The sequence below is a fragment of the Triticum urartu genome, chromosome 5 (genome assembly GCF_003073215.2).
Source record: "Triticum urartu cultivar G1812 chromosome 5, Tu2.1, whole genome shotgun sequence".
Lineage (NCBI taxonomy): Eukaryota > Viridiplantae > Streptophyta > Magnoliopsida > Poales > Poaceae > Triticum > Triticum urartu.
In genome coordinates, this window is record NC_053026.1 from 642,558,108 (window position 1) to 642,630,196 (window position 72,089).

The 72,089-nt window shown below is 44.0% G+C and overlaps 1 protein-coding gene across 1 annotated transcript; it reads left to right on the forward strand.

Moving 5' to 3' along the window:
* Nucleotides 1–7,593: 7,593 nt before the first annotated feature.
* LOC125511528 (transcription factor bHLH167-like) lies at nucleotides 7,594–36,304 on the forward strand. Its single transcript, XM_048676918.1, has 5 exons — nucleotides 7,594–7,753; nucleotides 7,844–8,017; nucleotides 34,207–34,599; nucleotides 35,382–35,441; nucleotides 35,794–36,304. Exons 1-5 carry the CDS (start codon nucleotides 7,730–7,732, stop codon nucleotides 35,992–35,994), a joined length of 852 nt encoding a protein of 283 aa, XP_048532875.1. The 5' UTR covers nucleotides 7,594–7,729; the 3' UTR covers nucleotides 35,995–36,304.
* Nucleotides 36,305–72,089: the final 35,785 nt, after the last annotated feature.

The window sequence follows — 72,089 nt, forward strand, 5'->3', positions numbered from 1 at the left end:
CTAATTTTTATAGCATACACGAGAGACGTAATTCAGGACCATGGTTCAGTCGAATCTATGGTCTATGCCGTACGATTTAACATTCTACTAAATGTGAATCTGTGACATGCATACCAACTGCATTTTTTAATCAACCATGCATGGATCCTCATGAATAGTATCTAGAAATCAATGGTGTCGAGCGTAGATTCGGCTGAACCATGGTTCCGTAAAACATTTACGTAGCATACACGACATCTTTCATTAGTCAAATCAGAAACCTACAAACCCGTGCTTGACTTATATTCCCATCCGGAGGGAGTATCTACAAATATCTATGTCCCACAACTTCTGCACCGTGAAGGGCGCACGAGAGAGCTAGCATGAACCTCTAGATCCACGTCGATATCTATCAGAGAGGTCTCTTTATGTTTCTTTCCCCCCGCCTCTCTGTCAATCAAAGGGACATATATGGATGCATACATATGGATCCATGTATCCTTCCACCACTCATGGTGATACTTCTAATATTGTTGTTCACATACTAGTTAGCAGTCCATGTCGAATGGTCTATGCCAGCGAACAATTTACGGTGCTGGTACATCCTCTAGTTGATAACGGTTTATCTACCATTCAATATGCCAGGTATATGATTCTTGTTGTAAAACATACATGACCATGAATGGAAAAAATATCTAAAGCTCATGCCTAGCAAGGTTATCTACGATGACTCCAAGGGCATCAACATCCTCTCTAAAATATTGTGACACCTACTCTCTTGATTCTTGTTTCTAAGCATTGCCCCTCAGCACTTGACACACCCAATAAGAATCACATTACTATATAACTCTTTTATACTATAGCTAATTGCTTAGCTAGCTATGGTTAGTCAGTATTTTTCTACAAAAATAAAATGTGCCATGTATTTTCGAACAGGGGTGTGCTATTTTGTTCCTAATTAACTACAAAGGTGATAATAGATACCATGATTCTATCAGGCAAAACATCCTTGCACAAAAATGTTACGTACATACACCCTTTACCCTGTTCTATGTCTAACCTTTGCTACCCTCACGGCACTGAACTTATATGTCCTTCAAAACGGAAAATAAATAAATAAAATACATCTTGTGTTTTAAACTATATTTACACTTTATGTGACAGTTAAAAATACTTTCAGGAATGATTGACACCGCTTGGAACGTGGTGTGTTATTTGTCGCTTTGATTGACTCCGTCTAGAATATTTTGAGTGAACGACAGTGAAGTCAGACATATATTTTCTCCACATGTCGATATCACATACGGAGGGAGTATGTACAAATATCTATGTCCCACTACTTCTGCACTGTGAAGAGTGCACGACAGAGCTAGCTTGAACCTCTAGATCCACGTCGATATCGATATATATGGATGCATACATATGGATCCATGTATCCTTCGACCACTCATGGTGATACTTATAAATAATGTTGTTGACATACTAGTTAGCAGTCCATGTTGAATGGTCTATGCCAGCGAACGATTTATGGTGGTGGTACATCTTCTAGTTGATAACGGTTTACCTAACATTCAATATGCCAGCTATAAGATTCTTGTTGTAAAATATACATGGCCATGAATGGAAAACTATATCTAAAGCTTATGCCTAGCAAGGTTATCTACAATGACTCCGAGGGCATTCACGTCCTCTATAAGTTGTTGTGATACTTACTCTCTCGATTCTTGTTTCTAAGCATTAGAGTATCTCTAGCCGTTGGCCCCCCAGGGGGCGCCTAAAATCACCGCCTGGGGGTGAGCTGGCGCAAAAAATGGGCCTGGGGGCGAGTTGGTCACCAGCCGCCGGCCCCAGAGCCGCCCCCAGGCGTGATTAAAAAAATAAGTATAGCAAATCTCGGTAAAGTTCGGCGAAGTTCGGCTAAACACGACTAAATTTCGGCAAACTTGGACATATATTAGACATGTTCGCGGATTTTCATTACATAGCAAAATAGATAACTAATCTAAAAAAGAAACTGGCTGAACGCCGAGTAGTCGCCGTCGTCGCCGCCGTCGTCGGGCTTCTCCTCCTTGACGCGGCAGTCCCTGGTGGACCCCTGATCGGTGTCGCCAACGCGGGCTGGTGGCGGCGGCGCGTCGTCGCTGTCCTCAATGACGATGACGCCTCCTTCGTTGCGGCCCCGGCGGCGCTGCGCGAAGCGCTGCAGGGCGGCGCACTGGCGCTCCCTCGCCATCTTCACGGAGTCCGCGCGCGCCCATTCCAGGGCCGCGTCGTCGTCGAGCTCGATGTCGCCGCCGTGCTCCGTCTTCACCGCGGGGAGGAGGCCCGGCTCCGTCTTCACCGGCGCGAGCCCCGACTCCATCTTGGGCTTGACGAAGCGCGGAGGAGCCGACGAGGAGGCGCGCTGGCCGCCCTCGTTGATGACGATGCCGGCGCTGCGAGTGCGCCGTCCGAGCGGCGTCTCCGCCGCGGGCTCGGCCTTGACGCCGAGCAACGCCGGAGAGCCGGAGAACTGCGAAGAAGAGCGTGACGAGGAGGAAGAAGAGGAGGCACCGAACCTCCTGGGCAACCATTGCCCGTCGCGACGGCGGTGAGCCGTGGCCGTGGCGGCCGCCCTCGTCGGGGGGTACGCCAACGGCGGGTTGTTGCCGCCCTTGAGGTGCGTCAGCACGCCCACGAGTGTGCGGCCGGGGACGCCCCACCACAGGCGGCGCCTCTCACTGTTCTTCATGCCGCCGACGACCGCCGCGCCGTTGGTGGACGCCAGCCGTTGCTGCTAACGGCGCTCGAAGTACGCCGCTCAAGCCGCATGGTTGTCGGCGGCGTACTGGGGGAGGGAGAGTTGAGCGGCGGTGAGGGAGGCGCGCACGACGTCGACCTCCTTGGTGAAGTACCCTGGTTTGGCCACGGCGTCGGGCAACGGGGGAATGGGCACTCCCCCATTGCTGAGCTTCCAGCCCGTCGGCCCGGCGCGCATGTCCGGCGGCGCCGGGATATTCGCCTGGAACAGGAGCCAAGACTCCTGTTCACGGAGCGATCGGCGGCCGAAGCCGTTGGCCGCGGCCTCATCGCCGGGGAACTGCTCGGCCATCGGGAGAGGGAGGGAGGGAAAGGGAGGGCTCGGCGGAGGCGCTCAGGAGAGGCAGGGCTCGGCGGCGGCGCTCGGGAGAGGTAGGGGGCGAGCTAGGGCAGGTGTGGCTGGTGTAGCCAGAGGCGAGGGAGGCCACCAGCTTAGATAGCGGCACCGCCCCGTGTGTACGCATGTGACGGAGGGGAGGCGTCGGCGCGCCGCCCCGTGAACGCGCCGCCCTTGAGGAATCACTGGTAAGGTTGACCGGTGGCAGCCTTGCCATTGATTTCCCGCGGGAAACCGAGGCGTTCGGGGAAGATGACGCGCGGTGTCGCTGACGCGGCGGGCCCGCGGCTCTTTCGCGCCAAAACCGCTCGCCCCGGCACCCCCGAGCGCCCCCCAGCGCGCCGGGTTCGGCCTGGGTCCGCCGGCGCTAAATTCAGTTCAGGTCGGCGAAAATCGGACTCCTGGGACGCGACTAGGCCGATTTTTCAGCGCCAGCCCGAAAAAACGCCTGAGGAGGCCTTTCTGGGGGCGCGGCGGGAGATGCTCTTACCCCGGAGCACTTGACATACCCAATCAGAATCACATTACTATATAATTCTTTTGCACTATAGCTAACTGCTTAGCTAGCTATGGTTCGTCAGTATTTTTCTAGCAAAATAAAATGTGCCGTGAGTTTTTTAACAGGGGTGTGCTATTTTGTTCCAAATTAATTACAAAAGTGATAAGAGATAACATGATTCTATGAGGCACAACATCCTTGCACAAAAATGTTACGTACATACACCCTTTGCCTTGTTCTATGTCTAACCTCTGCTACCCTCATGGCACTGAAATTACATGTCCTTCAAAAAGGAAAATAAATAAATAAAATACATCTTGCCTTTTCTCCCAACAGCCGATCGAAACTATATTTATACTTTATGTGACAGTTACAAATACTTTCAGGAACGATTGTCCCCGCTTGGAACGTGGAGTGTTATTTGTCTCGCTGATTGACTCATTCTAAAATAATTTGAGTGAAAAATCGTGAAGTCAGACATATATTTCTCCACATGTTGATATCCAGACACAAATAAAAGTTTAATTATATAGATGGACCATGAAAAATTGGGTAGTTGCACACTACGAGAACTGTGACTATAGAAAAATAATATAAGAGTTCGCCAATTTTAAATGAAATCTAAAACATGAAACAAAATATAAGTAAAAAGTTCAGATGAATTGCGTATTTTTAAATGTAAAATTGGCGGAAAATAAATTCGTAATCTGTGGATTAAATAATTAAATAAATTTAAAATCTAAAAACCAGTCGACAAGCGACAATGAAATTTCAGTTGACTGATCAAGCGAATCCGTTTAATAGAGGGGAAATAAATATTTAAGCTTGGTGCATCTGGAAGATCCCAATAATAATAAGGTTATGTTGACAGTTCTACCTCAAAATGCTCTATTTCCAAACAAAGAAGAAAATTGTATCAAGTAGACCCACTCTCACTAATACTTCTAAATATTGTTGTTGACATGCTAGCTAGCGGTCCTTGTTGAATGGTCAAGGCCTTGGAATGATTTGCGGTGGGGGTACCGCATCTAGTTGACGATGGGTTATCTAACCTTTAGTATATAGTGATATGCTCCTTGTTATTGAATATCCATGGTCTTGAAAAGAAAAATAAATGTAAAGCTCATGCCTAGGAAGGTTATCTACAATGGCTCCATGGAAATCTAGATTACCTATGTGTTAATGCGACACATATACACATGATGCATTGTTTTTTGCACAATGTGCTTTAGCACTAACCACATACAATCAGCATCGCATAATTGTCTAATTCCTTAGTGATATAGCTTGCTGATTAGGGAGTCTCCAACGCGGTCCATCAAAATGCTCCTAAATGCCTAGACCATGTGGGTCCGGACAGTTTTTTTTTTCTTCAACGCCATGCATCAAATATTCGTGGACTAGTCCAGATGTCCAAATTCCCACAAATCCAAAACAAACCTGGGGAGCTTTTGGATGATTCTGGACAGTCAGCTTGGACTATAGTCAGTCGAACCACATGTTTTCACAACCCACGTGATATTTTTGCCTTTAGGTATGCCAAGCCCACCTTGTTGTCTGCATTTGATGCCTTTCTGAATCATACAGTTGGATGACGGACTCCACTACTGCTGTCAGCGGACACGTCCGGGCATCTCTGTGGACATTTTGTGTTTCCGTTTTAAGGTACATCGTTGGAGATGCCCTTAGCTAGCTATGGTTGGTCAATATATTTACCTAATGAATCAAAATATGTCATGTATCATGGAAGTAAAGAGGTATTGTTTTGTGGCTAATTAAGTGCAAAACTGAGAATAGATAGCGTGATTCCATCAGAGATAAAAAAACTCGCATAATTTTTATCTGTAACTACATTGTTTTTCTCTCCCCTGTGTTTGCTCATGGCGTTGAAATTATTTTTCCTTCAAAAAGGAACAACACACTTAGACAAAAGTAACACGGCCGATCAAAACTACAATTTACAAGTTATGTTAGAGTCAGAAATATTATGGGAACAACTGCGTTTCTGCCTGGTACATGGAGTATTATTTCTGTTTCTGATTGCCTCCATCTGAAATATTTTTAGTGAACAATTGTGATGGTCAGTCATATTTTCTGGCCATGGGTGCCCACTTACTGCATTTTTTCAGGTGACTTTTAATCCACTTATTTCGTCTTTTGGGGCGGGTTTTGTGAAAGCATAGAAGTTACGCTGCCACTTGCTCTCAATATTGATCATGTGTTGCCCCTTGTAATTTCACATGACCGAGAATTGTATTAGACCAGATTGTAGGAACCTAGGCACTTCGGAACTCACTTAAAAACGCTCTAAACAAAATGTATTTGTAAGTTCTAAAAATAAATTTGAAACACGTCATCGATATAAGTATTGCTGTCAAATGGTAGCAGAACCGTCTGCAAGGTAGGTTGAGCTACCTGCGTGATGGGCAGTATTTGGCTGCAAAGAGCGAGGTGGTGGAAAACAGATGTGTCTCCGTGGCACGGTCAAATGGCGAGAAAAAAAAGGGTAAAATGGTAGCAGATCTGTCTGCGTGATGGAGTGAGGTCCCTGTGATGGGCAGTATTTGGCAAAGAGTGACGTGGTAGTCTCCATTGCTTCTCGTGTAGCTAGCTGCCTGCTCCACGTTCACAAGATGGTGAGTTTGTACTATCTTGTAAGCGCGCCTCGATGAGTCCACACGGTTGTTCACTGCCCTCCACACACGCGCGCACACACACAATAGGTACGCTAAAGGTATCTTAGAGGAAATCTGAAAAAAAAAACTAAGAGCATCTCCAACCGACGTGCTAGATTAGCTGCGTCCTAGAAAAAACGACTATATTGCGCGCGGGATTGAAACTGACGCTTCAGCAGCCGCGCTAAAAAACTAACGGCATCGCGTGTTGCGTATTTGGTGCGTCCGCTCGAGCGCGCTGCAAAATCTAAGCTGCTGCAGGTGATGCCATCGGATTAGGCGTCGTGTTTTTGCGCTTCTGGTAAAGCAAAACATCAGCCCAGCACGCTAAAACGTTATTTCGGCACTGTAAAAAAAGTTTAGCGCGCCTCGCAACCGCGCGTATGTGGAGATGCGCTAATCTGACTCAATAAACTGAGAAGCCTTTGGTATACAAGCGTGGAAATTTCACATGAAACAATTCAATTAATTCAAAACAAGGCCAAACAAATCTTTCCCGAGCGGGGGAGTTATTTCTCTTTCTCGTTGTCTCTTGAAAGTTTTTTTTTCCTATTATTCTCTGCATGTGGGAATATATGTGGCTACTGCTTTTTGTGGGGCGCATTTTTTTCCTTCAGGAAATACTTGCTGCTTTTTCCTTGGCGCAGGAGGCGCCTCTTGCATGGCCCATGACCGATAACTATGTGCTTGTGTTTAGCCGATGGATCCAAATATATTCTGCTGTCACATTGCCACCGCATCAAATTTGCACCGCATTGGACGAAGGTGTCGCGGAGTTTGCATGTCCAGTTAGCACGTTTATACTATATATGTTGCAAAAAATCACTTTGGAGGACGGGTGCATTGGAGCCCTGTATTTCGAATAGTGTCAAAATGCTATTTTGAAGTTTCAAAAAATCATTAAAATAAAATTAACATGTTTATATGGATGTATATTACATATGTGCAAATTTTGATGCTGAAATAAGTAAACCATGTGAGTCACACAAAAAAGACAAAATCATGATTTGGAAATCATCATTTTGTCATTTTTGTATAGCTACATGTTTACCAATTTCATCATCAAACTTTTACACATATGTAATATACATCCATATGATCATGTAGAATTATTTTCAGAATTTTTTGAAAATTTAAATGTGATTTTTAAAGTATTTAAAATAAAGTCCTCCAATACACCCAGGTTTCAAAAATCCACTCTCATATATGTTGCTCGTAGTATAACAGCAACAACACACGAGTGTGGCAAACTCCATTGCACTACTATAGCACATATATACCACATAAACACATTTTAGTTAAAACTATAATAGCTACGTGTGCGGTGCCCTGTATATACCTCGTACGTGTAGTTGCATATTTCCCATACTCCCATAGGCCGGCCGGCCCCTTATCCATCTCATCCTTTTCCTTCCTGCGGAATTCTTCGTCTCCTACTCCATGGATGCCTGCGCTCTGAACTCGGTATCTTCCTTTTCTTCTTCATCTTGGTTGCATATATGTTAAGACCAGCTGTATGCTCGCTGACCTCTACCTCGATCGTGAGCTATATAGATGGAGGTGAAGGCCAAGCCGGCGAGGGGAGGGAAGAGCGGCAGGGGGAGCGGCGGCACGGCCGGGGTACTGCTGGAGAAGAAGGAGTCGGAGAAGGAGAGGAGGAAGCGCATGAAGGCGCTGTGCGAGAAACTCGCATCCCTTATCCCAAGAGAACACTGTTGCTGCAACGCTGTAAGAACACGTACGCTTTTTCTCATTACGGTACTGTGCAGTTTCACTCCATGTTTATCTCGAGATCTCGTCTCGAAAAGGCCATCTCGAACGGTACTGAGCTTATTCTGAATATTTAACTTCTAGTAATGGACTTTTCTTTTGGAAAGAGGTATAAGGCCATCTCGAACGCGGAGCCCTTCTCATATATCCGGACCGAGCCCTCTGACGCATTTTGCCAGCGCAATCTTATTGGTCCGCAGACCGGTTGAACGTCTGTTTTCTCGCAAATTTAAGGTGAAGCGGGGGCTTTGCGGGCGTCCGGATCGCTGTCACGTATGTGTATGACATCCCGAACCCATTCAAAAACTTTTCTACTCGAAAAACCCTTCCGCGCAAAGCGATTGCTGGGCAATCATGCCGTTCAGCGTTGCTCCATAGCGGTCATGATTCCGTAGCATTAATGCCGGTCGGAGCGACGCAACGGAGGAGCAGGTGGCGTCACTTGAATGCAGCCACGGCGACCGGGAAGCTTACTCCGCTAATTGCACCGCATTGAAGCCGGCTTTTCGTCCCTTCGGCCGGTTGTCGTGTCTATTTAAGCCGTGCTTCAGCGCCATTCACATCGCATCTCTTCACTCAAAGCTCTTCGCTTCCAGCCTCTCCACTCCAGCCGCGCTACCATGTTCCATCGTCGCCACCGTGACGCGTGAAGTTCGAGCCGCCATCACCGTCGCGCTACCAAGTGAAGCAAGAGCCGTCATCGCCGCCTCTCCACCGCATGAAGGTGGAGCCACAGTCCCCTCTGCACAACCACGGCATTCAAATCGGGTGCCTCGTGAAGGACCAGTTGTTGTCGCCACGACACATCCGCTATTGTCGCATCGATTAGCCGGCATCGTCGCCGAGCTGCGAATGACGTAGCAAGGCCATGAACCAGGAGGTGCTGTCGGCGATTGCGAAGGCGTGCGGGCACATCCTCTACTACCTCGGTGGCCGCGGCTTCTCGTCGCGAAGCATGGACTTAGCGGAGGACAGGGAAGCGAGGCAGGCGGCGAGGCGGGAGCGGCGCAACATGGCGTGCTTCTCGGCCATCGCCAAGTCCAACTAGGCATTGGCATGGGTCCGCGCTGACCCCCAACCACACAGGCCTGGGCCCTCGACCAGTCGCTCACCACCACGGAGATGACCATGCCTCGATGGGAGCTCGCCAAGATTGATGACGAGTGGTCGATCAGTGACACCTCTGCCGTCATCGGTAGGGGCAAGGCCGTCGAGGCTCCCTGGCTTGCGTCGGAATTGGCCAAGGTGGCCCTCCACATGGCGCAGGAGGAAGCGGAGCGTCTCCTCCGAGAGTGTCAAGTGACGGCCAGGCAGGGCTCACTAGTGCAGAATCGAGCTTTAGTCCTTGTTTGTAAGGATCTTTAGTTTCGGTTAAACAACCGGCACTAAAGAGTGAGGACTACCCCCTCCCCTTTCCTTTAGTGCCGGTTCGTCACGTCCCGAGACCAAAGGCCCATCACGTGGCACAAGCCCGGGCCGGGGGGCTGGGGCCTTTAGTCCCGGTTGGCTAGACCAACCGGGACTAAAAGCTTTAGGGGTTTATGTGTTTTATGGCTTATTTTTCTTTTTAATTTTGTGTTTTTCATTTAATTTTTTAATTTCAAACATATTTTATGCTACTACATACTGTACACGCTAAGCATATACTCCCTTCGTTCCTTTATACAAGGTATATTTGTTTTCTGATAAAATTCCAGAATGTAAGATGCATTTCTTCTAATTCCTCATAATTTCTTTGTTAGCCATCTAGAAAAAGGGAAATTTTCTCTCTTCTTGTAGCAAAAGAATGAAAATATCTCTCTGTCGATTGCATATATCTCATACTTTCCTCGACTAACTGATTTAATTGCCACTAACCAATAAATTTACCGAGGGTAATTTCGTCCTAACATGTCTACAATTATGTGTCTTGGTCACTGTGCTGAAAAAAATACACCTTACATAAAGGAACGGAGGGAGTATATAAATATAATTTTTCATTTGAAATGCTTGCATTTCTTTCTTACGGGATGTCTGCTCGAAAGAAATCGACGATGTCCCAGGTACGCATTCTTCTTACATTTATCCAAATATATACTATCGGTATCATATAAACAGTGCGTGCATGCGTGGTATCCCTTATTTTTCTGTCCTAAAAGGTTACTGAGAGCAGGCCAATCATTGATTGTTACAAACAGCAATGCATGTAGGTCAAATTCCTCCTATTTGTGTTTATCCCATGCATGTACAAGTTTTTCATTCCACGGCTGTAAGAGTTTTTCAAATAATGGCCTTAGGTACACATAAATATCGTTGCCGGGTTGCTTAGGGCCTTGGATGAGCACTGACATCATAATGAACTTCCGCTTCATGCACTGCCAAGGAGGAAGGTTATAGATACATAGAGTCACAGGCCAGGTGCTATGATTGCTGCTCTGCTCCCCAAAAGGATTAATGACATCTATACTTAAATTGAACCATACGTTCCTTGCATCATCTGCAAAGTCCTCCAACTTTCTCTTAATTATTGTCCACTGCGACCCGTCAGCGGGTACTCTCAACTTTCCGTCTTTCTTACGGTCTTCTTTGTGCCATCGCATCAACTAGGCATGCTCTTTGTTTTGGAACAAACGTTTCAACATTGTATTATAGGAGCATACCACATCACCTTGGCAGGAATCTTCTTCCTGGGGCGCTCGCCCTCAACATCACCAGGTCATCGCGGTTGATCTTATAGCAGAATGCAACGCATACAGGGCATGCGTTCAAATCCTTGTACTCACCGCGGTAGAGCATGCAGTCGTTAGGGCATGCATGTATCTTCTGCACCTCTAATCCTAGAGGGCAGACAACCTTCTTTGCTTCGTACGTACTGTCAGGCAGCTCGTTGTCCTATGGAAGCATTTTCTTTAACATTATCAACAACTTTTCAAATCCCTTGTAAGATACACCATTCTCTGTCTTTCATTGCAACAATTCCAGTGTGGTGCCCAGTTTTTTCTTGTCATCTTCGCAATTTGGGTACAACAATTTCTTGTGATCCTCTAACATGCGCTGCAACTTCAACTTCTCCTTTTCATTTGCGCAGTTTCTCTTTGCATCGGCAATGGCCTGACCAAGATCATCAGCGGGCTCATCTGATGCCTCTTCTTCAGCTTCTTTCCCCATTACCGGCTCAGCTTCTTCCCCCATTGTTGTACCATTTATTCAAGGAACTCATGGCCAGGATAGCTATTGTCATCCTCTTCTTCTTCATTCTCTTCCATTAGGACCCCTCTTTCTCCGTGCTTGGTCCAACAGTTATAGCCGGACATGAAACCAGACTCAAACAGGTGGATGTGAATGGTTCTTGAGTTAAAGTAATTGTGATCATTCTTACAAACAGCACATGGACAACACATAAAACCATCCGCTCGCTTGTTTGCCTCGGCCACTAGTAGAAAAGTATACACGCCATTAATGAATTGGGGAGAGGATCGGTCATTGTACATCCATTGCCGGCTCATCTTCATTACACAACACCGAAAAGACCAAATTAATACAAGTTCATACATAAAGTGCATACACACTTATTCTCATAAAAAACATACAAACTCTCTAGCTAAAGTATTTAAATGCAACAAGAAATGCGATCAAGATCGCAACTAAGGTAACAATCAATTGATCCAACAACATAATGATACCAAGCCTCACTATCAACGGCATATTTCCTAATCTTCAAGCGCATTGCATCCATCTTGATCTTGTGATCATCGACGACATCCGCAACATGCAACTCCAATTCCACCTTCTCCTCCTCAATTCTTTTCAATTTTTTCTTCAAGTAATTGTTTTCTTTTTCAACTAAATTTAACCTCTCGACAAGAGAGTCGGTTGGAATTTCCGGTGCACATACCTCCTAGATAAAAATATCTATGTCAACTTGATGGGCATAATTTGTCATAAACACGAAATGCAACAAATAGTTATAAAAGAGAATATACCACATCCAAATCATAAACCGGACGAGGACCGATGGGGATGGATATCAAAACGATGCCACTATGTAAAACAAATAACGTACGCGTAAGAAAATTATAAAAGTAACTTTCTAAATCACACAAACATGATTTTTTTTTGAAGGATAAGAACAAGAGGCTCACCAAGGTGGTGCCGGCGATCGGACAATGCGGGCGATCGACGTGGTTAGGACGAGGACAGGAAGGCACTAAGTAAACCAGACCTACATATGCAAACTAAGAAGTTAGTTTGAGATCAAATTGCATATAAATCAAATAAACTACCACATAATTACTCCCAAACTAAAACCCACAAATCACTATACTTATAGAGCATTGGAAGAGCTAATCTAGCAATGAGAGATGAAAGGACAAAGTTGCTAACCTTTGTGAACACTTTGATGGATGGGGGTGCTACCTCTTGAGCACTGCGTTGGTTTTCCCTTGAAGAGTAAAGGGTGATGCAGCAAAGTAGCGTAAGTATTTCCCTATGTTTTTGAGAACCAAGGTATCAATCCAGTAGGAGGCCACGCACGAGTCCCTCACACCTACACAAACAAATAAAATCCTCGCAACCAACGCAATAAAGGGGTTGTCAATCCCTTCACGGTCACTTACGAAAGTGAGATCTGATAGATATGATAAGATAATTTTTTTGGTATTTTTATGATAAAGATGCAAAGTAAAGAAATCAAAATAAACGGAAAAGGAAATAGCTTGTTGACGGAAGATTAATTTGATGAAAATAGACCCGGGGGCCATAGGTTTCACTAGGGCTTCTCTCGAGAGCATAAGTATTACGGTGGGTAAACAAATTACTGTTGAGCAATTGACAGAATTGAGCATAGTTATGAGAATATCTAGGTATGATCATGTATATAGGCATCACGTCTGAGACAAGTAGACCGACTCCTGCCTGCATCTACTACTATTACTCCCCACATCGACCGCTATCCAGCATGCATCTAGAGTATTAAGTTCAAAAGAACAGAGTAACGCTTTAAGCAAGATGACATGATGTAGAGGGATAAACTCATGCAATATGATATAAACCCCATCTTGTTATCATCGATGGAAACAATACAATACGTGCCTTGCTGCCCCTACTGTCACTGGGAAAGGACACCGCAAGATTGAACCCAAAGCTAAGCACTGTTGGGGAACGTAACAGAATTTTAAAATTTTCTACGCATCACCAAGATCAATCTATGGAGTCATCTAGCAATGAGGGAGGGGGAGTGCATCTACATACCCTTGTAGATTGCGAGCGGAAGCGTTCAAGAGAACGGGGTTGATGGAGTCGTACTCGTCGTGATCCAAATCACCGATGACCTAGCGCCGAACGGACGGCACCTCCGCGTTCAACACACATACGGTTGGGAAGACATCTCCTCCTTCTTGATCAGCAAGGGGGAAGGAGAGGTTGATGGAGATCCAGCAGCACGACGGCGTGGTGGTGGAAGCAACGGTGATCTCGGCAGGGCTTCGCCAAGCTCAGCGAGAGGGAGAGGTGTCACGGGAGGGAGAGGGAGGCGCCAGGGGCTAGGGTGCGGCTGCCCTCCCTCCCCCTCACTATATATAGGACCCCTAGGGGGGCACTGGCCCTAGGAGATCCAATCCCAAGGGGGGGCGGCGCCCCCCCACCCCTAGGGTTTCCAACCCTAGGCGCAGGGGGAGGCCCAAGGGGGCCGCACCAGCCCATCAGGGGCTGGTTCCCATCCCCACTTCAGCCCATGGGGCCCTCCGGGATAGGTGGCCCTACTCGGTGGACCCCCGGGACCCTTCCGGTGGTCCCGGTACAATACCGGTGACCCCCAAAACTTTCCCAATGGCCGAAACTGGACTTCCTATATATAATTCTTCACCTCCGTACCATTCCAAAACTCCTCGTGACATCCGGTATCTAATCCGGGACTCCGAACAACTTTCGGGTTACCGCATACTAATATCTCAACAACCCTAGCGTCACCGAACCTTAAGTGTGTAGACCCTACGGGTTCAGGAGACACGCAGACATGACCGAGACGACTCTCCGGTCAATAACCAACAGCGGGATCTGGATACCCATGTTGGCTCCCACATGCTCCTCGATGATCTCATCGGATGAACCACGATGTCGAGGATTCAATCAATCCCATATACAATTCCCTTTGTTAATCGGTACGTTACTCGCCCGAGACTCGATTGTCGGTATCCCAATACCTCGTTCAATCTCGTTACCGGCAAGTCACTTTACTCGTACCGTAATGCATGATCCCGTGATCAACCACTTGGTCACATTGAGCTCATTATGATGATGCATTACCGAGTGGCCCAGAGATACCTCTCCATCATACGGAGTGACAAATCCCTGTCTCGATTCATCCCAACCCAACAGACACTTTTGGAGATACCCGTAGTGCACCTTTATAGTCACCCAGTTACGTTGTGACGTTTGGCACACCCAAAGCACTCCTACGGTATCCGGGAGTTGCACAATCTCATGGTCTAAGGAAATGATACTTGACATTTGGAAAAGCTCTAGCAAACGAACTACACGATCTTTGAGCTATGCTTAGGATTGGGTCTTGTCCATCACATCATTCTCCTAATGATGTGATCCCGTTATCAATGACATCTAATGTCCATAGTCAGGAAAACATGACTATCTTTTGATCAACGAGCTAGTCAACTAGAGGCTCACTAGGGACGTGTTGTGGTCTATGTATTAACACATGTATTACGATTTCCAGATAACACAATTATAGCATGAACAATAGACAATTATCATGAACAAGGAAATATAATAATAACCATTTTATTATTGCCTCTAGGGCATATTTCCAACAGTCTCCCACTTGCACTAGAGTCAATAATATAGTTACATTGTGATGAATCGAACACCCATAGAGTTCTGGTGTTGATCATGTTTTTCTCTAGGGAGAGGTTTAGTCAACGGATCTGCTACATTCAGGTCCATATGTACTTTACAAATATCTATATCTCCATTTTGAACACTTTCACGAATGGAATTGAAGCGACGCTTGATATGCCTGGTCTTCCTGTGAAACCTGGGCTCCTTGGCAAGGGCAATAGCTCCAGTGTTGTCACAAAAGAGAGTCATCGGGCCCGACGCATTGGGAATGACTCCTAGGTCAGTAATGAACTCCTTCACCCAGATTACTTCTTGTGCTGCCTCTGAGGCTGCCATGTACTCCGCTTCACATGTAGATCCCGCCACAACGCTTTGCTTGCAACTGCACCAGTTTACTGCCCCACCATTCAAAATATCCACGTATCCGGTTTGTGACTTAGAGTCATCCAGATCTGTGTCGAAGCTAGCATCAACGTAACCCTTTACGACGAGCTCTTCGTCACCTCCATAAACGAGAAACATATCCTTAGTCCTCTTCAGGTACTTCAGGATATTCTTGACCGCTGTCCAGTGTTCCATGCCGGGATTACTTTGGTACCTTCCTACCAAACTTACAGCAAGGTTTACATCAGGTCTGGTACACAGCATAGCATACATGATAGACCCTATGGCCGAGGCATAGGGGACGACACTCATCTTTTCTCTATCTTCTGTCGTGGTCGGGCATTGAGCCATGCTCAATCTCGTACCTTGCAACACAGACAAGAACCCCTTCTTCGACTTATCCATATTTAACTTCTTCAATATCTTGTCAAGGTACGTACTCTGCGAAAGACCAATGAGGCGTCTCGATCTATCTCTGTAGATCTTGATGCCTAATATGTAAGCAGCTTCTCCAAGATCCTTCATTGAAAAACACTTGTTCAAGTAGGCCATTATGATTTCCAAGAATTCTATATCATTTCCCATCAACAGTATGTCATCCACATACAATATGAGAAATGCTACAGAGCTCCCACTCACTTTCTTGTAAATGCAGGATTCTCCATAAGTCTGCGTAAACCCAAACGCTTTGATCATCTCATCAAAACGAATGTTCCAACTCCGAGATGCTTGCACCAGCCCATAGATCGAGCGTTGGAGCTTGCACACCTTGTCAGCATTCTCAGGATCGACAAAACCTTCCGGCTGCATCATATACAATTCTTCCTTAAGGAAACCATTAAGGAATGCTGTTTTGACGTCCATTTGCCATATCTCATAATCATAGAATGCGGCAATTCTAACATGATTCGGACGGACTTCAGCTTCGCTACGGGTGAGAAAGTCTCATCATAGTCAACCTCTTGAACTTGTCGATAACCCTTAGCGACAAGCCGAGCTTTATAGATGGTTACATTACCATCCGCGTATGTCTTCTTCTTAAAGATCCATTTATTTTCTATGGCTCGCCGATCATCGAGCAAGTCAGTCAAAGTCCATACTTCCTTTTCATACATGGATCCTATCTCGGATTTCATGGCTTCCAGCCATTTGTCAGAATCTGGGCCTGCCATCGCTTCTTCATAGTTTGAAGGTTCACCATTTTCTAACAACATGATTTCCAGGACAGGGTTGCCGTACCACTCTAGTGCGGAACGTGTCCTTGTGGACCTACGAAGTTCAGTAGCAACTTGATCTGAAGTTTCATGATCATCATCATTAACTTCCTCTCTAGTCGGTTCAGGCACCTCAGGAACATTTTCTTGAGCTGCGCCACTCTCTGGTTCAAGAGGCAATACTTCATCAAGTTCTACTTTCCTCCCACTTACTTCTTTCGAGAGAAACTCTTTCTTTAGAAAGGATCCATTCTTGGCAACAAAGATCTTGCCTTCGGATCTGAGGTAGAAGGTATACCCAATAGTTTCTTTAGGGTATCCTATGAAGACGCATTTTTCCGATTTGGGTTCGAGCTTTTCAGGTTGAAGTTTCTTGACATAAGCATCGCATCCCCAAACTTTTAGAAACGACAGCATAGGTTTATTCCCAAACCATAATTCATACGGTGTCGTCTCAACGGATTTCGACGGAGCCCTATTTAAAGTGAATGTGGCAGTCTCTAAAGCATAGCCCCAAAATGACAGCGGTAGATCGGTAAGAGGCATCATAGATCGCACCATATCCAATAGAGTGCGATTACGACGTTCGGACACACCATTACGCTGAGGTGTTCCAGGCGGCGTGAGTTGTGAAACTATTCCACATTTCTTTAAGTGCGTGCCAAATTCGTGACTCAAGTATTCTCCCCCATGATCTGATCGCAAGAACTTGATTTTTCTGTCACGTTGATTCTCAACCTCACTCTGAAATTCCTTGAACTTTTCAAAGGTCTCAGACTTGTGTTTCATTAAGTAGAGATACACATATCTACTCAAGTCATCAGTGAGGGTGAGAACATAACGATAGCCACCGCGAGCCTCAACACTCATTGGACCGCACACATCAGTATGTATGATTTCCAATAAGTTGGTTGCTTGCTCCATTGTTCCTAAGAACAGAGTCTTGGTCATTTTACCCATGAGGCATGGTTCGCACGTGTCAAATGATTCGTAATCAAGAGACTCCAAAAGTCCATCTACATGGAGCTTCTTCATGCGTTTGACACCTATGTGACCAAAGAGGCAGTGCCACAAGTATGTGGGACTATCATTATCAACCTTACATCTTTTGGTATTCACACTATGAATATGTGTAACATTACGCTCGAGATTCATTAAGAATAAACCATTCACCAGCGGGGCATGACCATAAAACATATCTCTCATATAAATAGAACAACCATTATTCTCGGATTTAAATGAGTAGCCATCTCAAATTAAAAGAGATCCTGATACAATGTTCATGCTCAAAGATGGCACTAAATAACAATTATTGAGGTTTCAAACTAATCCCGTAGGTAAATGTAGAGGTAGCGTGCCGACGGCGATCACATCGACCTTGGAACCATTCCCGACGCGCATCGTCACCTCGTCCTTCGCCAGTCTCCGCTTATTCCGCAGCTCCTGCTTTGAGTTCCAAATGTGAGCAACCGCACCGGTATCAAATACCCAGGAGCTACTACGAGTACTGGTAAGGTAAACATCAATTACATGTATATCACATATACCTTTAGTGTTGCCGGCCTTCTTGTCCGCTAAATATTTGGGGTAGTTCCGCTTCCAGTGACCACTTCTCTTGCAATAAAAACACTCAGTCTCGGGCTTGGGTCCATTCTTTGGCTTCTTCCCGGCAGCTTGCTTACCGGGCGCGGCAACTCCCTTTCCGTCCTTCTTGAAGTTCTTTTTACCCTTGCCTTTCTTGAACTTAGTGGTTTTATTCACTATCAACACTTGATGTTCCTTTTTGATTTCCACCTCCGCTGATTTCAGCATTGAATATACCTCAGGAATGGTCTTTTCCATCCCCTGCATATTGCAGTTCATCACAAAGCTCTTGTAGCTCGGTGGAAGTGACTGAAGGATTCTGTCAATGACCGCGTCATCCGGGAGATTAACTCCCAGCTGAGTCAAGCGGTTATGCAACCTAGACATTTTGAGTATGTGCTCACTGATAGAACTATTTTCCTCCATCTTACAACTGAAGAACTTGTCGGAGAATTCATATCTCTTGACCCGGGCATGAGCTTGGAAAACCATTTTCAGCTCTTCGAACATCTCATATGCTCTGTGTTTCTGAAAACACTTTTGGAGCCCTGGTTCTAAGCCATAAAGCATGCCGCACTGAACGAGGGAGTAATCATCAGCATGTGACTGCCAAGCGTTCAAAACATCTTGGTTCTCTGGGATGGGGGCGTCACCTAGCGGTGCTTCTAGGACATAATCTTTCTTGGCAGCTATGAGGATGATCCTCAGGTTCCGGACCCAGTCTGTATAGTTGCTGCCATCATCTTTCAGCTTGGTTTTCTCTAGGAACGCGTTGAAGTTGAGGGCAACGTGGGCCATTTGATCTACAAGACATATTGTAAAGATTTTAGACTAAGTTCATGATAATTAAGTTCATCTAATCAAATTATTCAACGAACTCCCACTCAGATAGACATCCCTCTAGTCATCTAAGTGAAACATGATCCGAGTCAACTAGGCCGTGTCCGATCATCACGTGAGACGGACTAGTCAACATCGGTGAACATCTTCATGTTGATCGTATCTTCTATACGACTCATGCTCGACCTTTCGGTCTTCCGTGTTCCGAGGCCATGTCTGTACATGCTAGGCTCGTCAAGTCAACCTAAGTGTATTGTGTGTGTAAATCTGGCTTACACCCGTTGTATTCGAACGTTAGAATCTATCACACCCGATCATCATGTGGTGCTTCGAAACAACGAACCTTCGCAATGGTGCACAGTTAGGGGGAACACTTTCTTGAAATTATTACGAGGGATCATCTTATTTAAGCTACAGTCGTTCTAAGCAAATAAGATGTAAAACATGATAAACATCACATGCAATCAAATAGTGACATGATATGGCCAACATCATTTGCTCCTTTTGATCTCCATCTTCAGGGCTTCATGATCATAGTTGTCACCGGCATGACACCATGATCACCATCATCATGATCTCCATCATCGTGTCTTCTTGAAGTTGTCTCGTCATCTATTACTTCTACTACTATGACTAACGCTTTAGTAATAAAGTCACTAGTAGAAAACAGGGCTATGGTCCAGTCCGGCTCAGCCCATTAGTCCCGGTTCAGTCTAGAACCGGGACTAATGTGAGCATTGGTCCCGGTTCATGCGGCTAAGGCATTAGTCCCGGTTGGTGGGATGAACCAGGACCAATGGGCCTCGCTCCTAGCCCACAACCATTGGTCCCGGTTCGTGCCACAAACCGGGACTAAAGATTAGACCTTTAGTCCCGGTTTGAGGCACGAACCGGGACTAATGGGGATGAGACCTTTAGTCCCGGTTCGTGCCACGAACCGGTACTAAAGGTCCCATTTTCAAACTATACCCCCCCCCCCCCGTGGATCGCCTTTTCAGTTTTAAAAAAAATAAAAGAAAATGATGGAAATGTCAAAAAAATAAAAGAAAATAAGTTTCACATGTGATATGTGGTGTAGTTGTTGGGAAAATTTACAAATATGAATTTCGACTTTATTTACAAAATCTCTCTGGAATTTGTAAAATGGGCATAACTTTTGCATACGAACTCGGATGAAAAAGTTTTTTATATGAAAAATCATGTACTCGAAAAGTTACATCCGATGGAGACCGCCTATGGCCTGTTTGCAAATTTCTAGAATCCTCAAATTCCAAAAAGAAAAAAAGTTATGCTCAAATTTCAGTTTTTTAAAATTTTCAGTAAATCTGGTCAAACTATGGTCAAACTACTTATTCAAGAAGTATTAGTATTACTAAATAATTATTCAAGAATATTAGTGTTATTAAATAACTATTTCACCTTTTTTCAATTTTGGTCAAATCTGGTCAAACTATGGTCAAACTGTGGTCAAACAATGGGCAAACTACTTATTCAAAAATATTAGTGTTACTAAAAAATTATTGTTTTTTAGAACAATAGTTTTAAACTCAAACAGTGAAATATGTGACTTCATGCTCAAGCTAAATTCCTGAGGGTCAATAGGATTGACATCTTACTATTGTCAGGAAAACAACAAGTGCAGACTTGGAAACGAGGGAGAATAGAACCCGAAAGTTAAGCGTGCTCAGGCTGGAGTAGTGAGAGGATGGGTGACCGTTCGGGAAGTGAGATGATTTGGAATGATGAGGGGTGATTAGAGATTAAATTGAGCAGTGATGAGGGGTGATTAGAGATTAGAGGTTAAAATAATTCAGAAATTTGAAAATAAAAAAATTCAAAAAAAATTCAAAAAAAATTTCAAAAAAAAAATCAAGAAATTTCCTTTAGTACCGGTTGGTGGACTAAAGGGTCAGGGCATTAGTACCGACACTTTAGTCCCGGTCCAGAACCGGGACTAAAGGCCCTTTTTCTACCAGTGAGTAAAGTAATTACATGACGTTTATGTTGACACGCAAGTCATAAATAAATTAAGACAACTCCTATGGCTCCTGCCGGTTGTCATACTCATCGACATGCAAGTCGTGATTCCTAGTACAAGAACATGATCAATCTCATACATCACATATATCATTCGTCACATCCTTTTGGCCTTATCACATCACACGGCACATGCTGCAAAAACAAGTTAGACGTCCTCTAATTGTTGTTGCAAGTTTTTACATGGCTGCTATAGGTTTCTAGCAAGAACGTTTCTTTCCTACGCCAAAACCACAACGTGATATGCCAATTTCTATTTACCCTTCATAAGGACCCTTTTCATCGAATCCGATCCGACTAAAGTGGGAGAGACAGACACCCGCTAGCCACCTTATGCAACTAGTGCATGTCAGTCGGTGGAACCAGTCTCACGTAAGCGTAGGTGTAAGGTCGGTCCGGGCCACTTCATCCCATGATGCCGCCGAATCAAGATAAGACTAGTAACGACAAGTAAATTGACAATATCGACGCCCACAACTGCTTTGTGTTCTACTCGTGCATAGAAACTACGCATAGACCTAGCTTTGATACCACTGTTGGGGAATGTAGCAGAATTTTAAAATTTTCTACGCATCACCAAGATCAATCTATGGAGTCATCTAGCAACGAGGGAGAGGGGAGTGCATCTACATACCCTTGTAGATCGCGAGCGGAAGCGTTCAAGAGAACGGGGTTGATGGAGTCGTACTCGTCGTGATCCAAATCACCGATGACCTAGCGCAGAACGTAAGGCACCTCCGCGTTCAACACACGTACGGTTGGGAAGACGTCTCCTCCTTCTTGATCCAGCAAGGGGGAAGGAGAGGTTGATGGAGATCCAGCAGCACGACGGCGTGGTGGTGGAAGCAACGGTGATCTCGGCAGGGCTTCACTAAGCTCAGCGAGAGGGAGAGGTGTCACGGGAGGGAGAGGGAGGCGCCAGGGGCTAGGGTGCAGCTCCCCTCCCTCCCCCTCACTATATATAGGACCCCTAGGGGGGCGCCGGCTCTAGGAGATCCAATCTCCAAGGGGGGGCGGCCAAGGGGGGTGGCTTCCCCCCCCCCAAGCCAAGTGGGGCGCCCCCCACCCCTAGGGTTTCCAACCCTAGGCGCAGGGGGAGGCCCAAGGGGGGCGCACCAGCCCATCAGGGGCTGGTTCCCTTCCGCACTTCAGCCCATGGTGCCCTCCGAGATAGGTGGCCCCACCCGATGGACCCCCGGGACCCTTCCGGTGGTCCCGATACAATACCGGTGAACCCCCGAAACTTTCCCGATGGCCGAAACTGGACTTCCTATATATAATTCTTCACCTCCGGACCATTCCGGAACTCCTCGTGACGTCCGGGATCTCATCTGGGACTCCGAACAACTTTCGGGTTACCGCATACTAATATCTCAACAACCCTAGCGTCACCGAACCTTAAGTGTGTAGACCCTACGGGTTCGGGAGACACGCAGACATGACCGAGACGACTCTCCGGTCAATAACCAACGGCGGGATCTAGATACCCATGTTGGCTCCCACATGCTCCTCGATGTTCTCATCGGATGAACCACGATGTCGAGGATTCAATCAATCCCGTATACAATTCCCTTTGTCAATCGGTACGTTACTCGCCCGAGACTCGATCGTCGGTATCCCAATACCTCGTTCAATCTCGTTACTGGCAAGTCACTTTACTCGTACCGTAATGCATGATCCCGTGATCAACCACTTGGTCACAGTGAGCTCATTATGATGATGCATTACCGAGTGGGCCCAGAGATACCTCTCCGTGATACGAAGTGACAAATCCCAGTCTCGATTCGTGCCAACCCAACAGACACTTTCGGAGATACCCGTAGTGCACCATTATAGTCACCTAGTTACGTTGTGACGTTTAGCACACTCAAAGCACTCCTACGGTATCCGGGAGTTGCGCAATCTCATGGTCAAAGGAAATGATACTTGACATTTGGAAAAGCTCTAGCAAACGAACTACATGATCTTTGAGCTATGCTTAGGATTGGGTCTTGTCCGTCACATCATTCTCCTAATGATGTGATCCCGTTATCAATGACATCTAATGTCCATAGTCAGGAAACCATGACTATCTTTTGATCAACGAGCTAATCAACTAGAGGCTCACTAGGGACGTGTTGTGGTCTATCTATTCACACATGTATTACGATTTCCAGATAACACAATTATAGCATGAACAATAGACAATTATCATGAACAAGGAAATATAATAATAACCATTTTATTATTGCCTCTAGGGCATATTTCCAAAAAGCACTTCTCCCATTGCAAGAAAGATCAATCTAGTAGGCCAAACCAAATTGATAATTCGAAGAGACTTGCAAAGATAACCAATCATACATAAAAGAATTCATAGAAGATTCAAATATTGTTCATTGATAAACTTGATCATAAACCCACAATTCATCGGTCTCAACAAACACACCGCAAAAGAAGATTACATCGAATAGATCTCCACAAGAGAGGGGGAGAACTTTGTATTCATATCCAAAAAGAGAGAAGAAGCCATCTAGCTAATAACTATGGACCCGAAGGTCTGAAGTAAACTACTCACACTTCATCGGAGAGGCTATGGTGTTGATGTAGAAGCCCTCCATGATCGATGCCCCCTCCGGCGGACCTCCGGAAAAGGCCCCAAGATGGGATCTCACGGATACAGAAATTTATGGCGGTCGAATTAGGGTTTTGGCTCTGTATCTGGTAGTTTGGGGGTACGTAGGTATATATAGGAGGAAGAAGTACGTCGGTGGAGCAACGTGGGCCCCACGAGGGTGGAGGGCACGCTTGGGGGGGGGGGGGTAGGGGCTCCCCCCTACCTCGTGCCTTCCTGATTGATGTCATGATCATGTCCGTTCCGAAAATCACGTTCCCGAAGGTTTCATTCCGTTTGGACACCGTTTGATATTCTTTTTCTGCAAAACTCTGAAATAGGCAAAAAACAGCAATCCTGGGCTGGGCCTCCGGTTAATAGGTTAGTCCCAAAATAATATAAAAGTGTATAATAAAGCCCAATAATGTCAAAAACAGGATATAATATAGCATGGAACAACAAAAAATTATAGATACGTTGGAGACGTATCAAGCATCCCCAAGCCTAATTCCTGCTCGTCCTCGAGTAGGTAAATGATAAAAACAGAATTTTTGATATGGAATGCTACTTGGCATAATTTCAATGTAATTATCTTAATTGTGGTATGAATATTCAGATCCTAAAGATTCAAGACAAAATTTCAATATTGACATAGAAATAATAATACTTCAAGCATACTAACTAAGCAATTATGTCTTCACAAAATAACATGGCCAAAGAAAGCTATCCCTACAAAATCATATAGTCTGGCTATGCTCTGTCTTCACCACACAAAGTATTTAAATCATGCGCAACCCCGATGACAAGCCAAGCAATTGTTTCATAATTTTGGTGTTCTCAAACTTTTTCAATCTTCATGCAATACATGAGCGTGAGCCATGGACATAGCACTATGTGTGGAATAGAATGGTGGTTGTGGAGAAGACAAAAAGGGAGAAGATAGTCTCACATCAACTAGGCGTATCAACGGGCTATGGAGATGCCCATTAATAGATATCAATGTGAGTGAGTAGGGATTGCCATGCAACGGATGCACTAGAGCTATAAGTATATGAAAGCTCAACAAAAAGAACTAAGTTGGTGTGCATCCAACTCGCTTGCTCACGAAGACCTAGGGCATTTTGAGGAAGCCCATCATTGGAATATACAAGCCAAGTTCTATAATGAAAAATTCCCACTAGTATATGAAAGTGATATCATAAGAGACTCTCTATCATGAATATCATGGTGCTACTTTGAAGCACAAATATGGTAAAATGATAGTAGCATTGTCCCTTCTCTCTTTTTCTCTCATTTTTTTTATTTGGGCCTTTTCTCTTCTTTCTTTATGGCCTCTTTTTTTTAGTTCGGAGTCTCCCCCGACTTGTGGGGGAATCATAGTCTCCATCTTCCTTTCCTCACTTGGGACAATGATCTAAAAATGATGATCATCACACTTTTATTTACTTACAACTCAAAAATTACAACTCAATACTTAGAAGAAAATATGACTCTATGTGAATGCCTCCGGCAGTGTACCGGGATGTGCAATGATGCATGAGTGACATGTATGAAAGAATTATGAACGGTGGCTTTGCCACAAATACAATGTCAACTACATGATCATGCAAAGCAATATGACAATGATGGAGTGTGTCATAGAAAACGGAACGGTGGAAAGTTGCATGGCAATATATCTCGGAATGGCTATGGAAATGCCATGATAGGTAGGTATGGTGGCTGTTTTGAGGAAGGTATATGGTGGGTGTATGATACCGGCGAAAGGTGTGCGGTATTAGAGAGGCTAGCAATGATGGAAGGAAGAAAGTGCGTATGATCCATGTACTTAACATTAGTCATAAAGAACTCACATACTTATTGCAAAAATCTATTAGTTACCGAAGCAAAGTATTACACGCATGCTCCTAGGGGGATAGATTGGTAGGAAAATACCATCGCTCGTCCCCGGCCGCCACTCATAAGGAAGACAATCAATAAATAAATCATGATCCGACTTCATCACATAACGGTTCACCATTCGTGCATGCTACGGGAATCACAAAATTCAACACAAGTATTTCTCAAATTCACAACTACTCAACTATCCTGACTCTAATATCACCATCTCCATATCTCAAAAGAATTATCAAGTATCAAACTTCTCATAGTATTCAACACACTCATAAGAGAAAAAAATATTAATCTTAAATGCCTAACATAATTAAAGCAAATTACCACACTGTTTTGTAGGACTCTCAAAATAATCTAAGTGAAGCATGAGAGAACAATAGTTTCTATAGTACAAACCCAGCACCGTGCCCTAAAAGATATAAGTGAAGCACTAGAGCAAAAACTATATAACTCAAAAGATATAAGCGAAGCACATCATAGAGTATTCTAACAATTTCTGAATCATGTGTGTCTCTCTCAAAAGGTGTTTACAGCAAGGATAATTGTGTAAAACTAACAAATAAAGAATCAAATAATACAAGACGCTCCAAGCAAAACACATATCATGTGGTGAATAAAAATATAGCTCCAAGTAAAGTTACCGATGGAAGTAGACGAAAGAGGGGATGCCTTCCGGGGCATGCCCAAGCTTTGTATTTTAGGTGTCCTTAGATTATCTTGGGGTGCCATGGGAATCCCCAAGCTTAGGCCCTTTCCACTCCTTGTTCCATAATCCATCAAATCTTTCACCCAAAACATGAAAACTTCACAACACAAAACTAAAAGTAGAAAATCTCGTGAGATCCGTTAGCGAAAGAAAACAAAAAAACCACTTCAAGGTTCTGTAATGAACTCATTATTTATTTATATTGGTGTTAAACCTACTGCATTCCAACTTCTCTACGGTTTATAAACTATTTTACTAGCCATAGATTCATCAAAATAAGCAAACAACACACGAAAAACAGAATCTGTCAAAAACAGAACAGTCTGTAGTAATCTGTAGCTAACGCAAGTTCTGGAACCCAAAAAATTCTAAAATAAATTGCTGGACGTGAGGAATTTATCTATTAATCATATGCAAAAATAATTAACTAAATAGCACTTTCCAAATAAAAATGGCAGCATTTCTCGTGAGTGCTAAAGTTTCTGTTTTTTACAGCAAGATTAAAAAGACTTTCCCCAAGTCATCCCAACGGTTCTACTTGGCACAAACACTAATTAAATACAAAAAACACAACCAAAACAGAGGCTAGATAAATATTTATTAATAAACAGGAGCAGAAAGCAAGGAATAAAAATATTAATTGGGTTGCCTCCCAACAAGCGCTATCGTTTAACGCCCCTAGCTAGGCATAAAAGCGAAGATAGATCTAGGTATTGCCATGTTTGGTAGGCAATCCGTAAGTGGCTCTCATAATAGATTCGTATGGTAATTTAATTTTCTTTCTACGGAAGTGTTCAATGCCTTTCCTTAACGGAAATTGGAATCTAATATTCCCTTCCTTCATATCAACAATTGCACCAATCGTTCTAAGGAAAGGTCTACCAAGAATAATAGGACATGAAGGATTGCAATCTATGTCAAGAACAATAAAATCTACGGGCACATAATTCCTATTTGCAACAATAAGAACATCATTAATTCTTCCCATAGGTTTCTTAATAGTTGAATCCGCAAGGTGCAAGTTTAAAGAGCAATCATCAAAATCACGGAAACCTAGCAAATCACACAAAGTCTTTGGAATCGTGGAAACACTAGGACCCAAATCATACAAAGCATAGCATTCATGATCTTTAATTTTAATTTTAATAGTAGGTTCCCACTCATCATAAAGTTTTCTAGGGATAGAAACTTCCAACTCAAGTTTTTCTCCATAAAATTGCATCAAAGCATCAACGATATGTTTGGTAAAGGCTTTATTTTGACTATAAGCATGAGGAGAATTTAGCACGGATTGCAACAAGGAAATACAATCTATCAAAGAGCAATTATCATAATTAAATTCCTTGAGATCCAAAATAGTGGGTTCATCGATATTTAATGTTTTGACTTCTTCAATCCCTCTTTTAACAATTTTAGCATCAAGATCTAAAGACTCCAAATTTTTGGAACGTCTTCTAGGTAAAGGTGGATCATATTCAGTCCCATCATTATCAAGACTCATATTTCAAAACAAAGATTTAATAGGGGACACATCAATACCTTTTAGATCTTCATCTTTCTTATCATGGAAACTAGAAGAACATGCTTTTATAAAGCAATCTTTCTTAGCACGCATCCTAGTGGTTCTTTATTTGCACTCATCAATGGAAATTCTCATGTCTTTGAGAGACTCATTGATATCATGCTTAGGTGGAATAGATTAAGTTTCAAAGAATCAATATCAAGATAAATTCTATCAACGTTCCTAGACAACTCATCAATCTTAAGCAATTTTTCTTCAATCAAAGCATTGAAATTCTTTTGCAAAGTAATAAATTCTTTAATATTAGATTCAAAATCAGAGGGTATCTTATTAAAATTTCCATAAGAATTGTTGTAGGAATTACCATAATTATTAGAGGAATTACTAGGATACGGCCTAGGATTAAAGTTTCCTCTATATGCGTTGCTACCAAAATTATTCCTACCAACAAAATTCACATCCATAGATTCATTATCATTCTCAATTAAAGTAGACAAAGGCATATCATTAGGATCAGAAGAAACACTTTTATTAGCAAATAATTTCATAAGTTCATCCATCTTTCCACTCAAAACATTAATTTCTTCTATCGCATGCACTTTCTTATTAGTAGATCTTTCAGTGTGCCATTGAGAAAAATTAACCATAATATTATCTAGGAGTTTAGTAGCTTCTCCTAAAGTGATTTCCATAAAAGTGCCTCCTCGCGGCCGAATCTAAAAGATTTCTAGAAGCAAAATTCAATCCGGCATAAATTTTTTGTATAATCATCCACAAATTCAAACCATGTGTAGGGCAATTACGTATCATTAATTTCATCCTCTCCCAAGCTTGTGCAACATGTTATGATCAAGTTGCTTAAAATTCATGATATCGTTTCTAAGAGAGATGACCTTAGCGGGAGGAAAATACTTAGAGATAAAAGCATCTTTGCACTTATTCCACGAATCAATACTATTTTTAGGCAAAGGAGAAAACCAAGCTTTAGCACGATCTCTAAGCGAAAAAGGAAATAGCTTCAATTTAACAATATCATTGTCCACATCTTTCTTCTTTTGCATATCACACAAATCAGCAAAGTTGTTTAGATGGGTAGCGGCATCTTCACTAGGAAGGCCGAAAAACGGATCTTTCATGACAAGATTCAGAAAAGCAGCATTAATTTCACAAGATTCAGCATCGGTAAGAGGAGCAATCGGAGTGCTAATAAAATTGTTGTTTGTATTAGTAAAGTCACACAATTTGGTATTATCTTGAGCCATAGTGACAAGCAAGCAATCCAACACACAAGCAAACAAGAGACGGGCAAAAAGAGGCGGATAGAGAAAGAGAAGGAGGGCAGAGAGAGAGAGGGCGAATAAAACGGCAAGGGTGAAGTGGGGGAGAGGAAAAAGAGAGGCAAATGGCAAATAATGTAATGATGGAGATAAGGATTTGTGATGGGTACTTGGTATGTTGACTTTTGCGTAGACTCCCCGGCAACGGCGGCCGAAATGGTTTGTTGTCGGGAGTCGAATCTTGACTTGACTTGGCGCGAATCTCCCCGGCAATGGCGCCAGAAATCCTTCTTGATACCTCTTGAGAACTGCGTTGGTTTTCCCTTGAAGAGGAAAGGGTGATGCAGCAAAGTAGCGTAAGTATTTTCCTCAGTTTTTGAGAACCAAGGTATCAATCCAGTAGGAGGCCATGCACGAGTCCCTCGCACCTACACAAACAAATAAAATCCTCGCAACCAACGCAATAAAGGGGTTGTCAATCCCTTCACAGTCACTTACTAAAGTGAGATCTGATAGATATGATAAGATAATATGTTTGGTATTTTCATGATAAAGATGCAAAGTAAAGAAAGCAAAATAAACGGAAAAGGAAATAGCTTGTTGAAGGAAGATTAATATGATGGAAAATAGACCCGGGGGCCATAGGTTTCACTAGGGGCTTCTCTCGAGAGCAATTGACGGAATTGAGCATAGTTATGAGAATATCTAGGTATGATCATGTATATAGGCATCACGTCCGAGACAAGTAGACCGACTCCTGCCTGCATCTACTACTATTACTCCACACATCGACCGCTATCCAGCATGCATCTAGAGTATTAAGTTCATAAGAACAGAGTAACGCTTTAAGCAAGATGACATGATGTAGAGGGATAAACTCATGCAATATGATATAAACCCCATCTTGTTATCCTCGATGGCAACAATACAACACGTGCCTTGCTGCCCCTACTGTCACTGGGAAAGGACACCACAAGATTGAACCCAAAGCTAAGCACTTCTCCCATTGCAAGAAAGATCAATCTAGTAGGCCAAACCAAACTGCTTATTCGAAGAGACTTGCAAAGATAACCAATCATACATAAAAGAATTCAGAGAAGATTCAAATATTGTTCATAGATAAACTTGATCATAAACCCACAATTCATCGGTCTCAACAAACACACCGCAAAAGAAGATTACATCGAATAGATCTCCACAAGAGAGGGGGAGAACTTTGTATTGAGATCCACAAAGAGAGAAGAAGCCATCTAGCTAATAACTATGGACCCGAAGGTCTGAAGTAAACTACTCACACTTCATCGGAGAGGCTATGGTGTTGATGTAGAAACCCTTCGTGATCGATGCCCCCTCCGGCGAAGCTCCGGAAAAGGCCCCAAGATGGGATCTCACAGATACAGAAAGTTACAGTGGTGGAATTAGGGTTTTGGCTCCGTATCTGGTAGTTTGGGGGTACGTAGGTATTTATAGGAGGAAGAAGTACGTCGGTGGAGCAATGCGGGCCCCATGAGGGTGGAGGGCGTGCCTGGGGGGTAGGCGTCCCCCCTACCTCGTGCCTTCCTGATTGATGTCTTGATCATGTTCGTTCCGAAAATCATGTTCCCGAAGGTTTCATTCCGTTTGGACTCCGTTTGATATTCTTTTTCTGTCAAACTCTGAAATAGGCAAAAACATCAATTCTGGGCTGGGCCTCCAGTTAATAGGTTAGTCCCAAAAATAATATAAAAGTGTATAATAAAGCCCAATAATGTCCAAAACAGGATATAATATAGCATGGAACAATCAAAAATTATAGATACGTTGGAGACGTATCAGGGGGCCTTCAAATCTTGACAAATTTTAGTAAAAATGAAGGATGAGCTCGAACAAAGGAGAAGAACAGAGGAGAGGAATGAAAGGGGAAAACAGATAGAAATCGGTTCGGACTCGACGAAGGGTTTATATAGAGGCACATTTAGTCCCAGTTGGTTATACAAACCGGGACTAGAGGTACACCTCTAGTACCGGTACATGTCACGAACGGGGACTAAATGTGCTGGTGGGGCCCCAGCCTGACACCAGCCTGCCACCACTATAGGTTCAACACGAACCAGGACTAATGATTCCCACCCCCCTAGCCGTTGGAACCGGTACTAATGGTCGCATTAGTACCATTCCCTTTCCAAACCTTGACTAATAGGGCTTACGTGAAGTCGTTTTTCTACTACTGGTTGTCATGCCTCTGCAACCTTCCATTGCTAGAGGGACCACTCTGACAATGACGGCGACGTCATGGACGCTAACGGAGGTGCATCTAGCCAGGGCGCCCATGTGTACGAGGTCACTGTCCGCTACCTAGTGTAGTTTGTTTTTAGGTTTTAGTTGAACGAACAAAATATCCTCTGTCTTAAGTAAATTATATCCAAACTTAAGTGAATTTTGCCATGTTTGCATGTAATTTGTCCATTTTGTTCAAATCTGATTCAAAATGTATGCGGGCATAGTTGGATGGCCGACTCGCACATCAGTGCCCATGGACTATCGAGACAAGTCCGTGGACAAACACAGTGTTCGTTATAGGGCATCTCCAACATTATCGGATGATGCACATGGCCTTGCATTATTTAATTCAATGTTTACAGTATCTAATCTAAGCAAATGAAACGATGTAAGGACTCTCCCAATGCAGGTTTCAGTTTTATAGGTCTTGCTGATATAGCATAATAGTTAATGAAGAGAGATGGATGTTGTAGTTTAGCTAACAAACAATCCTTGCACCTGGCCATAGACAAAAAATATTCTGGACCAATCACATATATGCATGAGCCTCAAATCATTAAATTTATATACAACCCCTAAGAAATAATGCATGCATGGTCACCATAGGTGATGAAGTAACATCAACCGAAAAATAACATGAAAAAAGTTGAAGACTCATTCCTCAGAACTCCTATCACTAGACTGTCACCCATATCTGAGCGATCATTCCCCAATTATTGTATCTAGAGATCATGGAGACCCAATCCTGCTCCCAGATCATAAAGGACCACATATGGATCCAATTATTAGCTTTGAAAATGACCTGATGTGCAAAAATTGGAGCTTTTGATCTGTTAAAGATAGCAATGAGTCGAGTTCAACAATATCAAATACATACCCCAATCCATGAAGTCATTCTTTAAACAACACGAATAAACCCATGGACATAAAATTATGTCCATGTCGAAACCCAGTGGATGTCCATTGGGTATGGATATCCATTGGTTGGTCCCAACATGTATAAGCAGTACCTTAGGAAATAGTAAAAGCGCCAGCTAGTTCTAAGGTTAACACTTTGGACAATATTAGATAAGCACAAGTACACAACACATCAATTTCCATTTTAAGGTCCTCACAAAATGTAGCACAACATCAAAGGTTCCCACACAAGTCAGACTATGAGGTTGGGTTAGAGCACGCCCACAGGCATAGAGTCATGCCAATGCAATACCCACGACTGGTTGGGTGGGGTTTGGGCACTACGCATGAGAGCAAAAACAAATCTAAACCATGCACATTTGGTACGGGTATCTATGGGTATTCATGTCCATGGGTAAAATTTCCATCCTTACTAAAAACACAATTACTGAGCCAAATTCATGTAGCCCAAAGTAAAGCAGTAACTTCAACATGAATATGGACATTAATGCTAGGATGAATACCCACCAACCTGTTTTCGAACATATTCAAACTACTTGTAGGTGGAGGTAGATTAAATGGGCATGAGAAGTATGCCATAATAATTTAGAAAGTTGGCATTAAAGGAAAATATGCTAAATAGATACTTCAATGCTGCGAAACAACATTTTGTGTAACTTTATCACTCACGCTTCCTGAGGTTATGCTTGTTAATGGAACGTTAAGCTTCCAAATATACTTGCGATGAAATGGCAGGTCTTCGTTGATGAGGCATGTATACACGATCAATTTCATGGAGATAGCGCCAGAGGAATTCTAATTCAAGCGGAAACTTGTTAATGGAACATTAAGCTTCCAAATATACTTGCGATGGAATGGCAGGTCATCATTGATGAGGCATGTATACACGATCAATTTCACCGAGATAGCGCCAGAGGAATTCTAATTCAAGCGGAAAAGTGTCTAGTTCATCATTGATGGTAACCATCATCAATGTATTGACGAGGTGTAACTAGTCCATCCACTTTTTCCCCAACGAGAGACCGTCCAAATGCAACATTCCAATGAAAACCTCATTCCATTGCACAATGTTTTAAAGACGAGGGTATTTCAAACCTATAGGCTCCTCTAGCCATGCATCCTCCCAAAACCTTATGGTTAAGCCATTGCCCACCACAAAGCATCCTCTGCGAAGATTTCCGTTTTACCCATGTCGAACCTTTCCAAGTAGGTGAATGAACGGGTTTTCCTTGAACCTGGGATAAGGTTTTTGAGTGGAGATACTTATTTCTAAACAAGTCGTGCCAAACCCATCCTCACTAAGTAACTTGAATAGCCATCTGCTGAGAAAACACGTTGTTTTTATTTTAAGGACCTCCATACCAATACCATCATGGTCTTTAGGTCTGCAAATGATGCCTCATCTCATTAGATGATATTTGCTTTTGTTTCCATCACATTGCCAAAAGAATCTAGATCTATAAAAGTCAAGTCTTTTCCTAACCACGTTGCGTATTTCGAAGATGGACACATAAACATTGGGAAACTAGTTAGGACATCATTGATAAGCAGAGAGACAAGTGGCCACTTAACTAGCCCCAACACTAACTAAGGAAGCATAGAGATGAAAAAATCATGTAGTAACATAGCATAGGTCATGAAGGTATGTGAAAACATCCGGGTGGCACAGATTAATTGGTGCCATGTGATAGAAACTGCTATTTAAACCATTCCTGGAATGAACCTCTTTTGAAGCCCTTGCCATGTCGAGCTATAGTGGAAGAAAGAACTAAAAAGTACAAGAAAATTTCTCGTAGCCGAGTAGGTAACATTGTGGTTAAATGTATTACGAAAGACAGGATAAATTATTAGCTTATCAAACACTCTTTAAGCCGAATGAAAGAGATTGAAGAAATCCACAACTGACCTTACTTAGATGATTTTGTAAGGTTTTATGATTGTGCATCATGATGGAAGGACCGGTAAAAATAGAACTCTTCCATTACCTAGAAAACATAAGGGTTATTTTAGCCGATAAAATCATGTGATGAAATAAAATATTGAAAATTATTTCGCATAATCTTTTCACACCATTGTTCCTCAAATGTGTATGTAGGATACAATGACCCAGCTAGGCAGCCTGGATGCGGGGGCGTCATACATTAAGAAGTTGAAGGAGAGGATCGATGAACTACAACGTAGGAGGAGCTCTATACAAGCCTTGGATACCATAAGAGGAGATACTAGCATTCCAACGCCCACCACCATCACTATCATGAGCAGCGGTGCAGGGTCACCAGAAGAAGGGAAAGCTTGGGAGGAATTAGCACCGGTATTGCAGGTGCGAGAACACAACGGTTCAACGATGGAGGTGAGGTTGATATGCTGCATGGAGAGGCCGATCAAGCTCCACGAGGTGATCACCATCCATGAGGAAGAAGGTGCAACGATTGTCAATGCCAATCACTCTATTGCTGGCCACAAAATGGTCTATACTATACATTCTCAGGTACGTGTGTGCGTAGGCATAGCCTTTTGCATTCATAACTCGCAAATATGTTTTTATTGCAACAGGTAGGGTGTACATGAATCTGCGGATTCAAGTATTGAACAGTAATAAATTATGCCAATAAAATATAGCTCATGTTGCATGAAAATCTTATCATTATATTCATATTAAAAAGCATCAATTTCTTGAATAAAATTATTTTTGTGATACAAACAGTTTTCCTTTTCGGAACTTTGGATGAATAGGCTTATTATTAGAAAAAATATTAATCATACTTATTTGAGGGGTGCTCATTGTTTGTAGTGTAATGTTACTCTGAATTATAGGCGTAGATCTAAAAGGACGAAGGAAAATATGAGTGTCCCATAAAAGAGATGACCGCTATAGGCGTAGATCTAAAAGGACGAAGGAAAATATGACTGTCACATAAAAGAGATGACCGCCATGCATGTACACGTACATGAAAAATGTGGAACCATATTATTCCTCTCTGACCATTTTCTTATATTGTGGAACCATAGCAAGAGACAATTTTTTGGGGAAATATAGCGAAATAGTTTGAAAACAACTTAGTTGTACACACGTGCCATGTGCATCTTAATAGGTTTCTTGCCCCCCCCCCCCCCATCTATCTCTAGTGGCTAAAATGTCTAACAAATTTAATTAAATGTGATTCATTTTGTATTGCGTGATATGTTAAATTTCTCCATCTAAATATCTAACTAAAAAGTTGACTATTTTTGCATCAAGTTAATTGCATTTCCTCTCTCTACTTCGTGCAGGCCTTCAGCTCTAGAATTGGCATAGACGTTTCAAGGGTTTCTGAGCGATTGGGAGCCTTGGTATGAGAGTAAATTGATTTGTGCAAAATATATATAGATAACTATATAAATTAAACATCCCATGGATGGTACATGATATCCAATTATTAATTGACGACATGTTGGGGGTGGAAAAAAATAATTAGCTAGCTATTGTCTTCTCCATGTTGGTTTCAACACATGATCAACGTATGAAAAAATGTTGATTGATCTCGGTCTATACTCTATAGTCACCTACAAATTTATAGTAACAGGTTTTGGGATGGCATACCTAGTTGATGTGTTGATAACAGTTTAATCGTGTTATAGAAACCGAACATGCTTGTGTTGTCTCTAAATGTGCAGCTCTGACTTTTTTCCCTGCAAAAATCAGGCACTACCATGCATGCACGGCAATCAGGTCCTCAGGTACACCGACCAGTCCAATGTGTCTCCTCCCAAGGAGCTTGTCAGCAACAATGATATAGGTGGAACCGAGAAGGTGTCACACCCCGAGTGTGAAACATTGGTTGGGCAAGACCAAGCGATGTGGAGTTCCATGCTTGCGTCAATATCACCAGAAATATTCAAGTAGGTGCCGGCCATGTAAACTGTACCCGAGCCCTGTTCTACCTTGAGGTGCATGTTCTCCTCTCAATCCAAGGCAAAGGCCTTCCAAGTCCGCATGTAATTGGCAATTCTAAGAATAATGTCTCTCACTAATCGACTACTTCAACAAAGTAAAGGAAGTCGTCCATACTATGCCATGCTAGTATCTCCTCTTGACAAAGAGGATGTGGTCAACTATGTGTTGTGTGACCTTGGCTCCAACTACAATCCCCTATTGTCATCGATCACAACTCAATCAAGAATTGGTGTCCCTTAGTGATTTGTATTCTTGTCTACGTCTTTCCAAATCATGTTGGGGCAGCAATACCTCTCATTCCAGGGTAACTCTTCGGGCAAATTTACTCCACCTGGCTTGGTGCACACGAAACATGTCCTATATATAGAAGGTCTATTCATCACCCAGGATGTAGAATAACTTATTCTTCTTACGATCATTTCATATATAAATTGTATTTAATACAAATAGTTACATTCATATTGATTCACTGCGAAAAAATTGGCATAAGGAAAAAATAGATCATAAGACAAGAAAAATTGCATTTTATGTACATTTTATACTATGTTTACGTAACATAAAATATTTTTTACAACGATTATATATTTCTTGCGTTCTATTTTTACGTCTGAAATAAGAAAAAAATTGTGGAACGAAAAATTATGGCGCATTGATGTTAAAATAGAGGGGTGTGAAGAACAAGTATTCCTCACCCAGGGTGACGAATAGTCAATGATGCAAGTTCACAATGCTCCAAGTTCCAAGATGCTCTGCATGTTCTGTATTTATTTAGGTGGGTTGTTAAGAGATAGAACTGTAAAAATGTTGCATATCAGCTCTTCCCCCTAGATTTGCCACTGCCTCCTCCTCTGTTCTCATGGTCGTCATCTCCTCCATTCCCCACGGTTTGCTTGATAATAATATTTGTTGATATGTGGTAATTATTATGGGTGTACACACCCCGTTAATAATAATTATGGTTCAACGCGTGCCCCGCAAATTGCATCCTTACATAGTACTCATGTTGCTCCTATGTTGTCGCCACAAGCATCTTCATCTACCTCGGATCCAATTTTAAATGAATTATGGCAATATTTGCATAAGATGTTTCAAGAAACTTCTGAAAACGAGCCAAAAGTAAGGAGTCATGTGTACCAAAAGCTTTATCTTGAAAACTTCGATGTCATTTTGTACCCTCAAGGTTATAAGGTTCTTGATTTTATTAAATTTAGTGGTGAGGGGAGAAAAACAATGTGGGAGCATGCTAGTCAATATCTGACACAGTTGGGTATAGGAAGTTCCATAGAAAAACTGAAAGTGCGTTTATTTCCCCTATCTTTAACTAGCACTGCAGTTTCTTGATTAATTTTTTCCTTTGTCACATGGATCTATTCTATTGTGGTCGCAACTAGAGCAAAAGCTTCAGGATCACTCAGAAATAATAAGATAAAATTGTCACATCTTACATCGATTAGAAAAAGTCATGATGAATCAGACACCGATTATGTCAAGAGATTTAGAGATATAAAAAACCGATGTTATAGCTTAATGATAACCGAGAGAGACTTGGGGGATCTTATTCTTAATGGTTTGAAAACCCACATTGAAGAGAGGCTAGAAAGTTATAGTTCTTAAATATTAACCAAGTCTTATAAAAACCTTTGGCCCAAGATAGTCGAAGTAAAGAGGTTCATAGGTCTATAACCGATCGTCCTCTAATGCATATATTTGAGTATAATGATGATCATTCGGACGATGAGGTCGACGCCTATAGCACTGAATTTGTTTTGCCTTAAAGGCCAAACCTTATACATGCAATGCGCCTAAGCTGATTTGCGAGAACCATGACGAGGAGATGGAATTTACTTTTGATATATCCAAGTTTTATAAAGATATTTGATACTCTCTTGCAAAACAAGATGATTAGAATGCCACATACCTTGCCGCCGTTTGAGGAGCTAAAGCGGCATGCATATTGGTGTAAGTGCATCTAGTGCCACCCCTAGTTGGTTTTGGAGTATGGACGACAAACTTGGTTGAGGGACTAATGTGTTTGTGAGAATTGCAGGATAACACAGGTAGTAGTCCCTCATTGATTTGGTTTACCTACCAGAGATGACCCATAAAAATGCATGAAGACATTGAAGACAATGGTGGTTCGTGAAGATATTCACTCGAAGATAATGACCTGTGAAGACATTCACTTGAAGACTATGGAGTGCGAAGACATAGTGCTACATCTTGAGCACTGCGTTGGTTTTCCCCGAAGAGGAAGGGATGATGCAGCAAAGTAGCGTAAGTATTTCCCTCAGTTTTTGAGAACCAAGGTATCAATCCAGTAGGAGGCTATGCGCCAGTCCCTCGTACCTACACAAAACAAATAAATCCTTGCAACCAACGCGATAAGGGGTTGTCAATCCCTACACGGCCACTTACGAGAGTGAGATCTGATAGATATGATAAGATAATATTTTTGGTATTTCTATGATAAAGATGCGAAGTAAAATAAAAGCAAAGGAACTAACTAAGTATTGGGAGATTAATATGATGAAGATAGACCCGGGGGCCATAGGTTTCACTAGTGGCTTCTCTCGAGAGCATAAGTATTCTACGGTGGGTGAACAAATTACTGTTGAGCAATTGACATAATTGAGCATAGTTATGAGAATATCTAGGTATGATCATGTATATAGGCATCACGTCCGAGACAAGTAGACCGACTCCTGCCTGCATCTACTACTATTACTCCACTCATCGACCGCTATCCAGCATGCATCTAGAGTATTAAGTTAATGAAAAAAGAGTAACGCCTTAAGCAAGATGACATGATGTAGAGGGATAAACTCATGCAATATGATGAAAACCCCATCTTGTTATCCTCGATGGCAACAATACAATACGTGCCTTGCTGCCCCTACTGTCACTGGGAAAGGACACTGCAAGATTGAACCCAAAGCTAAGCACTTCTCCCATTGCAAGAAAGATCAATCTAGTAGGCCAAACCAAACTGATAATTTGAAGAGACCTGCAAAGATAACCAATCATACATAAAAGAATTCAGAGAAGATTCAAATATTGTTCATAGATAGACTTGATCATAAACCCACAATTCATCGTTCTCAACAAACACACCGCAAAAAGAAGATTACATCAAATAGTTCTCCACAAGAGAGGGGGGAGCATTGTATTGAGATCCAAAAAGAGAGAAGAAGCCATCTAGCTACTAACTATGGACCCGTAGGTCTGAGGTAAACTACTCACACTTCATCGAAGGGGCTATGGTGTTGATGTAGAAGCCCTCTGTGATCGATACCCCCTCCGGCGGAGCTCCGGAACAGGGCCCCAAGATGGGATCTCGTGGATACAGAAAGTTGTGGCTGTGGAATTAGGGTTTTGGCTCTGTATCTGATCGTTTGGGGGTACGTAGGTATATATAGGAGGAAGGAGTACGTCGGTGGAGCAACAGGGGCCCACGAGGGTGGAGGGCGCGCCTTGGGGGGTAGGCGCGCCCCCTACCTCGTGGCCTCCTCTTTTGTGTCTTGACGTAGGGTCCAAGTCTCCTGGGTCTTGTTCGTTCAGAAAATAATGTTCTTGAAGGTTTCATTCTGTTGGGGATATTACTACCAGTATGACCCGCCCAGGAGGGGCCGGGTCAGCCCTAATGGCGGGTTACATAAGAAGCCCGATAAACATTCAAGATGATAGTTTACTAAACGTATAGAAGGCCCAAAGGCCTGGGGCCGGCTTAAGGCCTGATACTGTAAACCGCCGTATGAAAGGAAAGACTTGTAAAGAATGGCATGTAAAGGAAGTCACCGAGCCGGATACGATTATGAGCCTGCCGGGACTCTGTAGGCCACCAGGCGTCAACCCGTGTATATAAGGGGACGACCCGGTGGCGGTTTAGGACAAGAAAGAACCATGTCGATAACCAAGCCGGCGAGTTAAACCTCTTGGAGATCGAAACTTCAGCAATACCAGTCCCAACTAGACGTAGGCTTTTACCTTCATCGTAAGGGGCCGAACTAGTATAAAAACTCTCTCGTGTGTCCTTTGTCCCGTTTAACCCCTTTAAGCTTCCTAGTGCGATGGCCCTACGACTAAGTCCTTGCTCTAGGACATCTGCCATGTCAACTCCACAATAGTCGGTGCCCACCGTGGGGCCAGCGCACGATGGATTTGAGTTCTTAAAGGGAAACTTCGGAGGGCTCAAGGGATACGATGTGGGCCGGATGACCAAGAGTCGTCGCGGCAAACTCTACATCGACGACGAAGGCTGGGGCCCCGAGGCCGGCTCGATCGAGTACGGGTACCGGGTCCCCTTCGGCGGAATTCACGTCTTCATCGGCCAGATCGGCGAGTCAGGCCCTGAGCCGGACGTCCACACCAACCTCATCGAAACGGCTCAGCGCGGCGGGTCCGTCCGTGTTCAATCTATCATGAAACATGCCTTCGTGGGCTGCGTCCATGGCGGTGAATATTTCGAAGGATCGATGGAAGGCGGGGAGATGGCCATCTGCTCTGATACTGCATCATCAACAGGTGAGATGGACTCGTTGTACCAGCTGCAACATGGCATGCTCGGGGACTGTTCCGATAGCAGCAGTATTCCGGGCCCCCTTGAGCCGCCGAATTGGGTCGAAGTTTTCATGGCGGGGACGCAACTCGGGCAGAACTCCACCGCAACAGCATCAGCAGCTACCGGGTCGGCAGCAGCCGGGTCAGGAGACCCCGCGCGCCCCCCGGCTCAGGTTCTAATAGACCTCATGGATAGGCTGACGACTCTGCTAACCGCTGTGGTAGAACCGGTAGATAAAGCCCAGCATGACGCAGAAGTGGCACGCGTGTGGGAGGAGATGGTGCAAGCCAAGGAAAATCTAGCCGCGGTGGAAAACCGGATGGCAGCGGAACGAGCAGCTCTGGATGCTCGTGCTCAGCAGCTTCAAGCAGAAACTTTCCGGCTCTCAGTGGATTTTAATGCATCAAACGAGGTCATGAGGAGGAGGCATCAGAAAACTCAATCGTGTCTTCCTGAATACAGCCCAGGGCTGGGGGGAGCAACCCGCCGGAGGAAAACCGGGTCACGACACCCGGTGCACCAGATCAGCCACGCACCATGGAGCCACCCCGCCTGAATACAGCCCCTCCTCGTTATGTATCAACACCTCTGGGTCACTTCTCTAACCCTATGGAAAATGTCATCGCAGTGTCGGCTCATTTGGCAGATCTCCCAATGGAAGGCGACTCGCCAGCAGCAATTGAAACCCGGAGGGTAAGAGAACTACTTCAGACAGCTTTGGCCCAGCAGGATGCATACTCTTACAGTCGAGACAGGATTCATTCAACTCCTCGCCCAAGCCGGAGCCCGAGTTACAGTAGGCACATGGAGTCCGCGGAGATGTCAAGTACTGCTCAACGTCACAACAGGCCATATAGGCATGAGCCAGTGCGGGCTGGAGCCCTTAACTTGGCGGATCAGGAGAGGATTCGTCAAGAGGCGGAACGGGCGGCTCAGATAGCGGCAGAGCAGACGGCTCACCAAACCTTTCCGGCTTATCCAGCAACCTCGGTTGAGGCAGGAGTGGCCACAAGAACCGGAGGCGTGCCTTGCCTGGTCCCATCCATACGCAATGAATGGTTGCCCAAGGATTTCAAGGGGCCTCGTAAGGTGCCTAATTACACGGCTAACCTACAACCGGGGGCTTGGATTGAGAGTTATGAGATGGCTATGGAGCTGTTGGAGGTTAGCGATGCGGCGATGCCCAAGTATTTTTCCATGATGTTGGATGGAACGGCTCGGACCTGATTGAAGGGATTGCCACCCAATTCTATCGGCTCATGGGCAGAGTTGAAAGCACGGTTCATACAGAACTTTAAGGACACGTGTAAGCAACCAATGTCGATTGTGGACCTAACCAATTGCAAGCAAGAGGATGGTGAATCTACAACCCATTGGGTGCGCCGGGTCAAGGAGATAATACATTCATCTGATAAGATGGATGCTGGCTCAGCAGTTTTGATGTTGGAGAAAAAATGCCGCTTTGAACCTCTGAAGCAGAAGTTGGGGCAGCTTAAACGTGACTGTAATGACATGGGAACATTGATGGAAGCTCTTGTCAAGTATGCCGATTCTGATACCACCAAGGACCTGGTGTCTGACGAAGAAAAGGCAACGAAGGGAAAGAAGAACGGCAATGGCAAGGGTCACCAGCATAACCTGGCGAATCAGGGAGGTAATAAACATAAGGCTGATGAGTTTGTTGCTAATACTAATGCGCAGGGTGGTAATCAACGATGCAAGGGCAGACAACCCCCTCGATCGAGCGGGTCAGGCCCCACCCTTGAGCAGTTGTTGAATGAACCTTGTCCAAAACACGGCACCCGGGAGAAACCAGCCACCCACTTGTGGAAGGATTGCATGATCATGAAGGCATTTAAAAATGCAAATGCATTCGATGGGGGTCACGACCCAGGTGGTGGCTCAGGTGGTGGCGGCTTTCAGGGCCCGGGCACCAGTTCAAGCGGAGGAGGTTTCCATGGTCAGGGTTATCCTGGTCACGAAGGAGGATATAATCAGCAACACGGCCAAGGGAATCAGCAGCAGCAACAATCCGGCTATCAGAGCAACCCGAAGCAGTTGAGTAGTGGACAGTATCATGTCTTTACTACCAGTTTATGTAAGAGGGACCAGAAACTCCATAGGAGGGCCGTCAATGCCGTTGAGCCGGCAATTCCACGTTATCTACGTTGGTCGGAGCAGCCTATTGTGTGGAGCAGAGAGGATTACCCGCCCCGGGTTGATAATCCGGGTCACTTGGCTTTGGTAGTGGCACCTCAGGTTGGTGGGTACAAGTTTACTAAGGTACTCATGGAAGGAGGCAGCAGCATCAACATCCTCTACTATGAGACGTTCCGCCGGATGGGATTGACGGATAAAAATCTTAAACAATCCAACACTGTTTTTCACGGTGTGGTACCTAGTAAATCGGCATACCCAATTGGGAAGATTGAGCTGGAAGTAGCCTTTGGGGATGAGTATGACTCCAGAGCATAAAAATTAACCTTTGAAGTGGTTAAGATCAAAAGCCCATATCATGCTCTGTTTGGGCGGTCGGCTTATGCCAAGTTCATGGCTCGGCCGTGTTACGTATATTTGCAGCTCAAGATGCCGGGTCATAAGGGCACCATTACAGTACATGGGAGCCGGAAGATAGCATTGGAATGTGAAGAAGGTGATGCCGCCTATGCTGAATCTGTTTGTGCAACAGAGGAGTTAAAATTCTACAAGGATCATGTTGACCCGGCGGACATGATGTCATTAAAGAAACCAACAACAGAGCATGAGCCGGAGTTGAAATTCAAATCAGCTGATGACACTAAAATGGTTGACTTTGTATCTGGCGACTCATCCAAACAGTTCATCATCAGCCAAACTTGGATCCGAAATGGGAAAGCGCGTTCATCGAGTTCATCCATGAGAACCGGGACATCTTTGCATGGAAACCTTCAGACATGCCGGGTGTCCCGAGGGAACTCGCTGAGCACACTCTTAATATCGATCCAAAGTTCAAACATGTCAAACAGTTTCTTCGACGGTACAACGAAGAAAGGCGCAAGGCCATCGGAGAAGAGGTGGCCCGGCTCTTGGCAGCCGGGTTCATTGTGGAGGTCTTTCACCCAGAATGGTTAGCTAACCCGGTGCTTGTACTCAAAAGGAATGGCACCTGGCGTATGTGTGTGGATTACACAGATTTGAACAAGACTTGTCCGGCTGATCCTTTTTCTCTCCCCCGTATTGATCAGATCATTGATGCTACGGCGGGTTGCGCATGGTTGAGCTTCTTAGATGCTTATTCCGGTTATCATCAGATTAAGATGGCAGTCAAGGATCAAGAGAAGACAGCTTTTATAACTCCTTTCAGAGCTTTCTGCTATGTGTCTATGCCTTTTGGGCTTAAGAGTGCCCAGGCGACTTACCAGCGGTCTGTGCAGAATTGTCTTCACGATCAAATTGGGAGCAATGTTCATGCTTATGTGGATGATATAGTGGTGAAATCCAGGGAAGAGGAAACCTTGGTCACAGACCTGAAAGAGACTTTTGATAATCTTCGGGTTTACAAGATGATGCTTAACCCGGCCAAGTGTATTTTTGGAGTGCCAGCCGGCAAGCTTTTGAGTTTTTTGGTGTCTAACCGAGGTATTGAAGCTAACCCGAAGAAAATCAAGGCAATCACATCTCTAGCCAAACCAACCTGCGTCAATGATGTTCAGCGACTGGCGGGTCGTGTGGCTGCCTTGAGCCGGTTCATAAGACGGTTAGGGGAAAAGGCTATGCCTCTATATCAGTTGATGAAGAAAACGGATGTTTTTGTTTGGAGCGATGCTGCGAACGCTGCTTTTGAGGATCTGAAGGCACAGCTGGCTGAGCCGCCGGTCCTGGCTGCTCCAATTGAGAAAGAGCCGCTATTGTTATACGTAGCTGCCAACTCACGGGCTGTTAGTGTGGCTATTGTGGTAGAGCGCCAGGAGGCTGGCAAAGAGCATCCGGTTCAGCAGTCGGTTTATTATGTCACTGAAGTGCTAATTGAGTCTAAACAACGATATCCACATTGTCAGAAGCTTGTTTATGGGGTGTTCATGGCGAGCCAAAATCTTAAGCATTACTTTCAGGGACATCCAATCACTGTGGTTAGCTCTTATCCTTTGGGAGACATTATTCAAAACAGAGAAGCCACGGGGCGAGTCGCCAAGTGGGCAATTGAGCTTGGGTCTCATGGGTTGAAGTATGTTCCACGTACTGCAATTAAGTCTCAAGCCCTGGTTGACTTCATCAATGACTGGACAGAGATGCAGATGCCGGAAGAGAAGTCGGACAACACATATTGGACTATTCATTTTGATGGATCCAGGCAATTGGAAGGCTCGAGGGCTGGAGTCGTGTTAACTTCGCCACGAGGTGATAAATTTTGTTATGTGTTACGGTTGATGTTTCCATGCACTAACAACACAACAGAGTATGAAGCCTTGCTCCATGGTCTTTGAGTGCCAAAGGTTATGAGCTTGAGCCGGGTCAGATGTCTTGGTGACTCAGATCTAGTGGCTCAACAGGTATCTGGCAAGTGGGATTCCAAAGACCCTCTCATGGCGGCTTATCGCCGAGAGGTCGATGTTGTTGCAGGATATTTTAAAGGTTATCAGGTGGAACACATTGACCGTCGAAAGAACGAAGCGGCTGATGCTTTAAGCCGGCTAGGGTCTTAGCGTAAGCTGGTGCCACCCAACACCTTTTTGGATGTTTTGCATAACCCCTCTGTCAAGTTGCCCACAGAAGAAGATTTAGCTGTTCCTGACCCAGAGCGCAGTTGGTAGCGGCTCTTCATGTCATCCCAGATTAGACTATGTCGTTCTTGGCTTACATGACCCGGGGAGAGTTGCCAGTGGATGAGACCCTGGCTCGACAGATAACCCGGCGATCTAAGTCCATGACGATTTCGGATGGAGAGTTGTTTCATCGCAGTGTTTCCAGAGCGTTTCAACGGTGTGTTTCCCCCGAAGAAGGTCAAGAAATCCTTTGTGAGATCCATGAAGGTGATTGCGGTCATCACGCCGGGTCAAAATCTTTAGTGGCCAAAGCATTTCGTCACGGTTTTTACTGATTGACGGTTCACGCTGATGCAGAAGATCTGGTCAGTAGATGTGATGGATGTCAAAAATTTGCACGACGAGCGCATGTGTCGGCTCAAGAGCTCCGGATGATTCCAATCACTTGGCCGTTTGCGGTCTGGGGGCTTGACATGGTGGGACCTTTCAAAAGGTCTAAGAATAAAAAGACACATCTCTTGGTGGCAGTTGATAAGTTCACCAAATGGGTTGAGGCGGAGCCTGTGAGTAAGTGTGATGTAGCCACGGCGGTTCAGTTCATGAAAAAAGTAATCTTCCACGGTTTTCCACACAGTATTATCACAGATAATGGCACTAATCTGTCCCAAGGGGCTATGGAAGAGTTTTGTCAGCAAGAGCACATCCGGCTTGATGTTTCTTCTGTAGCTCATCCTCAATCCAATGGTCAAGCTGAGAGAGCCAATCAGGAGATTCCGAAAGGGCTAAAACCCCGGCTTATGGTTCCTTTACAGCAAACGCCGGGTAGTTGGGTAGAGGAATTACCCTCAGTGTTATGGAGCATCAATACTACGCCCAACAGGTCTACGGGTTACACACCCTTCTTCATGGTTTACGGAGCAGAAGCAGTGTTGCCTAGTGACATCCGTCATGACTCGCCCCGTGTGGCGGCTTATGTTGAAGCTAACAATAAAACAGCCAGAAAGGATGCGCTTGACTTGCTGGATGAAGAAAGGGACTTAGCAGTAGCACGATCAGCAATTTATCAACAGGACCTGCGTCGTTATCACAGCCACCGGGTTAAGTCCAGGACTTTTCAGGAAGGCGACTTGGTGCTCTGGCTCATCCAGGATCTTTCAGATGCACACAAGTTATCCCCATCTTGGGAGGGACCCTTTGTGGTCAGTAAAAATTTAAACAATGGGTCATACTACCTCATTGACGTTCGAGAGCATGCAGACTCACGTAAGTCGGAAGAGGAGACCCGCCGGCCATGGAACATTGCTCAACTTCGGCCATATTACACCTGAGCCACCGGCTCTCAACATGTACATACGTCCATGTTGTATATACTATGATAAGCAATAAAGTAAGACCATCGGTCTCTTTTCGTTTCACAGACTATACATCTTTATTATTTCTTACTTACAAATGACTATTAAGGAGCTGATCATATTTGAATCAAGTTTAACCCTTTTGGTCCGGCTTATGATCGTATCCGAATCTAGCTGCAAATCTCAAGGTCACTTGGGGGCTTCCTGTTCAAACATAGGTCATATTCGAACCAAAGAGAACATAGCTGTCGTAACCCTCTTGATCGGCTCAAGGCCAAACTCACTTGGGGGCTTCTTGATCGTATCTGAATCATAGCTTAACCCCTTTTGAGTCCGACTTGGATCGTATTCGAATCAGGGTCGTTAAAAACCTCTCAAGGTCATTTGGGGGCTTCCTGTTCAAACATAGGTCGTATTCGAACCAAAGAGAACATAGCTGTCGGTACCCTCTTGATCGGCGCAACGCCAAAGCCACTGGGGGCTATATGGTCATATTCGAACCTTAGCTTAACCCCTTTGGTCCGGTTTACTGATCGTATTCAAATCAGAAACCCCCCAACTTTTTGAATACACAGTTAAAATTATGTTTATTATCTGTTGCTTGCCTTTTAGCTTTTGTTGTTTCAATATTACAAATAAGATAGCCTGGTTTTCTTCACCGGCTCAATTATTGAACAACACAGCCGCCCGGGTTATTCAAGCCGGTGGCTCAAGGATCCAAAGGTACGAGCTACTAAGATATGATGATCATTGAGTATTCAAGAAGTATTAACTTTTCATACATATTGAATTATCAAGTTCACCACCCGGATTATTAAAATCGGCGATCTAAGGATCAACAAGGACAAGGTATGATTCTTACTTATACGCGCGTACCCGTTGCGTTAACTCAAGAATTCGTATTAACCCTTATCATTTCTTTATATTTGTCTCTGTTTTTTATTGAGGTAAATATATTGGCTGTAAATTAGGGTGTTTAAGCCCATTTGGTTCTAAACCACCTTGCCAGTCTTTTTCTTGTATTCACAGGAATAAAGTTCAAATATCGCAGAGACAAACATTAAACGATGCATACATTGACATCTGGAAGCAGATTCACATAGAAGTATTTTATGCATGACAGCATAAGCAAACATGCGGTGTTTTAGCAACTAAGTTATTACAAGGCTTTATAAGCCTATGAAGATGAACATCGTCCCTCCCTCGCCGGTTCACCACCTTCTGTTTGCTGGAAGTTGGATTTTGACCAATCAAAGCCGTTCATGGTGACAAATTCGGCTTCGTCGTCAATCAGGCCGACCAGGTCAATTTCCGGGGCAATGGTATCTTCTCTCACTGGTGGGATCAGATCTGCTACTTTGTATGAAGGAGTGGCCATCTTCTTATTTTCACTATCAAAACCCGGCTGGTACTTGTCAACATTGGTGTCATCTCCAAGACTAGTCGCCTGAGGCCAGACTTCGCGTACACACGCTATGAAATCATCCTGATCAAACGCAGACCCGTCCTCCTTCACAGTAGGGTAACCTCTTGCTACGTCCGTCGGGTCTAGGTCTGGCACCCAAGCCTTGGAGCGGCTTAGGGCAGTCAAAGCTCCGGCTCGCGCGCAGGAGCGTTTTACTTCTTGGAATCTAGCAGGAAGGATGGACAGCTTCTTCAGGACATCGCTAAGCCGGTTGGGTCCTTGATTTGCAGGAGAGATAGCGGCCAGAGCCCGTTGTGCACCAATATACAATTGTTCAACCAAGGTGTATACTGCCTTCAGTTTAATCAACGGGTCTTGGCTCAGATTTTTACTTCGTGGACCTGCATATATTTTTAACGGAGTAAGTTGGCGGATTATACTCCGATTTGGCAAAAAAATATGCGAAAGGTCAAATCAGGCAGCGACCATCTGAGACACCCGGCCCTTTAAACCGTTCAGCTCTGTTGAAATTTCTTTCAGAGTTGTTTCGGCCGTCTCAGCTCGTCGCGTCAGAAGTGTTTTCTCATTTTCCCAAACCTTCTCCTTAGCAGCAAAGCTGGTCTTCAAATTTTCCGTTGCAGAAAGGCTCATTTGCAGTTTGGAAGTGGAAGATTTGATTTCAGACTCCTGACTTGCTAGCCGGGTCTTTGCGTCCGACAATTGAGAGTTCAATTCAGACAAGGCATTCTGTGAAACGTTCAGATAAGTCAAGACTTGGTTTCAAATTCAAATATTCAAATTCAAGATTCAAGTCTCAAAGTACTTTACGAGTAAACCACCTGACACTTGGGTGCTAATGTATGCCAAATCAAATTTTTACGACTCTACAAACATATTTAAAGTCCCAAGTCCCTTACAAAGTAACAGCACTTGGCACTTGGGGGCTAATGTACGTAGTTCAGCAAATTTATCAAGGTTAAACCGGAGGATTAAGTATTTTGAAGACGGTTTTAAATTCTAAAGTACCGATTCATTGATGGTCAAAATAAACCGGTCCTTGGGGACTATAGGTGAAGTTTTTGTTTCTATCAATATCAGGAAAAGATCAGAGGTAAAAGGCTCGGACTGTACTTTAAGCCTACAGGTTATTCTGTTTCTCTCAAAATCTGAAGACTTGGGGGCTGAAGGAATATTAGTAAACCGGAAACAACGTACCTCATACTTCAACTGAAGCTGCTTGACCATCTCGATCTCAGACTCACGACTGGAGTGTACATGACTGAGATAGCTGGATAAGATATCACTGGCATTGAGACGGTCATAATTGGCAACATCAAAGTGAACCTTCTGCCTCTCCAATGCTTCTTGCTTTGCTGTGCACCGAGCCAACACCGTTGGGTTCCCCGGCTCAACAAAGCGGCTCCCAGTAATTTGAACATCTTGAACACGTGGAGATGGCGGGTCGGTTGAGCTTGACGGTCCAGCTGTAGAAGGATTCATGGTGGCTTTGTCAAGGGACGGCTCCGGAGGATTTGCTTCATTGACAATAGGCGAGTCTTCTGGGGCGTCAGTTAATGGAGAAGGCGGCCTATCCGGGTCAGATGCTAGTAGTGGCGGGTCTTCCGCCGGTTTTGCTGCCTTCGCCTTCTTGGATTTAGCATGGCTGCTAAGGAAAAAATATTGCAGGATAGTCAGCATCAAGATACAATTGATCAACCCGGACGAAAAGAGGATTTCTGATTACCCAGGAGCAGTCTTGAAAGCCGGAAATTGTGTTTGTGATGAGTCGCCTGAGGAACGAGACACCTCCTGGAAAGGTAAAAGAAAGGAGTTAAAAGAAATACAAGGAGCAGGATTCATTAAAACAAGTTAAGGACAGTAATAAGTAAACCTCGTTTGGGTGTTTCCGAGGGGCCTGTTGAAGGACGACAGTCGGTTCATCTTCAATCTCAACTTCACAGCGGCCTTCATGTTGCTGCTTTTTCAAATGAAAGTTGGGATCCAAGTGAGCTAAGGGGTTAGAAAACCTTACTTTACGGATCACTCGTCGAACTATGTGTCTTGGTAAGGGCTCTGAGTCGGAGGAAATGATAGTTACCTCTGCTTCCCTGGCCTGACTGGCCCCAGTGTCATCCTGGTAAGGATCAGTGTCAATAAGATTGTTAAAAATTTGGCCAAGGGAATCAAGGGCTACCTCCGAGTCAGACGTGTCATCAAGTTTCATTAAATATTCAATAGTGGTTTTCTTCTTCTTCTTCGTTCTCCGGGTCGATTTCTTGGCGTTCATGGCGGCAAGTTTTGCCTTCTTGGAAGCTTCGTGATCATATTTCACTTTCCAAAAGTTAGAGTTGGCCTATAAAGACAAGAGGAAGGATCAGTGATAAACAATACGTCTGGACAAAATACAAAGGAAAAAAGATCAGAATGTCCTTACTTCTGGTACCGGGTTAAGCTTCCAGAAAGGATTTAACCCAACAACACTGCAGTCTTCATACTTCGCATTCACCAGAAGGTTTGACATTGCGACAATGTCCTCCTCGGTTAGTTAAACCGGGGTATGACCGAGAGAGTCGTCCGATTCTCCACCATATTCATACATCAATTTTGAACGATGGCTTAATGGAATAATCCGCCATGAGATCCAGCAGCGGGTTAGATCGACTCCGGTTAAACCATTTGAAGGAAATATGCCCTAGAGGCAATAATAAAGTTATTATTTATTTCCTTATAATCATGATAAATGTTTATTATTCATGCTAGAATTGTATTAACCGGAAACATAATACATGTGTGAATACATAGACAAACAAAGTGTCACTAGTATGCCTCTACTTGACTAGCTCGTTAATCAAAGATGGTTATGTTTCCTAACCATGAACAATGAGTTGTTATTTGATTAAAGAGGTCACATCATTAGTTGAATGATCTGATTGACATGACCCATTCCGTTAGCTTAGCACCCGATCGTTTAGTATGTTGCTATTGTTTTTTTTCATGACTTATACATGTTCCTATGACTATGAGATTATGCAACTCCCGTTTACCGGAGGAACACTTTGGGTGCTACCAAACGTCACAACGTAACTGGGTGATTATAAAGGAGCATTACAGGTGTCTCCAAAGGTAGATGTTGGGTTGGCGTATTTCGAGATTAGGATTTGTCACTCCGATTGTCGGAGAGGTATCTCTGGGCCCTCTCGGTAATACACATCACATAAGCCTTGCAAGCATTACAACTAATATGTTAGTTGTGAGATGATGTATTACGGAACGAGTAAAGAGACTTGCCGGTAACGAGATTGAACTAGGTATTGGATACCGACGATCGAATCTCGGGCAAGTAACATACCGATGACAAAGGGAACAACGTATGTTGTTATGCGGTCTGACCGATAAAGATCTTCGTAGAATATGTAGGAGCCAATATGAGCATCCAGGTTCCGCTATTGGTTATTGACCGGAGACGTGTCTCGGTCATGTCTACATTGTTCTCGAACCCGTAGGGTCCGCACGCTTAAGGTTACGATGACAGTTACATTATGAGTTTATGCATTTTGATGTACCGAAGGTTGTTCGGAGTCCCGGATGTGATCACGGACATGACGAGGAGTCTCAAAATGGTCGAGACGTAAAGATTGATATATTGGAAGCCTATGTTTGGACATCGGAAGTGTTCCGGGTGAAATCGGGATTTTACCGGGTTACCGGGAGGTTACCGGAACCCCCCGGGAGCCATATGGGCCTTCATGGGCCTTAGTGGAAAGGTGAAAGGGCTGCCCACAAGGGCTGCGCGCCTCCCCCCTTCCCCTAGTCCTATTAGGACTAGGAGAGGTGGCCGGCCACCCTTCTCCCTCTTTCCCCCTTTGGGGAATCCTAGTTGGAATAGGATTGGGGGGGAGTCCTACTCCCGGAAGGAGTAGGACTCCTCCTGCGCCCTCTCCTCCTGGCCGGCGGCCCCTCCCCCCTTGGCTCCTTTATATACTGAGGTAGAGGCACCCCAAAGACACACAAGTTGATCCACGTGATCTATTCCTTAGCCGTGTGCGGTGCCCCCTGCCACCATATACCTCGATAATACTGTAGCGGAGTTTAGGCGAAGCCCTGCTGCTGTAGTTCATCAAGATCGTCACCACGCCGTCGTGCTGACGGAACTCTTCCTCGACACTTTGCTGGATCGGAGTCCGGGGATCTTCATCGAGCTGAACGTGTGCTCGAACTCGGAGGTGCCGTAGTTTCGGTACTTGATCAGTTGGATCGTGAAGACGTACGACTACTTCCTCTACGTCGTGTCAGCGCTTCCGCAGTCGGTCTGCGTTGGGTACGTAGACAACACTCTCCCCCTCGTTGCTATGCATCACATGATCTTGCGTGTGCGTAGGAAAATTTTTGAAATTACTACGAAACCCAACACCATTCCCCAACAAACCGTTGATTCTTCTGATAGATGGAAGCAGCTTCTTGCGTTCAGAAACGGTAAGTTTATCCGGCAGGGCGAACTTGGGGTCAAGGCGATCGGGGCCGTAACCCGGCAGTGGCTTCTTGTTGGCGGGTGAGATGTCCTGACAGTAAAACCAAGTTTGCTTCCAGTCCTTTGGGTGACTTGGTAAAACTATGAGAGGGAAGATAGCACCCTGCCGGTGCTGAATTGAAATGCCTCCAAGTTCTAAGCTAAGGCCATTGGTGCACTCGTTCTGCCGGTTCAGATAGAAGTACTCTCTAAATAGTTCCACAGTCGGCTCTTGCTGAAGATATACCTCATAGAGCACTTGGAAGTTACAGATATTGGATATGGAATTGGGCCCAATATCCTGAGGATGGAGTTTGAAAAAGTGAAGAACTTCTCTGAAAAACTTTGAACCGGGCGGTGAAAAGCCCCAGTTCATGTGGTCAGTAAAGACGATCACTTCGCCGTCTTTTGGATTGGGTCGTTCTTCTTCCGGGTCAGGAGCACGATAAGACATGATGCTTCTTGAGGGCAGAAACCCAATGAGGAAGAACTCGTTTAAACGCTCCTCAGTTATGGTTGAGGGGACCCAATTGCAGATGGTGGGTGTCTTTGACGGCATGACGTGTAAGGGACTGAAAAAGGAAAAACAACATGCCGGTTCAATTTACAGTTAAAGGTTGAAGTTGTAAAACAAGTAACGGCGGCTTAAACTAAGGGCTAATGACATATAAGGAAAAGAAAGCCAGAGTGGTAAGCCGCCATGACTATAGATTTTCTCAGAAAACATATTCAGCTAAGTGTTGGCATAAACAAGTTTCGCCAAGCTATCATTACTATTTTGGATCAAATGGCTTTCCAAAAAGAAAATATTCTATACCTAAAATTCCAGTACAAATGAGTTTATCAGCTAACAAAGCATCTATACAGGAGAAAGAGATCTACTTCTATCAAAAATGAATGCCAAACAGCTACCGCAGCAGTTTTACACTATCGGACGATCAGGTAAGGGCATCGGAGGTGAAATCTACAAAGAGTCCGTGACGAACACCGACGAACACCGACGAACTCGAGAAGCCATAATGCAGATCTAAGGCAGAGAAGGAAAGGGACTTACAGATGCAGGGCTACTGCGGAGGTTCGTCACGTTTTCTCTGGTCAAATCAGGTCGATGCAGCGGCCTGAGGTGAAGAAGACGAGGAGATCTGCGACGGCGGCGGCAGAGCTCGAGCCACAACGAAACAACCAGAGGAGGAAGACGGCCGAAGGGGGAGAATGAAAAATACCTAGGTCGTACCTATTTATAAGGGAGTGCGCGAACAGGCGGGCGCGAAAATCAAGGAGACCCAAATAATGATTATCCAACTAAACGGACGCCTCGATTCTCGAAAGGCATTAAAAAATGAAAGATCCGTTGGAAGATGACGTCATGAAAGTTTTTTGTGTTTTCAGAAGATGACGTCACGGCGGGGTACAGAAGTTTTCAGACATAGGATGGATTCCACCTAAGTATTGAAGATTGACAAAGAACAAAGTTCAAAGTCAACCTGGGGCCTAATGTTGGGGATATTACTACCAGTATGACCCGCCCAGGAGGGGCCGGGTCATCCCTAATGGCGGGTTACATAAGAAGCCCGATAAACATTCAAGATGATAGTTTACTAAACGTATGGAAGGCCCAAAGGCCTGGGGCCGGCTTAAGGCCTGATACTATAAACCACCGTATGAAAGGAAAGACTTGTAAAGAAAGGCATGTAAAGAAAGTCACCGAGCCGGACACGATTACGAGCCGGTCGGGACTCTGTAGGCCACCAGGCGTCAACCCATGTATATAAGGGGATGACCCGGTGGCGGTTTAGGACAAGAAAGAACCAAGTCAATAAACAAGCCGGCGAGTTAAGCCTCTTGGAGATTGAAACTTCAGCAATACCAATCCCAACTAGACGTAGGCTTTTACCTTCATCGTAAGGGGCCGAACTAGTATAAAAACTCTCTCGTGTGTCCTTTGTCTCGATTAACCCCTTTAAGCTTCCTAGTGCGATGGCCGAACGACTAAGTCCTTCCTCTAGGACATCTGCCGTGTCAACTCCAGGACACATTCCGTCTGGACTCCGTTTGATATTCCTTTTCTTCGAAACCCTAAAACAGGCAAAAACAACAATTCTGGGCTGGGCCTCCGGTTAATAGGTTAGTCCCAAAAATAAAATAAAAGCAGATAATAAAGCCCAATAATGTCCAAAACAGTAGATAATATAGCATGGAGCAATCAAAAATTATAGATACGTTGAAGACGTATCAAGCATCCCCAAACTTAATTCCTGCTCGTCCTCGAGTAGGTAAATGATAAAAACAGAATTTTTGATGCGGAGTGCTACTTGGCATAATTTTAATATAATTCTTCTTAATTGTGGTATGAATATTCAGATCCGAAAGATTCAAGATAAAAGTTTAATATTGACATAAAAATAATAATACTTCAAGCATACTAACAAAGCAATCATGTCTTCTCAAAATAGCATGGCCAAAGAAAGTTATCCCTACAAAATCATATAGTCTGGCTATGCTCCATCTTCACCACACAAAATATTTAAATCATGCACAACCCCGATGACAAGCCAAGAAATTGTTTCATACTTTTGGTGTTCTCAAACTTTTTCAATCTTCACGTTTTACATGAGCGTGAGGCATGGATATAGCACTATGAGTGGAATAGAATGGTGGTTGTGGAGAAGACAAAAAGGGAGAAGATAGTCTCACATCAACTGGACGTATCAACGGTCTATGGAGATGCCCATCAATAGATATCAATGTGAGTGAGTAGGGATTGCCATGCAACGGATGCACTAGAGCTATAAGTATATGAAAGCTCAACAAAAGAAACTAAGTGGGTGTGCATCCAACTTGCTTGCTCATGAAGACCTAGGGCATTTTGAGGAAGCCCATCGTTGGAATATACAAGCCAAGTTCTATAATGAAAAATTCCCACTAGTATATGAAAGTGATAACATAGGAGACTCTCTATCATGAATATCATGGTGCTACTTTGAAGCACAAGTGTGGTAAAAGGATAGTAACATTGTCCCTTCTCTCTTTTTCTCTCATTTTTTTATTTGGGCCTTTTCTCCCTTTTTTATGGCCTCTTTTCTTTCTCTCCTTTTTTTATTTTTCGTCCGGAGTCTCATCCCGACTTGTGGGGGAATCATAGTCTCCATCATCCTTTCCTCACTGGGACAATGCTCTAATAATGATGATCATCACACTTTTATTTTTATTACAACTCAACAATTAAAACTCGATACTTAGAACAAAATATGACTATATGAATGCCTCCGGCGGTGTACCGGGATGTGCAATGAATCAAGAGTGACACGTATGAAAGAATTATGGATGGTGGCTTTGCCACAAATACGATGTCAACTACATGATCATGCTAAGCAATATTAAAATGATGGAGTGTGTCATAATAAACGGAACGGTGGAAAGTTGCATGGAAATATATCTCGGAATGGCTATGGAAATGCCATAATAGGTAGGTATGGTGGTTGTTTTGAGGAAGGTATATGGTAGGTGTATGATACCGGCGAAAGGTGCGCGGTATTAGAGAGGCTAGCAAAGGTGGAAGGGTGAGAAAAGTGCGTATAATCCATGGACTCAACATTAGTCATAAAGAACTCATATACTTATTGCAAAAATCTACAAGTTATCAAAGCAAAGTATTACGCGCATGCTCTTAGGGGGGTAGATTGGTAGGAAAATACCATCGCTCGTCCCCGACCGCCACTCATAAGGAAGACAATAAAAAAAATCATGCTCCGACTTCATCACATAACGGTTCACCATACATGCATGCTACGGGAATCACAAAATTTAACACAAGTATTTCTCAAATTCACAACTACTCAACTAGCATAACTCTAATATCACCATCTTCATATCTCAAAACAATTATCAAGCATCAAACTTCTCATAGCATTCAACACACTCGTAAGGAAGTTCTTTTACTATTCTTGAATTCCAAGCATATTAGGATTATTTAAGCAAATTACCATGCTATTTAAGACTCTCAAAATAATCTAAGTAAAGCATGAGAGACCAATAGTTTCTATAAAACAAATCCACCACCGTGCTTTAAAAGATATAAGTGAAGTACTAGAGCATAACTATATAACTCAAATGATATAAGTGAAGCACATAGAGTATTCTAACAAATTCCAAATCATGTATGGCTCTCTCAAAAGGTGTGTACAGCAAGCATGATTGTGGTAAACTAAAAAGTAAAGACTCAAATCATACAAGACGCTCCAAGAAAAACACATATCATATGGCGAATAAAAATATAGCTCCAAGTAAAGTTACCGATAGAAGTAGACAAAAGAGGGGATGCCTTCCGGGGCATCCCCAAGCTTTGGCTTTTAGGTGTCCTTAGATTATCTTGGTGGTGCCATGGGTATCCCCATGCTTAGGCTCTTGCCACTCCTTGTTCCATAATCCATCAAATCTTTACCCAAAACTTCACAACACAAAACTCAAAGTAGAAAAATCTCGTGAGCTCTGTTAGCGAAAGAAAACAAAAGACCACTTCAAGGTACTATAATTAACTCATTATTTATTTATATTGGTGTTAAACCTACTGTATTCCAACTTCTCTATGGTTTATAAACTATTTTACTAGCCATAGATTCATCAAAATAAGCAAACAACACACGAAAAACAGAATCTGTGAAAAACAGAACAGTCTGTAGTAATCTGTAGCTAGCGCAAGATCTGGAACCCCAACAATTCTAAAATAAATTGATGAACGTGAGGAATTTTTCTATTAATCATCTGAAAAAAGAATTAACTAAATATCACTTTCCAAATAAAAATGGCAGCAGTTCTCGTGAGCGCTAAAGTTTCTGTTTTTACAGCAAGTGTAACAAGACTTTCCCCAAGTCTTCCCAACAGTTCTACTTGGCACAAACACTAATTAAACACAAAAAACACAACCAAAACAGAGTCTAGATAAATTATTTATTACTAAACAGGAGCAAAAAGCAAGGAATAAAAATAAAATTGGGTTGCCTCCCAACAAGCGCTATCGTTTAATGCCCCTAGCTAGGCATAACAAGCAAGGATAGATCTAGGTATTGCCATCTTTGGTAGGAAATCCATAAGTGGCTCTCATAATAGATTCATAAGGTAATTTAATTTTCTTTCTAGGAAAGTGTTCCATGCCTTTCCTTAATGGAAATTGGAATCTAATATTTCCTTCCTTCATATCAATAATTGCACTAATCGTTGTAAGGAAAGGTCTACCAAGAATAATAGGACATGAAGGATTGCAATCTATGTCAAGAACAATAAAATCTACGGGCACATAATTCCTATTTGCAACAATAATAACATCATTAATTCTTCCCATAGGTTTCTTAATAGTGGAATCCGCAAGGTGCAAGTTTAGAGAGCAATCATCAAAATCACGGAAACCTAACAAATCACACAAAGTCTTTGGAATCGTGGAAACACTAGCACCCAAATCACATAAAGAATAGCATTCATGATCTTAAATTTTAATTTTAATAGTCGGTTCCCACTCATCACAGTGTTTTCTAGGCATAGAAACTTCCAATTCAAGTTTTTCCTTATAAGATTGCATCAAGGCATCAACGATATGTTTAGTAAACGCTTTATTTTGACTATAAGCGTGAGGAGAATTTAGCATGGATTGCAACAAGGAAATACAATCAATCAAAGAGAAATTTTCATAGTTAAATTCCTTGAAATCCATAATAGTGGGTTTAGCAACATCTAGGGTTTAAATTTCTTCAATCCCACTTTTATCAATTTTAGCATCAAGATCAAAAAATTCCGAATTCTTGGAACGCCTTCTAGGTAAAGGTGGATCATATTCAGTCCCATCATTATCAAGATTAATATTGCAAAACAAAGATTTAATAGGGGACACATTAATAACTTTTAGATCTTCATCTTTATTTTCATAGGAACTAGAAGAACACGCTCTTATAAAGGCATCTTTCTTAGCACGCATCCTAGCGGTTCTTTCTTTGCACTCATTAATGGAAATTCTCATGGCTTTGAGAGAATCATTGATATCATGCTTAGGTGGAATAGATCTAAGTTTCAAAGAATCAACAGCAAGAGAAATTCTATCAACGTTCCTAGCCAACTCATCAATCTTAAGTAATTTTTCTTCAATCAAAGCATTGGAATTCTTTTGTGAAGTAATAAATTCTTTAATATTAGATTCAAAATCTGAGGGCATCTTATTATAATTTCCATAAGAATTGTTGTAGGAATTGCCATAATTATTAGAGAGATTCCTAGGATAATGCCTAGGATTATAATTTCCTCTATACGTGTTGTTACCAAAATTGTTCCTACCAAAAAAATTCACATCCATAGACTCATTATTATTATCAATCAAAGTAGAAAAGGGCATATCATTAGGATCAGAAGAAACACTCTTACTAGCAAATAATTTCATAAGTTCATCCATCTTTCCACTCAAAACATTAATTTCTTCTATCGCATGCACCTTTTTATTAGTAGATCTTTCAGTATGCCATTGAGAATAATTAACCATAATATTATCTAGGAGTTTAGTAGCTTCTCCTAAAGTGTTTTCCATAAAAGTGCCTCCTGTGGCCGAATCTAAAAGATTTCTAGAAGCAAAATTCAATCCGGCATAAATTTTTTGTATAATCATCCACAAATTCAAACCATGTGTAGGGCAATTACGTATCATTAATTTCATCCTCTCCCAAGCTTGTGCAACATGTTCATGATCAAGTTGCTTAAAATTCATGATATCGTTTCTAAGAGAGATGATCTTAGCGGGAGGAAAATACTTAGAGATAAAAGCATCTTTGCACTTATTCCACGAATCAATACTATTTTTAGGCAAAGGAGAAAACCAAGCTTTAGCACGATCTCTAAGCGAAAAAGGGAATAGCTTAAATTTAACAATATCATTATCCACATCTTTCTTCTTTTGCATATCACACAAATCAACGAAGCTATTTAGATGGGTAGCGGCATCTTCACTAGGAAGGCCGGAAAACGGATCTTTCATGACAAGATTCAGCAAAGCAGTATTAATTTCACAAGATTCAGCATCGGTAAGAGGAGCAATCGGAGTGCTAATAAAATCATTATTGTTGGTATGGGTGAAGTCACACAATTTAGTGTTATCTTGAGCCATCGTGACAAGCAAGCAAACTAACACACAAGCAAACAAAAAGCAAGCGGGCAAAAAGAGGCAAATAGAGAAAGAGAGGGAGGATAGAGAGAGGGCGAATAAAACCGAAAGGGTGAAGTGGGGGAGAGGAAAACGAGAGGCAAATGGTAAATAATGTAATGCGGGAGATAAGGGTATGTGATGGGTACTTGGTATATTGACTTTTCCGTAGACCTCCCCGGCAACGGTGCCAGAAGTCCTTCTTGCTACCTCTTGAGCATTGCGTTGGTTTTCCCCGAAGAGGAAGGGATGATGCAGCAAAGTAGTGTAAGTATTTCCCTCAGTTTTTGAGAACCAAGGTATCAATCCAGTAGGAGGCTACGCGCCAGTCCCTCGTACCTGCACAAAACAAATAAATCCTTGCAACCAACGCGATAAGGGGTTGTCAATCCCTACACGGCCACTTATGAGAGTGAGATCTGATAGATATGATAAGATAATATTTTTGGTATTTTTATGATAAAGATGCGAAGTAAAATAAAAGAAAAGTAAAATCAATGGAAATAACTAAGTGTTGGGAGATTAATATGATGAAGATAGACCCGGGGGCCATAGGTTTCACTAGTGGCTTCTCTCGAGAGCATAAGTATTCTACGGTGGGTGAACAAATTACTGTTGACCAATTGACAGAATTGAGCATAGTTATGAGAATATCTAGGTATGATCATGTATATAGGCATCACGTCCGAGACAAGTAGACCGACTCCTGCCTGCATCTACTACTATTACTCCACCCATCGACCGTTATCTAGCATGCATCTAGAGTATTAAGTTAATGAAAACAGAGTAATGCCTTAAGCAAGATGACATGATGTAGAGGGATAAACTCATGCAATATGATGAAAAACCCATCTTGTTATCCTCGATGGCAACAATACAATACGTGCCTTGCTGCCCCTACTGTCACTGGGAAAAGGACACCGCAAGATTGAACCCAAAGCTAAGCACTTCTTCCATTGCAAGAAAGATCAATCTAGTAGGCCAAACCAAACTGATAATTCAAATAGACTTGCAAAGATAACCAATCATACATAAAAGAATTCGGAGAAGATTCAAATATTGTTCATAGATAGACTTGAAGAAGCCATCTAGATACTAACTATGGACCCATAGGTCTGAGGTAAACTACTCACACTTCATCGGAGGGGCTATGGTGTTGATGTAGAAGCCCTCCGTGATTGATGCCCCCTCCGGCGGAGCTCCGGAACAGGCCCCAATATGGGATCTCGTGGATACAGAAAGTTATGGCGGTGGAATTAGGGTTTTGGCTCCGTATCTGATTGTTTGGGGGTACGTAGGTATATATAGGAGGAAGGAGTACATCGGTGGAGCAACAGGGACCCACGAGGGGTGGAGGGCGCGCCTGGGGGGGTAGGCGCGCCCCCCTACCTCGTGGCCTCCTCTTTTGTGTCTTGACGTAGGGTCCAAGTCTCCTGGGTCTTGTTCGTTGAGAAAATCACGTTCCCGAAGGTTTCATTCCGTTTGGACTCCATTTGATATCCCTTTTCTTCGAAACCCTAAAACAGGCAAAAAAACAGCAATTCTGGGCTGGGCCTCCGGTTAATAGGTTAGTCCCAAAAATAATATAAAAGTGGATAATAAAGCCCAATAATGTCCAAAGCATTAGATAATATAGCATGGAGCAATCAAAAATTATAGATACGTTAGAGACGTATCACATAGTTGTTTCATAGTTTCGTTTTGTTCTTCATTGAGTCATAGGAACCACCGTACTGTTAAGTGGGGTCCAATTGAACAAAGTCAGAGTGACTGATGTGATGCTCAACCAAAATCCTATGTCTTCGAGCGAATACAATGAGAGGAAATCTTATCAAGAGTTGGATGAGTCAGCTATGCTTGTAGCCCAAGCCAAGTTGTCGCGTGTGTTTGAAATCCGACCATTGGACACATGTTGGTTCCTTAGTGACCCAGGGTCATTTCGGACATATCAGGTCGGGTTGCCACCTGGCTATAAATAACCCACCCCTACACCATAAATTGGTGGCTGCTCAGAGTTAGTGCACGGCTTTTGTCGTTTGAGAGGAACCCACCTCCGAAGCCTATGAGAGAGAGATCCTTGCGAGGATAAAACCCAAAACACCCAAAGCCAAAGAGTGTTAGGAATAACTGAAGTCCTTCTGTCTGCGTGACCTGAAGACTTGTTACACTTGAGGACTGTGAATCCTCCAGCCGGTTAGGCGTCATGTTCTGAGCATCCTAGAGCCATTGTGGATCGCCGGTGAACGAAGTCTGTGAAGGTCTGAAAGTCTATGTTGAAGATTTACCAGAGTGATAGGGCGGGGACTGGGTGTCCTTAGCTCAAGGGGAATAAGGTGAAGACGCGGTCTTCTCAGTTTAATCTCAGCCTCCCTAACCAGACATACAGTTGTCACAGCAACTGGAACTGGTCTACCAAATCCTTGTTTTCGCCAAGCAACTGGTTCTATCCCCTACTTCCTTTACTTTTTAGTTTGTCTTCGTGAAGTCATTGCTTGATTGTCTGATCTGATTGACTTCACTGTGTGAAGACTATTACCTTTTTGGCTTCATAATGTCTTCCATTCTGATCCATACTACCTAGCTGCTGATAGTCTTCGTACTTTCACAATATTGCTTACTTGACTATGGCTTGTCTAGTGTAGTCTATCTTCCGCTGCATATCAATAGGTTCGTTTCATCTTTTGTCTTCAAAGACCTCGTGTTTTGAAGAATTTCATAAAAATGACCTATTCACCCCCCCTCTAGTCGATAACTAGCACTTTCAATTGGAAGTATCATAATACATTTTCTCATGCTATTAAGGACTGCAATGTTTTTTAACGATGGATACAATCAGCCATTAATGATGGATGGTTGAATTTTGCTGAGATGCAACTTGATAAATAGCCCTTCCCAATAAACACTATGGACTTGGAGTGGAAGAAAATGTTAATTCAGCCCAACATAGCCAAATCTGCTAATAAAGGTAATGTTCTTATTGGTGAACCCATGAGAAACAAGGAGAGTGACCAAAGTCTTGGGAAGGCAGGTTGTAAGCAACCCGGTGGCAAGGAAGTAATTAAGATCGTCATCAAGAATCCTACACTCGGGGGCAACCACAAGTGCAAGATAATACTCAAGTTAAATTTGTTAAGCCTCCAGGAGTTGGCAAATGGAAGACAAATGAAGCTAAGGTACAGTGCAAGTGAATCAAGCCAACTTTTGATATGTTGCTATCCAAATATGCCAATCAAGCGGTCGGTTCAATTTCTAACCGGCCATCACATTTGAAGTGTTCAAGATCTCCTCTGAAGCAAGAATTTCAGTGCCACGGAAGGCCATATGGATCATGGGCGGTGGCACCATGGATGGCAGCACCCTCCCCCCCCCCTCATGTGACATATTACATGGGTAACTTCAATGGAGGGTGGGGGTAGGCCCCAATGGCTCCACGTTCCTTTCATATGTGGTGGGCATCCCCTAGGGTGCTTGCTCGTTAGAGGTTTTCTTGTCCTCACAAGGCCGTTCAAGCCATGGAGTTAATCAGCCAACAAAAGTTCTTCCAAGGAAGGTCAAGAAGCAAGTATGGCATGCTAAATTGCCAAATGCTAAAAGTTCAGAACCTAACAACCAAAAGGAGATCAAACAGCTGACCGTTGAGGATAATCTGGGTAATTCTAAAGGTGAAATAATTTCTGTCCAGCAGGGCCCCATGCCTAATGATCATGAGGCTAGCATAAGCAAGGCCAAACATAGGGATCCAAATTCCAAAATATACTCAACCTAAATGGTGTCCTCCCGGTTTAACAAAGGCCATGAAATGAATATTGCAATGCATGATGAACCAGGAGAAGGTAGAGCACGAAGTGGACAATTGCCCTATTTCAAATATTAATGAATCGCCTATTACTTGGATGATCATTGATGGTGGTGTTATGGTAAATCTTATGCCCTATTATGTCTTCAAATAAAAGTGGGATTACATTATGATGCCTTGGTGAAGACCAATATGGTGCTTAATGGATATGAGGGTAAATAAAAGACATAGGCCAAAGGTGTGATGTGTATGGAACTCACCATGGGAAGTAAAAGTTTGGCAACCGCATTCTTCATCACAGAGGTGCAAGGTAACTATAATGTTTTGTTGGGCCATGATTGGATTCATGCTAATCGATGTGTGTCATCTACCATGAATCAATTCTTAATACAAGGGGTCGATGATGAAATAAAAGTCATTCAAGCGGATAATTCAGCTTGTGTTGCTTTGGCTGATGCATCGGTGGATTGGAATCATGCCGACGTTACTTTCTTAACAAGGCATGACCTCTCGGATTTTGATTTCCTTAGTGCTACAAGGAACTGGTTCATTCCCATCTATTTAAAGTCGAATGGAGGTAATCAACTCCAAGGTATGATGCAAGCAAAAATATAGAGGCAATGGTTGATACATACTTATCATCTAAGCATAAACATGGCCGATATATAATTATCGTCCTAAGAATAAACATGGCCTATATATATATTTATTGCGCTAAGCGCATATAAAATGGCCGATGGCATGTTGATATCGTCCTTAGAACAAAAGTGACACAAGTTATTATTTGACACATTAGCTTTGCAAAAAAAAACCGAGGGAGGTATGTGTTGACACCAGATTTTGGCATGGCTAAAAACATAATTAAGATGGCGTTTTCAACGTGAAAAGTCTTCGCATCATTGAAACGGAAGATTTTTGATATTTGGACCATCTCAATCCAAGATCATATGCAAATGTGTAGCCAAAAGAGTGCAACGCTGCAGAAAAAATTGATCCGTCGAACGCCCAAAACCTCTTCATGCGCTTGGACTGTCTAAAAATTAGGACCCGGCTGTTTGGTTTGGGTCATAGAAATCAACCAAACCTTCTGTTCTGACCGAACAGTCCGGTGCAGAATTCCGTACAGTCCGGATCAAAATTATTCATTTTCACGAATCTGGTCGGTATAAGGGCGCTTATAGCCTCAAGATTACCTCTAATCCAAAAACGTTTGACGCGAAAGTTTTTTGCATCGTCAAAACAGTTAAGTTTCTTTTGGGGTGGTCTCCATCTAAGGCCATATGCAAATTCTACATACCAAAAACTGAACTGCTGTCCCAAGCCCACTTAATCCGAGTTCGGTTAAATTTGAAAAGATTTGGACGCAATTTGAAGTCCTTTTCTTATATGGAAGTCCAACTGCCTTATATATAGATGAGAGGTGATGGTCAATTAAACAAAAAAAAACACGATCAAAGAACCCATCTATTGTTTACACCTCTCCCCCGTTATTTCTCTCTCATTCTTCGTTCATCGTGTTGGAGAGCAACGATCCTCGAGGCTCTAGGGGTGGTTGAACCGACTGAGGGTAGCGTGAGCCTCCGTGTGTCCAGACGGAGTCCCTCCCGAGCGTGTGGTTTTTCAGGTCGACAAACCGCTCGCCGGATTACGTGCATACTGCGCTTCCGATGGTTTTGACCTGTGTTTCAGCACCTTAGATTCATCTGATGGTTTTGTACTGTTGTGTCTATTTATTTTTGCCGCCAGCATGTTTGCTACTGATGGAAAAAATATATGTTGATTAATATTTTCTGTAAAAATATTTTAGATGACAAGAAGGTTGGTAGGTTTTGATTTTTTTTTATAAGAATAGCAAGGTTTCTAAACCATGGGAGGGACAGAAAGCAAGAGGCAAGGCATAATATATGGGCACTAAAATACTTTATGGGTAAATACAACAGCTGTACAGTCTATCACGATGTCGTGGGTAGCCACACCCGTCTATTTAAGGACAGTATAACCGCACCTAATCTCTGCCCTCACAGCGATTTGGCTTTTCGGCCGTCCATTTTCACAATCTGGATGGTCTTGTCGTTGAATTTCTGTCTAAAGCGAACTGTCCCGCATGAGGTAAATATATATGTGCAGCTGCTCCGTAGGTTGAAACGGTGGCCTGCGGTAAACTGGGCTGCGAGCCCATCTAACCAACCGAGGACAGCCCATTTGATCCGCTGTGTGTCGTTGGATAAACCAACCCCACTCCTCCCAGGGAGCTCCTAGTCGGCGCCTTAAGCGCCGGCTAGGAGAACCGGCGCCCACACGCCCTGCAAGTTGGGCTGGCCCACGAAACGTGTAGAACAGTAAATTAGCGCGGAAAAACCGCCAAAAAAGTATCTGGGAATCGATCTCAGGCACTTCGCTCCAGGTCCACGCTCGCTAACCACTGGAGCTACAGGCCTTACGTTATTGGAAACAGCGGGAATACAAAATTACATGGTCGCAACGATATTTGTTGCACATAACTATGTATTGTATCGCGTCAATTTTTAGGAAAAAATTCGTGATTAGAAAAGGTTCATCATTTTTGAAGAAAAGTTCACAAACTTGAAAAAGTTCGTTGATTTTCAAAAAGTGTTCATCAAATTTGAAAAAAGTTCACCTAATTTGAAAAAGTTCATAGAAATTGAAAAAAAGTTCATGGATTTAAAAAAATCTATAAATTTGAAAAGGGTTCATCAATTTGAAGAAAAGTTCATCAAATTTGAAAAGAAGTTCATTGAATTTGGAAAAAAGTTCATCGAATTTTAAAAAAAGTTCATCAAAATTTAAAAAGCTCATCAAATTTGGAAAAAGTTCATTGAATTTGAAAAGAGTTCAGCGAATTTGGAAAAAGTTCAGCTAATTTTAAAGAAGTTCATCTATTTGAAGAAAAAGTTCACGAATTGTAAAAAATCATCAGGCCAGGAAGAAGAAAATGAAAAAGAAAAAAGAAAAAAATAAATGAAAAACAAAAAACAAAAAGGAAAAAAAGTTGAAAAGAAAGATGAAATAAAAAAGATGTCAAAGGATTGTAGTCAACAGGTCGGGCGTAGTGACTGGTGGTTACTGTTTGTCGTCTCGAACTGGAGGTCGGGAGTTCGATTTCTGATCGGGGCTATCCATTTTTTTTTCATCTACAAAATGGAAAGGAACACGCCTGTGATGGGCCGGCCCAGCGTGGGGCGCTGCAGGCGCCCGTTTGCAGAATACGCATTAACGGGCGCCTGCAGCGCCAAATAGGAAATGCCCTCCTTCCAACCTCCTCCCTCCTCCCGATCCTCTCCACCTTCCACGAAGATACAATGGGGACGGGACATGGCGGCGCGTCAGTTTCCCACACTCGCTGCAGCCTTCTCGTGTCGGGACGCCATTAGGCATGGAGCTGTCCTCCGGTGGACGGCCGGATCGCCACAACCGCTTTCCCCGCCCGACCCGAACCGCCAACGCCACCATGACACCAAGCCCCCGAAAGACGATAGGGTCCCCAAGCCCCATAACAGCAACTCCAGCCGCGCTCCCAACAAGCCCCATAACAGCAACTCCAGCCGCGCTCCCAACAAGCCCCTCCATGCAACTTTTTTCGCGCCGGCGCCGAAAAGACGCCCCAGTCGCGCCCCCGAGACGCCGAAATTCGCCGGCTCGGCCTGCTTTTGGGCCCGATGATCGCAAGTCGAACCCGGCGCACTGGGGCGCTCATGGGCGCCAGCGCAAGGGAAAAGCATGCCTGGCCCACATCGTCAGGTGAAAAGTCAAGCCAATCTTCCAGATTCTCCTCCCACCTCCCACTCGCTCGGCCGCCACCCTGCCGATCCCGGCGCCGCCCACCGCCCACCACCGCTAGATTAAGCCATTTCCTGCCAGAAAAAGAGAAGAGGTTTCGCCGAGGCAGCCTCTCCACCACCGTCTAGGCGATTTTTCCAGCGTTCCGGCCGCGTAGGGGCAGTGTTCCGGCGGGTGGGCACCCACCACGCCCGCAAGGTGTTCGGCGATTTGCCTGCTCGGCAATGGACTCGGACGACAAGGAGGCGCTCGCCGCGCTGCTGGAGGAGGAAGCCGATGCCGACGTCCAGTAAGAGGAACATCTTATGGTCCTCGCCGCCCTCGCCAGCCTGCTCGCGAGCAATTAAAAGCCACGGCGAGGTGGCTCGGCGCCGGGGCGGATGAAAGCAAAGAACCGACATCGTCTGGAAGGCTGTTGCATGCTCTACTTCGACTACTTCCTTGACGCTCCACTGCACGGCGACAAAGTATTTCGACGCCGTTATCAGATGAGCTGAAAGGTTTTCCTCAGGATTGTGAATTCCATCTGGGAGTCCGACAGCTACTTCAAGTGCAAGAAGGATTGCACCGGCAAACTTGGATTCACCACAATCCAGAAGTTCACGACAGCGATGAGGATGCTTGCATACGGAGCTCCTGGTGATTCGCTCGACGACTATGGGCGCATGGCCGAGTCCACCACCATTGAGTGTTTCTACAAGTTCTGCAGGGCAGTGGTGGCAGTGTTTGGACCGCAATACTTGCGAACACCCAATGCGGAAGACACTGCTCGGATCTTAGCACAGAATGCAACAAGAGGATTTCCTGGGATGCTTGGAAGTATTGACTGCATGCGTTGGAAATGGAAGAACTTCCCATTTTCTTGGCAGGGGATGTACAAAGGCGCCAAAGGCGGATGCAATGTGGTATGTGAGGCGGTGGCCACACAGGATCTCTGGATTTGGCACTCCTTCTTTGGTATGCCAGGAACTCACACTGACATCAACGTGCTGCAGTGCTCCCCTGTCTTTGCCTTCTTGAAGGTCATTCTCCTCCGGTGAATTTCAAGGTCAATGGACGGCACTACAACAAGGGGTACTACCTAGCTGATGGCGTCTATCCGAGATGGTCGACATTTGTGAAGACTATCTCAAACGATGTGCCAGGAGGCAAGAAGACCCACTTTGTCAAGGTTTGGGAGGCTTGCGGGAAGGATGTCGAGCGGGCATTTGGTGTGCTCCAATCTCGATTTGCTGTTGTCCGGTATCCTGCTTAGACCTGGTCGAAAGATCAAATGTGGGAGATCATGACTTGATGTGTCATCTTGCACAATATGATCATTGAGAGCAAGCAGGAAGAGCCAGTGTTTGACATTGAACCATACTACAGGCAGGGTCCTCTTGCCGAAGTTGATCACCAGCTACCGACAACCTGGACTGCCTACCTCAATATGCGTCGGGAGATCTGAGATCCACAGGTGCATCAAGAACCGCAGCAGGATCTGGTGGAGCATCTATGGAGGATCAAGGGTGACGCCTGTTAGCATTAATCTTGTCATATTGATTGTATTTGCGTGGAGTGAGTCATCTAGTCGTGTGTATGTGTAGTTATCCGGATGAGTTATCTAGTCAATGGTTGCATGCATGGATTAGCTAGTGGGTTACGAGTCGTGTGCATGCTCGAGTGATTCCAAGGTAGTTAGCTTAGTGTGTGGGTACGTGAGGTAGTGGCCGAGTGTGCCGGTCAGCCTAGTTTGTGCGTGCGTGAGTTAGTGGCTGGGTGTGAAGTCTTTGTACAGCATATTTAAGTTCAACAAATGAACGAGTAAGGCCGAGAGGGCCAGATGTAGCGCCTGTGATTTTCACCGGGAGACAAGAGGCAATGCCAACTTTCTCCTTGATGAAGTGTGTGTGCATGTGAGTTTTCATGGTGTGTGTTCTGGTGTTCCTGAGAGAAGAAGATAGGGAGTTGGGCGAGGCAGCTCGAGGTAGAAGAAGAAGCGGCATTGTGAGAGGAGCGGCACCAACAATTGGCATCAGACCCTCGTCGATCCAACGACGACGGCGTGGTGGACTCCATGTGAGGTGAAGGACTCCGGCGCGAGGTGATGACCCGCGGCGGCGCAATGCCGCCGGTGGGATGTTGCGGTGCGATGCCGCAAGATGATGATGGCATGATGATCGGCGTAGCGAAGGGGTCGTCCATGTCAAGAGGTGGCTGGCTGCGTACCGGCATGTGTTGTGCTCGCCGGAGGCAAGGTGCGGCGATCGGGCGACGAGGATAGCAGTGGTCGTGCATCAACGGCAAGCTCCATGAGATGTGGAGGTCGCAGTGGCGGTAGAATCCACGAGATGTGGTGGCTGCAGGTGGCGGCAAGCTTCGTGAGATGCAGAGGCCAGTGTAGGTGCCCATGACTACCATCGCAGGAGGGTTCGTGTGATGCTAATGGCGAACACAAGTGAAGCGGCAAGGTTACCGTGGTGACCGGCGCATGCAGCGTCGTCTACGGCAAGGTGATGTTGCTGCATGTGGCAAGAAGATGTGGGTGATCTACATCAAAATTAGAGGAGTTGGCATGACAAGATTAAGGGGGTCAATGTTAGCATTAATCTTGTCATATTGATTGTATTTGCATGGAGTGAGTCATCTAGTCGTGCGTATGTGTAGTTAGCCTGATCATTAGCTAGTGAGTTATCTAGTCAATGGTTGCATGCATGGATTAGTTAGTGGGTTACCGAGTCGTGTGCATGCTGGAGTGATTCCAGGGTAGTTAGCTTAGTGTGTGGGTACATGAGGTAATGGCCGAGTGTGCCCGTTAGCCTAGTTTGCGCGTGCGTGAGTTAGTGGCTGGGTGTGGAGTCATTTGTATTGCCTATTTAAGTTCAACAAATGAACGAGTGAGGCCGAGAGGGACGGAGGAAAATAAAGCGCATGTGATTTTCACAGGAAGACAAGAGGCAATGCCAGCTTTCTCCTTGGTGAAGTGTGTGTGCGTGTGAGTTTTCATGATGTGTGTTCTGCTGTTCCTGGGAGAAGAAGATAGAGAGAGTTGTGCGAGGCAGCTCAAGATAGAAGAAGAAACGGCACTGCAAGAGGAGCGGCGCCAACAACGCGTAGTTTGATGTGTGATGAAATATGAGTTTTTATTTGTTAAACTATATAATTTGTATTAAATTATTTGTTGTTGCACTATTTGTTGAACTATTTGATTTCTATTGATTTTCTATGATGAACTATATGATAAAAAAATTATGTATGTTTAGAATTTATGCCAAACTACGTCGAATATGAGCCGATTCTTGTCAATAGAGGGTCATTTTTTTCGAAAGTGGGCCGAAAACTGTTGGTTTTTGATCCTAGATCAAATTACCCAGGAACTCCACGTACTTGCAAAACTAGCAAGCAAGCTAGCACACAGCCAGCTTGATCGATTCCCAGCAACCGTTCGTGATGTCTCGCCGGTATGTACTCACGTACGTATACTACGACGGAACCTAACGACTTCTCTCGACGGAACACACGCGTAACAAGATGATGGATTGCAACAGGCTCGTCTCGAGCCTGGTTCTTTATTGCCTTTTCTGATCGGTTGATGTTTACAAGGGGATACATGAATATATATACTACTCAGCCTAGTTGCCAAATAGTACTAATCCTATTCGGTGTTCAACACTAGTCCTACAGACACGCACATGCACTTGTAGTCTAAGCAAACTTGCGGTCGTGTTTAACGCTCACATTCCCCCCCCCCCTCCCTAAACAGGACAGTCATCAGTGCGACCTGGATCCCAAATACGATTGCCCGTATGCTTTACCTTTGGTAATGCTTTCGTTTTTCGTAGCATTTCAGGGATCGCCTTTCTTGTCGTCGGCTCGTCCATAGCTTGATGCCAACGCTCATTCTTAATCGCGACTTGAACCTTCACCTGTTCTTCGTTACATGGTAGACTGTCTTTAGGATCTTTGAGGGAACATCCTTTGAACTCGAGCGTGACCAAAATTCGGTCTAACTTTGAGTTCCACAACGATTTTTGCCCGTAAAGTGCCTTCTTGAGCTTGTAAACTTTCTCTTCTTCTCCTTTCTTCTCGTAGGCGAGGGGTTGTTCTACGTACACTTCTTCTATGAGGTCACTGTTTGAGGAAAGCGGATTTATCATCCATATAATGAATCTTCCAATCCTCTTGTGCTGCCAAAGCTAAGAGCACTCTTACCGTCTCGATTCGAGCAACCGGTGCAAACACCTCCTCATAGTCAACTCCTTGACGTTGTACGTAGCCCTTTGCGACGAGTCTTGCCTTGTACTTCATAATGGCACCCTTCATGTCCTTCTTCAACTTGTAAACCCACTTCAAACCTATGGCCTTTTGGTTCGGAGGTCGGGTTACCAAAGTCCACGTGCCATTGTTCTCGATCGTCTTCATCTCCTCATCCATGGCGTGCATCCAATTTGAACTTTTGCTCGCCTCTACAAAGTTTGCCGGCTCCTAAACTCCGACTAAACACAAATTGGAATACTCGAGCGTAACTGGCTTTGCGTACTTGTAGACTTTCTTGAGGGTCTTGTAGCGGCGAGGCCCGGAAGAATCCGTTGTGGCTTGCGAAGGAGGCAACACAAATTGTGTCGGCGTTGATGCACTTGAGGAAGACGGTTGAGTCTCGGGCATGGTAGATGCCGGGTCGTTGGCATCTGCGTCGTTGGCATAGTCGTCGTGATCGTGACCATCATTTTGAT

What these genes read in the sequence shown, in the direction of transcription:
- LOC125511528 (XM_048676918.1), top strand. Translation starts at nt 7,730, where the DNA reads ATGGATGCCTGCGCTCTGAACTCG. An exon ending in ATGCCTGCGCTCTGAACTCG is followed by an intron (nt 7,754 to 7,843) that starts GTATCTTCCTTT and finishes TGAGCTATATAG; the next exon opens with ATGGAGGTGAAGGCCAAGCC. An exon ending in CTGAGCGATTGGGAGCCTTG is followed by an intron (nt 35,442 to 35,793) that starts GTATGAGAGTAA and finishes TGCAAAAATCAG; the next exon opens with GCACTACCATGCATGCACGG.